The sequence below is a fragment of the Lynx canadensis genome, chromosome F1 (genome assembly GCF_007474595.2).
Source record: "Lynx canadensis isolate LIC74 chromosome F1, mLynCan4.pri.v2, whole genome shotgun sequence".
In the NCBI taxonomy this organism is placed as follows: domain Eukaryota; kingdom Metazoa; phylum Chordata; class Mammalia; order Carnivora; family Felidae; genus Lynx; species Lynx canadensis.
Window position 1 is genome coordinate 13,309,595 of NC_044319.2, and position 72,089 is coordinate 13,381,683.

The following is a 72,089-nucleotide window of genomic DNA, read 5'->3' on the forward strand; positions in this document are numbered from 1 at the left end:
ATCCCTGTGGCCACTTTTTGCAGTAGTGTCCGTTCTTACTTTACTGATTTAAAAAAAAGAAAAAGATTTGGGAAAGAAATAACTTTCTCAAGGTCATGCAGCTAATATACGCTGGAGCTGAGTTTCAAACCAGATCTGTGTGATTCTAAATCACTCTCCTTTGATGTTTTCCTCTTGGTCTTCATTTTCTTTCCTGCCCATATTTTGAGCCCCATCATATTGCCCACAGGCGTCTCTGAGTCTTATTCCTGGTTCTGAAGACTAGGGAAGTTGAACCTTGGTGCAAGGTAGATTCCTACCTAGAATTTTCAGCTTATATATGAGCCTTTGGAGAATTCATTGGTTTGATGCACACTAAAAAGACGAACAAGTTTGCTGTTTGGTAACTTTGCCTTTCATTTTAGAGACGACGCATAAATATTATCTAATGTTTATTCATTCACCTTCTTCCTACCTAATTATGGCTCTGAGACCAATTCCCGCATTTGTTGGGGGGAGGGGGTGCCCTACACCACCAAGCAATTCTCTGGACACCATCTGGGTGTCCTACAATCCAATTCAATTCTGATACTATCTCCCCAGAGATGGCCATCAGATCACACAGGTTATGAATTCAGTCCTACAAGACTGCCACCTCCCCACTTCGGAGGCTGGTCACAAGCCCAGGTTGTTACCTGTGCTTCTGTCCAACCGGCTACAGATTGGAGGTTCCCATGACTCCCCCCTTGGGTTCAATGTTTTACTAGAGCAGCCCACAAAACTGAGAGAAATGTTTTTCATACTAAATTACCAAAGAAGACTAAATTATAAAAGAATATAACCCAGGCAGACAGAAGAGATGCATCAGGCAAGATAGGGGACAGAGTGTGGAACTTTCATGCCACTCTTCACAATCTCCACTTATTTGCCAACCCAAAACTCTCTGAGCCAGTCTTTTTGGCTTTTTATGGAGGCTTCATTATATCATCGTAATTGATTAAGTCATTAGCCTTTGACAGGGGGCTCCAGCCCCTCTCCCCTCCCAGGAGGTAAGAGAACAAGAATTCCGACCCTCTAAGCACACGGTTGGCTCCTCCGGCAACTTGCTGCCATTTTTAGGTGGCCAAGGGGTTTCCAAAAATCACTTCCTTAACATGACAAAAGACACTACCACTCTCACCTCTTAGCAAGTTCCAAGGGTCTTAGGAACTCTGTGCCAAGAATGAGGATGAAAATTAAATTATATATTTCTTATTATAAATCATAAATTTAAATGCTTGCTTTTTATTATAAACATTGATGTATTTCCCAGGAATACAAGGTCTCCAATTAGAAAGAAAATCTTTCTGTTACTGGACTTTTTTTTTTTCCAGGTCCAATCAAACCCCCTAGCAATAATGTCACCATGGATGATATTATCAAGAGAGAGAAGGACAGTGAGAAGTACAATAATATTTATCAAAGTTTCATAACTTTAAATGGGCTTGACTGTAAGGCAGACTGCTAAAGACCATAGTCTCTTCTGCTGTCCTGGGCTTCTGATTCTAAAATTGGACCTCATTTCTAAAACCTCAGACCATTCAGACCTGGTGAGAATATACTATGCATTGGACATTGGGCTAAGAGTTGTGCTAAGATGAATCCAAGGAAGAATAGAAAACATGACTCCCACATTCTGCAATGAATTTTTAGAAATGAAATATCATTATGCAATGACAATGATAATGGTAACTAAGGCATAATTGTGTCAAAATAAAATAAGATGAAGGTCAGGCTTGAAGATCCCCTGAGCAGACAAAAACAGCTAAGCACTTAAGCAAAACTTAACCTAGCTTACTTCATGAATGTAAGGGCAACTGAACTTGGATTATTTCTTGTAAATGTCTCTACTAATCATAAATGAAACCTGTCATCTTCCTAAAATGGTATGTCAATCACTTTTTTTTTTAATTTTTTTTCAACGTTTATTTATTTTTGGGACAGAGAGAGACAGAGCATGAACGGGGGAGGGGCAGAGAGAGAGGGAGACACAGAATCGGAAACAGGCTCCAGGCTCTGAGCCATCAGCCCAGAGCCTGACGCGGGGCTCGAACTCACGGACTGCGAGATCGTGACCTGGCTGAAGTCGGACGCTTAACCGACTGCGCCACCCAGGCGCCCCTGTCAATCACTTTTAACCAATCCCCTGCCATCTGGAAACTTCTATTGTAATAATCATTGTAATAATCACTACCATCATCATCACTGTAAAGGTTAAACAACTTCCTTGCTCGCACTTTATAAATCACCCTGTAACAGCATGTCTCTAAGCTTCAGGCCACTTTTGGGTTTGAAGTCTCCCTGCTCCAAGACTATTTTGTTTCTCACTCAATAAGATATTCATATCAGGTAAGGCTCTCTAGATTTTCTTTTGACAGTAGATAATCAGTACAGCGAAAGTTGAGATGTCAAAATAAGCAGGTGCTTCTTTGAGCCTAAGTAAGTCCTTGCAAAGAAAAGGAAAAAAATCATTCTACTATCAAATAGCTGTACTATAACAACTTTGACTTTTATCATGCCAGAAAGTGCTAAATTATGTGCTTAAACAGGGTTCTTTTTGTTGTCTGCTGATAAGATCAAAGATGGTTTGGATCTCTTGTAGAACCTTCAGAAGTTCAGCCAGCAAAACTAGTTTACAAGTACACTAGGTTTTGTGTAAGTAAATGCATGCTAATCTTCAAACCAACTTGATCCACAGATAAAATCCACAGTAATCACCACTATAACATTTTCATCACTATATGTAACATTTTCATAATCTTCAAGCTTTCAAAAGCAATTTCAATTTCTTTTTTTGTTTGTTTTCACATGATGACTTCTGGGAAAGTGGCTTCTGTGTTGCTTATGGGCCAGTAAGTGTTGGGTCTCGTCTTGATGTGACTGGGTTTGGGAGGGATAGGGAAATGGAAGAGTATTTATTTGAAAACTTACCAATGATATCTTAAATTTTAAAGATATACCACTGACGGCAGTCAGTTAGGAGTAGAACTGGAAAGTAGCCACAAAGAAGATCACTTGAATAAAAATTGCATGAGGGAATGGATCCTTGATGCTCAGAACATTAGCTGGCGCACAGTAGGCGTTCATTTACTAGATTAATGACTGTGAAAAGTACACATGACTGTAGTTCAAGATACAAATGAAAGGCATCATTCTCCTTGGTTATAAGTTCCAACCAGCTCTGTGAACCTTACCTATTTGCTCTTCTGCCTATGTAATGTCATCCGACTCTGCACACTGAACAGTGTGCATGTGTGTGTGTGTGTGTGTGTGTGTGTATGTAAAAGTGAAATTACCTACTTATGTGTCTGCCTCCTCTGCTAGATTCTGTACCTGGTGGCATATAAATCTTTATATCTTTGGGGCACCTGGGTGGCTCTGTCTGTTAAGCATCCTACTCTGTATTTCGGCTCAGGTCATGATGTCATGGTTTGTGAAACTGAGCCCCGCATCAGACTCTGAGCTGACAGTGCAGAACCTGCTTGAGATTCTCTGTCTCTCCCTATTTCTCTGCCCCTCCCTGGCTCATGCTGTCTCTCTTTCTCCAAAATAAATAAATAAATATTAAAAACAAACAAACAAATAAATAAATCTTTATATCTTTAGCAACTAGCTCAGTGCCTGACATATAAGAGTCATGAATATTTGTTGAACTAGTCAACGACAGTTTGAATAAATCTTTTAACATCGTTCACATTTTTTTGGTCCAAAAATAAGGTAAGTGGGTTGATCTATAAGTGGTTCTCAGTGAACCACTATGTGGTAGGAGCATCTAGAAATGTACAGAGACAGCTTTTTTGTTTTCCTAATGCCACAGAGGTGTCACTGGCCCTTCTGACCAGGTCGCAGGCAGGTTAAATACACTGCAATCACTAGGCTAGTCCCACACACTAAAGAATTGCTCTGCCCAAAATATCATAATGAGGCCATTCAGAATTTCATTCCCTAAAGTCTTTTCTAGTTCTGAAACTCTATGATTGTAATATTTTAAACGTTACTGTTTCAAAATGCAGACACGAATATCCAGTTAACATCAGCTAATAAGGCTCCTGATTTGTTTCCTATTTGCCTTCAGGTATGTTCCCGCCTGGCACATTGCTCTCAGATACAGTATGTGGACTACATGAATGAAAAGGCCAGTTTTTCTAGTGTGAAACTGAACTACTGCCCCTGCTCCTCAGGGATCCCAGACTAGCCTGGGAAATCTTTTCTCGCCCTTGTATACTAACCTCATTCCAGTAGATAGGATCTGGGAAATGCAATAGGGCCAAAAGGATCTCTAATCCCTTCACCCCCAAATGTCGATCAAAGCCCCCAAGACAAGGAATCTTCCTCTCACGAGCCATAAAACTGATCTTCCTTATTCTCTAAGCCTCCTGCTCTAGAAGGCTCTGGTATTGCTGCCATTTTCCTGGTGATTTAACTTATTTGTAATTTGTGTAAGATAAGCTCTTCCTCACGTAATCACAGCCCTTTGATTGTCCGGCTCCTAGGATAATAGTAGTTGCAGAATAATGACCTTGCCCTTTTGTAAAGGCAAACACCAGGGGGAGGGATCAACCCCTCAGAGCCTGTGGGTAGATCTGACTTTTAAGTCAGTGTTTCTCAACAGTTCATCCAAGAGTCAAAAATCACAGTGATTCACAGCCAAACTCCGTTTCACCCTCCTGTTCCAATGTTCACTTGCTCGTTAGCTCCAGGATGAAATGTACAGTCTTTTTCCTAAGTTGCAGAACACTTAATTTTTTTTCCTGATCAGAATATTTTCACTTTAGTTTTCTTTATTTTTTAAATTTCGTCTATCGATTGATTGACTTGGTCCTAGCTCTTTCATCCATTCACATATGATTACCTCACACGAAAAAGAATATTACCAACTTGATATATATCCATTCATATTTCTCTCCCTAATCAAAATTCATTACAGATTACATGAGTGATTGTGTGTGTGTGTGTGTGTGTGTGTCCATACATATACAGAATTGTTAAAAATCATGGTTTATCTTTCAAATTAGGACCATGTCATAAGCACTTTTCTATGTTTGGTTTTTGGGTTTTTTTGTTTGTTTGCTTTGCTCTCTAACACTTTATGGGGTGTTTCTCTAAGTCATCTGTTATAGCTCTAACTCACACTTTTTAGTACCTGCAAAAAATTTCATGGAAGGGATAAAATAACTTATCCACTTCTCTAACAATAAGCATGTATTTTGTCCTCAGTTTTTTGACACTTTGACAATACAGAAATAAACTTCTTCATACAATATGTAGAAACGTGCTTGTGTTTTCACTTCTCTAAGATAGATGCCCAAGAATAAAATTGCTAGATCAAACACGATGTATCTTTTTTTAAAAAAAAGAAAAACTGGGAGCACTTTACCATCATGATTGAAGTTAACAAATGATAAACCCAATAAAGGAAATGTTTTATATAATTTTACATCACTGATCCAAGACCTACAGATACAGGAAACAGATAGAAAACAGAGGAAAACACATACATCTTTGGAAATGAACACAGCATTCCTGTGGAGGTGAAACTTAAAATACAGAACACCTCTTAAGTTTGTAGCTCAAGTGCAATGGATTGCCTCAGCCTAACTTCACACTGCCTGCACAAGATGTCCCTTCCTGACTTGAGATGTTAGCTTCAGAATACGTACACTGAAGAGGCTGCTATCTCTGGAATGTTCCACAGGAGCACTAGGGATCCAGTCTGAATTTTTAAAGGCCATTGTCATTTCATACAAGCCTTTCATCCATTAAGGACGACGTGGCGTCACCAGACTTACCCACCACATCTCTTGTGAGTCATTTTGAAGGCAAAAACAAAATGTCTTTGAAATACAGAGCAAATCCTGCTTCTCTCTGAGGAAGTGTTAGAGAGATTGATGGGACCAGATATGCATCTCTGTGTACCAGTTGGCAGATGTAGATTTGATGATGGTATCTGCAACTCCAATGGAGCAGACAGCGCTCTCAGTATCCAGCTGACCCTCAGCAAGTTACGGCTCGGGGCAAGCAGGTCAAGCCAGCCTGCGTGCTCCCCCCAGCACTGTGTCAGAAGACTTTAACGCCTGAAGACATAAGCCACTGTAGTTTTTAGTAGGGCACTCCAGGGTCGTCATCCAAGTAGCAGTGTGTAACATCATTCGGTAGGGAAAATGTGTAGGACAATTTAACACAGTCTGACCCACTCATACAATCCTATCTACTCTCAGCAAACAAAGACATGTTTTAGCTCGAATCTGTTCTGTCCTAATCTTAGCCACTACGCTGAGACTTCATACATCCAAACAGCAAAGCATCATATGATGACCTCTAAGTCAATGCTTATTCTGGATTCTAGTAGCAGACTTCTTAAAACTAACGTGAATTGGAGGTCAACCTGTTGAGCATCCCTTTATTATTATTGGCCAACTAGCCGCAATCTACATCTTCTTCTTATCCTTGTGACTATACTGCTTACAAGCTTAACTGGATGTAACCTTCTTAAATTACGAGTCCTTGTATATTTATTACTCCAGTCTTCCAAACCAGAAATGGAGACAAATTTCTCCCCACGGCCATCAAGGAAGGAGCCCTCAGCTCCACCATCAGCACCCGGAGTTGAAATTCTACTTAAACTATTCCTTGTATGGTTATATGTAAACAAGAATCATTATTGTCATATTCTATGTTGATATTGAGGAAAAATATTAAAAATTCACCCACTATGTACATCATGCATTATGTGATCCACCACATACTATTTTATCAGCATATACATGTTTAATTATACATAATACTATATGTAATTGTACATTAAACTACCTGCCCCATTCACATAAGCATGTACATTAAACTATTTATCTTACATAATACACATCATACATAAGACCCCAGACAACATGAATAGCATATGCTACATATCACCATTCACATCACATAGGATATCACATCATTGAGCATCCAGGGCCAATTGAGTCAAATTAATCCTCGCCACCATGTTTATCATAGCCATTGTCTTAATCACCAAGTGTTGAGGAACTAGCAACCTACTCACATTATACCCATTCCCTCTCTGGCCCCATAATATGTTGGGGTTTTTAATGGGAAACTATACCTGGCATCTGGTTCTTACTTCAGGACAATTCCACCCCGAATCGTCCATTCATTGCCTTAAATAAGACATCCCAATGAACCAGTGACTAATCATCTCATGCTCACATAACCGTGGTGCCATACATTTGGTATTTTTTAATTTGGGGAGGCTGTCAAAGGCCTCAACACAGTCAAGCAACTTGTAGCTGAGCTTAAATTGAATATTACTTACCAACATCATAACCCTATGGTATCAATTAGTTAATGCTTGTAGGATATATAAAAACTTAATTATAAATTTGTACACATATTATCATCAAACAAAATTAGCTTAGCAAACCTCCTCGTCCCCCAATAGACTTTTAACTGTAAATAATATATAAGTTTATCTTGCCAAACTCCCAAAATAAAACTCTCTAACATACAAGGCCCAAATAATCTTAATTATTCCATAATTTGTATATTTTCTCCAATTACAGTCTCAACCAAAACATATTCTAGCCCAACTCCTAATTAAATAAAATTTTAAGACACTAAAAATTTTCCAAATATTAGGCTTAATGAGCTAATTATTTTTTATTCTTTATTAAGTTTAATCTCACCCCTTTGAAAAACTGATACAGCAGTTAGTATTTTGAAAATAAAATATTTGGAAAGGAATTTTTCTAGATATGATTTAGTTAACGAATCTTAACAATTAAAGCCAGGCACTGAAAATGCCTAGATGAGTTTATAAAACTCCATAAACTCATAGGCTTTGTCCCACTATTTCTACTAATTTTGTATCAAATTACACAGGCAGGTATATGCATCCCAGTAAGAATGCCTTCCAGATCTGTGAAGATAAAGGAACAGGCCTCAAGGTCAATAACAAGGAGTTCATTATGCCTTGCTTAACCACACACCCATGAAACACAGTAGTGATAAAAATTGTTATAAGTGAAAGTTTGACTAATTTATATTAGCTTACTATTAGAGTTGGTAAATTTTGTGCCAGCCACCACAGTCATACAATTAACCCAAATTAATAAAATTTGGGGGTAAAGCATGTTTAAGAAAATTTAATAATAAAGTTAAATTCTGATTAAACTACAAGAAGCTGCGACTAAAATCAAAACAACCTGCAGAAATGACTTTGATATTTCTGGTTACACAATAGCTAACTGAGATCTGAACTGGGATTAGATACTCCACAATGCTCAACCCTACACCCAGATAATTAATATAACAAATTACTCGCCAGAGCACTACTGGCAATGTCTTAAAACTCTAAGAACTTGGAAGCCTGTTCTATAATTTATAAACCCAGATAAACCTCACCACCTCTTGTTAATCCAGACCATGAACCACCTTCCTCAGCAAACCCTAAAAGGGAATGATAGTAGGCAAAAATATCAGCATAGAAATATAGGTCAAGCCATAGCTTACGAGGTGGAAAGAATGGGCCATTTACTCCACTTCGAGAAGATTAAATACCGTGCAAAAGCCTGTATGAAACTGAAGACTAAGGAGGAGTTAGTAGTAAATTAAGAACAGAGAGCTTCATTGAATTAGGCCATGAAGCAGGCGCACAATCATCCATCACCTTCCTCAAATGTTAATTTCATTTTTTAAGACTATTTATAATTATCTAACACATGAAAAAAGACAAGTGTGTTTGGACAAACCAAGGTGTAAATAAAGCACTTGGTTTACCCTCCGGAGATTTCATCTTAAAATGACCGCTTTGAACTAAAGCCAGCCAAAACTTAACTAAACCTAACAATTATATTTAAATGCAACAAGACATTTATTTACAAAGGCGAATATAGGGGAGAGGAATCTTAATGGGTGCTATGGAGAAGATAGCACAAGAGAATGATGAAATAAGTATTTAAAGTAGTAAAGAGCAAAGTTTGCCCGTTTATCTTTTCCATCATGAATTGACTAGAACAATTTTGACAAAGAGAGCTTAAGTCAAAACATCAGACTGCTACTTGCAGACACTTTAAGGAACAAACTCATCTATTTGGCAAAACAGTGACAAGATCTATAAACACAGGTAAAAAGCCTGATGAGCTGGGAGATAGCTGACTCTCCAGTTCAACTTCAATGTTACCCAGGGGCTTCTGGGTGGCTCGGTCAATAGAGCATCCGACTTCTGCTCGGGTCATGATCTCACAGTTTGAGAGTTTGAGCCCCATGTCGGGCTCTCTGCTGTCAGCGCAGAGCCCACTGTGGATCCTCTGTCCCCCTCTCTATCTCTGCTCACGCTCTCTCTCTCTCTCTCAAAAATAAAAAAATAAAATAAAATTACCCAAATTAGTTCAACTTTACAATTACCCAAAAAAGTATGGGGCGCCTGGGTGACTCAGTCAGTTAAGTGTCCCACTTCAGCTCAGGTCATGATTTCATGGTTCATGAGTTCAAGTCCCTGGAGCCTGCTTTGGATTCTGTGTCTCCCTCTCTATCTCCCACTCCTTCACTCATGGTCTGTCTCTCTCTCTCAAAAATAAACATTTAAAATAAAATAATAAAATAAAATAAAATAAAATAAAATAACCCAAAAAAGTATTAAGTCCTACATAAATTTAAATGTTAATTTAAAAAGGTACAGCTCTTAGGACATGGGAAATAACCTTCTTTAGAGGTTTTTACAATATTTACAATATTTTACAATATTTACAAATCCACAGTTGCCTTAAAAGGCAAATATTTAGAGTTCTTATTGACAATAAGGTGCCAATAAGGTGACAACCTCAATGCCAGACCAGAATATCCCAATGTTGTAACTACTATCAATGGTCCTTCTGTTCAATGATTAAAGTTTCATATGATTTGAGTTCAAACTAGAGCAATCCAGATTGATTTCTATTTCATATTTTCCCCCCAGGAAAAGACAAGAGAAATGAGGCCAACCTGAGAAAAGTGCCTTTGACCGAATATATGATATACTCTTCATCTAATTAATTTCTATCAGCCCTGCTCTTGGTCTGGGTAAGTGGAAGTCCGGTAACCTCATAAAACTTGAACCTTTATAACTAGGGGTTCAAATCTTCTTCTTAACAGTACATTCATGGGGTGCCCGTGTGGCTCAGTCAGTTAAGCCTCCGAATGCAGCTCAGGTTATCATCTCACAGTTTGTGAGTTTGAGCCCCAAATCTGGCTCTGTACTGACAGTGTGGAACCTACTTGGATTCTCTCTCCCTCTCTCTCTGCCCCTTCCTGTCTCGCTCTCCCTCTCTCTCTCTCTCTCCCTCAAAATAAATAAAATTTTTAAAAGGTATATTCATAATTAATCTTTTGTTAATTATTCTCCCCCCCACTTTTTTTAATCTAAATTCAAAGTAGTTAACTTACAGTGCAGTCTTGGCTTTAGGAGTGATTCATCTCTTACATATGACACCGAGTGCTCATTCTGAAAAGTGCCCTCCTTAATGCCCATCACCCATTTAGTCCATCATCCCATCCACCCTCCCTCCAGCAATCCTAAGTTTGTTCTCTATATTTGAAAGTCTTTTATGGTTTGCCTCCCTCTCTGTTTCTATCTTATTTTTCCTTCCCTTCCTCTATGTTCATTGGTTGAGTTTCTCAAATTCCACATATGAAGACCTAAATGTGAGATAGGAAACCATCAAAATTCTAGAGCAAAAAACAGGGAGCGACCTCTTTGACCTAGGCTGCAGCAACTTCTTACTTGACATGTCTCCAGAGGCAAGGGAAATAAAAGCAAAAATGAACTATTGGTACTTCATCAAGATAAAAAGCCTCTGCACTGCAAAGGAAAATCAACAAAACTAAAAGGCAACCGATGGAATGGGAAAAGATACTTGCAAATGACGTATTAGATAAAGGGATAGTATCCAAAATCTATAAAGAACTTACCAAACTCAACACCCAAAAAACAAATAATCCAGTGAAGAAGTGAGCAAAAGACATGAATAGACACTTTTCCAAAGAAGACATCTAGATGGCAAACAGACACATGAAAAGATGCTCGACATCACTCATCATCAGGGAAAAACAAATCAAAACCACAATGAGATACCACCTCACCCCTGTCAGAATGGCTAACATTAACAACTCAGGAAACAACAGATATTGGCAAGGATGTGGAGAAAAGGGAACTCTTTTGCACTGCCAGTGGGAATGCAAACTGGTGCGGCCACTCTGGGAAACAGTATGTATGTTCCTCAAAAAATTAATAGTAGAACTACCTTATGACCCAGCAATTGCACTACTAGGAATTTATCCAAAGGATTAAAAAATTCAGTTTTGAAGGGGCACAAACACCCCAATGTTTATAGCAGCACTACCAACAACAGCCAAAGTATGGAAAGAAACCAAATGTCCATCAACTGATGAATGGATAAAGAAGATGTGGTATACATGTATATCATAGAATATTACTCAGTGATGAAAAAGAATGAAATCTTGCCATTTTGCAACAATGTGATGGAACCACAGGGTGTTATACTCAAGAAATAAGTTAGCCTTCTGTTAACTATCCTTATTTTACTTGCTATAGTTCTTTTCATATTAACTGAATGAAAAGTATTAAGTTATGTAGAACTTCATAAAGGACGAAATATTGTTGGTCCTCATCATCTATTTAAACCCATCACCAGTGCCTTCAAATTCTTTATCAAAGAATATTTACAATCATTGACATCATCAATAATTATATCATAGCACCAATCCTAGCCCTTACAGTAGTCTTAACAATATGTATTTCGCTACCCATACTATATCCACTAATCAACATAAATCTAGGTGTATTATTCATATTAGCTGTAGCAAGTCTACCTGTTTATTCTATTCTCTGATTGGAATGAGCTTCAAATGCAAAATATGCCCTAATTGGTGTAGGCTGAGCAGTAGCACAATTTCATATGAAGTAACACCAGCAATTATTCTATTATCAGCACTACTAGTAAATGTATCATTTACATCATCAACCTTAATTATTACTCAAGAGTATTTTCTTTTTTTTGAGAAAGAAAGAGAGAATGAGGGAGGGGCAGAGAGAGAGAGGGAGGCAGAAGATCCAAAGCAGGCTCTGTGCTGACAGCAGAGAACCCAATGAGGGGCTCAAACTCACAAACCATGAGATCTTAACCTGAACTGAGGTCAGAAGCTTAACCGACTGAGCCACCCAAGGGCCCTTCAAGAGTGTTTATGATTAATTTTTTTCTTATCATGACCACTAGACGTAATATGATTCATTTCAACTCTAGCAGAAACCAGCTGGGCCCCCTTTGCCTTAAGAGAGAGAATCAGAATTTGTCTCTGGTTTCAGTGTAAATATGTAGCAGGCCCATTTGCTCTATTTTTTTTTCTAGCAGAAATATGCCACCATTATCATAATAAATACTTTAACAATTCTTTTGCTAGCAGCATTTCACAATCCTTATATACCAGAAATGTATACAATTAACTTCGTTATCGAAACCTTTCTTCTTTCTGATATGACCAACTTACACATCTCATATGAAAAAAAATTTCTTATACTAATGTTAGCATTATGCATATGATATGTATCAACTCCCATTATTATAGCAAATGTCCCACCACAAACATTAAAAATATGTCTGAGGGGCATCTTGGTGGCTCGGTCAACTGAGCGTCCGACTCGATTTCGGCTCAGTCATGATCTCAAGACCATGGGATTGAACCCCATATCAGGCTCCACGCTGAGCATGGAGCCTGCTTGGGATTCTGTCTCTCTCTCTTCTCTGCCCCCAACCCCCCTCTTGTGCTCTGTCTCTAAAAATATATAATAATGATAAAATAAAATAAAATAAAATAAAATAAAATAAAACTTTTTTAAATAATAAAATGTCTGATAAAAGAATTGCTTTGATAGAGTAAATAACAGAGGCTTAAACCCCCTTATTTCTAGCATTATAGGGGTTGAACATAATCCTAAGAATTCAAAACTCTCCATGTTACCATAATACATCATATTCTATGTTAAGGTCAGCTGAATAAACTATAGGGCCAATACCCCCAAAATTGTTTATATTCTTCCCATACTAATAAACTCTCTTATCTTTAGTATTATATTATTTACCATTATTACAAATACCATAATCATTATATTAAGCTCACACTAATTAATAATCTAAATTTGTTTCAAGATAAATATAATAAACCACATTCCAATTCTAATTAAAACTTATAGTCCATGATTCATAGAAGTATCCATTAAATATTTCCTAATAACAAACAAGCTACCACATCTCTACTTCTCATAATAGTTATCATTATTAAATTAATATATTCTGGTCAATGGACAATTACTAAAATTTTTATTCCACAGCTTCCTTTATTATTACAGTAGCCTTTATTATAAAACTTGAACTTTCCCCATTCCACCCTTGAGTACCAGAACTTACACAAAGTATTCCATTAATAATCAGACTTAATCATCTTATCAGCATGACAAAAACTTACCTATCAGTTTTATATCACATTTCACCATCAATTAATCTATTATTAACAGATCATAAGTTTACTATATTACTATATAGTATTACTATATTATTAACAGATCGTAAGTACCACTTCCTTTGATCCTGAAGGAGGAGGCGACCCAATTTTATCTCAATATCTATTCTGATTCTTCAGTTACCTGAAGTATATATTCTTATTTTACCTGGATTTGGGATAATTTCACATATTGTTGTATATTACTCAGGAAAAAAAAGGCTTTTGGATATGTAGGGATAGTATGAGTCATGTTATATTGGAGAATCAGAAGTTACTAAAGGATTTTCAACTGCACAAGAGGTCAATGCCCTCGACCCCAACATCGTTCAAGGGTCAACTATACTTGCAACACTGGTATTACACGTGGTACTTTGGCGAGAACAGTACACTCAAGTACCACACACAAGTTAAGCAATAAAAGCAATATGTAGACATTTTATTCAGTAGTATTAATTTCTGAGAACCTCTCCCTTTCCTGATGGGCCCTTTCTGTTCTGTTTCATTTACATCTAGCTCAGAATCCTTGATTTTCCTCCTGTTGGGGCCCATTCCTGCCTTTAGATTTGGTGGCTCATTTTGGCTTTGTTATCTTGATCTTTACTGATTTATACAGAGTTTGACTTGATTCTCTTTACTTCTTGACACATTAGGTAGGAACTCTTCCTTAGTTCTGACCCTTGTGACTGCAATCCCTTTTAGGCTAGGTGCTAGCCATATGTCACCTTGGTTTCCTCCTCAGGGTAACTCTGATAATTTACCATCTATGAGATGCACTTTTCTGTGTATGTGAAGTGTCAAACATTCATTTATTCAAGAAAAATTTTTTTTTCTACATTTGATCTTCAACAAACACTCTGACTCAGATCTAAATGTATCTAGAAACATAAATTTTTCTTTGCTCTTCTGTTTATTCACACGTTTAAATAAGAATACTCAGTGTTAGAAATCAATGATCTCTCATGAAGTAGGATTTCGTTTTCGGGTGTAAAACTCTTTTGAAGGAAATTTATGTAACTGTGGGACTGGTTAGTTAAGGAGTTGCTTGACTTAGATTTGTCAGTATTTTGTTGGACTTTTAAACTTTCATTTTACATCATTCTTGGTCATTATTGTACCTCACTGGGATTTATGATCTCTGTATGTGAGCAGATGAATAAACAGATGGAAATGATAACTAAATGGTAGCCCTGGAGAATGGGTGTAGTTCTCAGACAAGCCTCCACTCACTGATGGTTAATTCTGGCTTTCCTGAGTTCTGAGGTGGGTGGGAATGTGGTGAGAACTTACTAGAGGGGGGATCCATCAGGGTGGGCAAATTGAATTTGCAAGAGGCATGTTCACTTGGAAATTCTCTTCCCTAGAAAATTCCTTAAAAACAGAACTATCTGTTCATACTTTGAAGCTTTTTAATAAGACCACCTCACAGAAGACCTGCAATACCTTGAACAATGATTCGCTAGAATAATGTTTCTCCAAAGAAGGGGCAGGCCTGTGGCCAAATCTGGCCCCATTTGTTTTTGTATGACTTGCAAGCCAAGACAAGCTTTTACATTTTCAAACAGTTGGGGGGAAAAATCAAAAGAAGACTAATATTTCATAAGATGTGAAAATTACATGAAACTCAAACTTCAGAGTCTACACATAAGTTTTATTAGAACCCATCTGGGGTGCCTGGATGGCTCAGTCACTTAAACTTCCAACTCTTCATATCAGCTCAGGTCATGATCTCATGGTTCATGAGTTTGAGCTCCTCTGCCCTGACAGGGGCTCTGCACAGACAGTAAAGAGCCTGCTAGGGATTCTCTCTCTCGCTCTCCCTCTGTCCCACCCCCCGCCTCTTTCTCTCTCTCTCAAAAATAAATAAACATTAAAAACACACATACAAACACACACACATCCTTGCCCATTGATTTACGTATTGTCTATGGCTATTTTCAGCTACAACGGCAGAATTAAGTAGTTCCAACAGAGACTGACTATATGGTTCACAAACCTAAAACATCTGCTATTTGGCCCCTCGCAGATAAAGTTTGTCAGCCCCAACTCTAGACCTTATGTGAGGAAAGCAGGCACTGAATCCCCCTGGGTACATACAAAATGAACATCTCTATGCAGTTAAGGAGACTGAACAAGTCAGGAAATAGAGAAAAGACGGTGAGCTGGTAGTCTCAGTGCTTAACTCGAACATTCCTTCAGGAAATCTCGGTTGTCAATCCTCTTCACTGAAGCACTCACATTCAAACTGCCACCTGGAAACCTGAAACTGTGGGTCTATAACAGCCGTCAAAGCTAGTGCATTGGGAATGGAGCCAGGAATTAAGAGTAAACTGGGGACATACCTAATATGCGTCCCTCCGTGGAGTGCCATACCCTGAGCTAAATTGCTCTATCAAATATTCTCTCTAGCTGGCCCCATTCCAGAGAACAGGAAGGAAACAGCATTAAAAGTTTGGAAAAGAGGAGGCAACGAAGCAAGAAAAGCTAGGATGAGGTGCCCAGGAGAGACAGGGGGCAATAAACATGTCCTCCACCGACAGAATATACACTCCTGTGAAGGGCAGAGAGGGGAAGAGTGGCCTTTTTCACCTCCTGGAGAAAGAAAACAACATCAGAGGCCAAGGTGGAATTGGGTGTGTCCCGCCCTTCCTTAGATGAATAAGGCTACAGGAGTGTTCCTGAGAAAGTGATCCACAGTCTTTTCTCGCACTATAGTTTATGTGGCATGAAAACTGAAAAGAGCTTATGAGAAATGAGATAAAACCACGCGGTCCGAACTGTAGCCCTAAAAAATTTAGTGAACCCCATGATTTAAAGAAAAAAAAAACTTACCAACAATCCACATTTACCATTTAGTAATTGCTAACTACATGCCACATATGTGTATATGTACAGATATATATATACATCTATAAATATATATATATATATACATAAATATACTATAATCCTTGCAACAACTGAGCAATACAGATGGTAGTAGTGAAGTATCCCTATTTCATTAATGAAGAAACCAAGAATTAGAGGGGTTAAATGACTTGCTCAAAGCCAAACAGCTGTAAGAGACAGAATGAAGATCTGAAGTCTCTCCGTCCAGTTAACCACGTTTACTTTACAGATGAGCACTGCTACCATCTTCAAAAGACATAAAAAAGCAGCTCCTCAAAAAATTAGATATATGCCAGTTTCTGCTAAGTATCACCTGCTCAATTAAGGGATTACCTGGGTAGAATAATTGAGGCGTCATAATTTTAGTTGATATAAGAAAATGCTCGATGGGGAACCAATTTTTAGCAATTTCACTGTATTTCATGAGTGGGAGTTAGCTTGCTTGGTCCTAGCCAATATAATTTTACCTGGTAGTAATGGATCAATTTATTAAACTTGATCTTTTCCAGGATGGCACACTGTCCCAGAATCAAAGAAATACAAATTTGTGAAATCCAAGCCTTTGACCACAAAGGTCAAAAGAGAGAACGGGAGGAAGGAGCAGAGAACACCCATTTTCACTGCTGGGATATCTCAATTAAGCAGCTAAGTTTCTACAGTGTTAGGGGGCGCTAGTATGAGATACCCCCCCACTAAAATTAGGACCGAGTAAAATAAAGTAAACACAATAAAATAGAGCAGAAAACTGCGGTCACCTGGGAAAAAGTGTCTGACTCCCAGCAGAGTATCCAGGAGTGTAAGCGGTGGATTATATTTACCTTGACTAAAGGGAAAGCAGGTGCCAGGTGGCCAGGAGACTGGGCAGAGCCCAGCCCACCCAGGGAATTGATAAGAGGGCCATTAAGTGAGTTCCTCTTTAAAAGCAGTTCCTCCCCCAAATTAAAAAAAAAATTAAATAAATAAAAGCAGTTCCTCCCATTTGCCAATAGCTTCCATGGAGTGCTAGTTCAGGGAAAACATTTTTCCTTCCAAACTGCCCAAACACCTGGGACAGGACTGAAACATAGAGGAGAAGGGAAGATAAAGAAAAAGGTAGAAAAGGGGAAAAGGAAGATACTATAATGGGCAGAGAGGGAGGTGGGAGGGATGGGTAAATGGAGAAGGGAATCTATAGTTCATACCAAATGTGGCCAGAATGAGAATGACATCTAATCTGTGTAGATCTTTTTTTCCTAAGAATTAAGAATCATGATTCTTGTCATCCAAGTCTATGTCACTGCATATCTATGTGATTTTGTCTAAAAAGAAAAAAAAATAGAAGTAATAGTAAGACCTAAAGATAGTGTCAGAATCAGGAAAAGATTAGGAAATCTAATTTTTAAAAAAGAGAATGGAGGTTTGGGGTGGCAGTTAATGGAAGGAAGTTGTTGTTAGATAAGAGACCAGACTTTTTTTTTTTTAATTGAGAAGGTGAAGAACATTGTAGGGGGGAATGAGGTGACTGCCTGGCATACTAAAATATAAATATGCCCTGACTTTCTTCCTCATTCAGTCTTATGTCAAAGTAGAAAGAAATTAATGTGTGTGTGTGTGCACATACACGTGCATATTTGTTTCTTCCTTCATATATACATACATGTTTGTGGGTATTGATGTGTGCATATGTGTTTTAGTTGTGAATCTCCTTATCTTTCTCATGTTCACTGTCTCTGGTAGAAAATCAATGACAAAAGGGCAAAAGCAAAAAGGATAAATACATATACTACACCATCAGTCTCTTAATTTGGGGGAGTTGACTAAAAGCAAAGCGCTTCTTTTTTTGGAACAAAACATTGTCTTTAAAAATCGGAGAGAAATGCAAAATGTAGTTAGATTACTTAAAAAGGTTCTGATCTATTTTTTTTAATATTGCTTTCTTAGTGCAAAACAAAGGTTCTTATTAGGCCAAAGAGTGATTAAAAAAAAAAGTTTTCAGCAATACTGTTGCTAGAAATGTTCCCTGGGTCTTTGCAGAGGCAACCATGGGAAAGAGAGTGGCCATCATCGGAGCTGGTGTCAGTGGCTTGGCCACCATCAGAAGCTGTCTGGAAGAAGGACTGGAGCCCACCTGCTTTGAGAAGAGTGAAGATATTGGGGGCTTGTGGAAATTCTCGGTGAGTGGGACATCACTGCAGCAGACCAGGAAGTGGGGTGGGAAGTGTGTGACAACACAATTCTGGAGCACAGGCCTCCAAACCAACTGCCCCACAGTTAGAATCCCTCTTAGGTTGGAATCTACAAAACACAGCATCAGAAGCAGGTTAAAAAGTTTCTTGCTTACTTCAGAAGTAAATGAGATAATGGGCTAGCTTTGAAGATCTCTGTGTACAGAATTGACCCCTGATAAACCATTAATAACTGAGCCACTCAGAAATAAAATCTGAGGGCAAATATTGGTTAGATTTATGTAATATAATCACATGAGTTCCTCACTTAAAAAACAATGACTGTTCCCATTCTTTTGTTGAGGTTACCAAAGGTCCACTTAGTGATTCAGACCACAGATTTTAAGGTTTCAGGTGCCAACTCTGGCTTTGCCAAAACCGTATAATTAATGAGACAGTTATAGGAGAACCAAGAAAAGGATACACTGATTTGAAGTTCTTCAATATCCTTTTGTCTCTGTGCATTCATAATAAGGACTCTGCCAGCAGACATGCCTCTATGCAGCCATTAAATCACTTTCTGTGTCACCTAGCAACCATAACAGCAGGTATGAGGGCCTTCCTGTGCCCCAGCTCCTTCACTGTCTCCAACTTAGGAACACTCACTAAGCCTACTCCATCTATCTTCTCCTTCTTCTCCTTCTCCTTCTCCTTCTTCTTCTTCTTCTCCTTCTTCTTCTCCTTCTCCTCCTCCTCCTCCTTTTTCTTCTTCTTCTTCTTCTTCTTCTTCTTCTTCTTCTTCTTCTTCTTTTTCTCCTTCTTCTTCTTCTTCCTCTTTTTCTCCTCCTCCTCCTCCTCCTTTTTCTTCTTCTTCTTCTTCGTCTTCGTCTTCTTCTTCTAATAAACCATTCATATATGCAAATTTAAGAAGAGCAATAACCCTTTTTAAGCTACTATTTTCTCCTCAAGTGCAAAATTGGTATTATATTTTATACCTCAATAAAAAAGTTTGCATTTAAGGAGACAGTGTCTATGACAACTCTTTAAATATTATAAGGATATGAAAATTATTCTTATTAATACAGATATTTTCTGGGCTGTAAAGAATTACTGAAACTGCTTAATCTTGTATAACGTTGTGGCGCCTAATATATGTTGATGAAATGTGCTGACAGGGCTTCAGATTAGCATATCGTTGACTCTTAGGGCTATTTTATTGAGGACTCTCTATATGCCAAATGCTTTTTCCCATTTAATTCAATCTTTGCAATAACGCTATAAGGTAGGTATGAGTTTTTCCCTTTTATAAATGAATCTGAAGCTTAAAAAAAGGAAAGAAAAGAAAGGAAATGGCAAATGGCTGGTAAATGGCAAAGACAAGATCCTGATTCAAGCTGGCTGTCTCTCCAGCCTGAGTGCTTAACCCCTCGGTAAACTGCGTGGCACAATTGCAGCATGTGGCCTATTGAGCTGGCAGGATTTCTACAGGAATCTTAACCAATCCTTGTATTCCAACTTACTTTGCAAAACATCGCTAAAGATAGACACTGATGATACAGCCTTTGAGAGCAGCCACATCTCTTGCTGCTCAAGAAAGCCTTTAAAATTTTATCCTGCCATCATAGAATGATAAACTACTCAGCTGCAAACATATGTTTCTCTTCAAGAAAAAGATGAAAATAACATTTAAAAAAATTAAAAAAAAAAGGGGGGGGCACCTGGGTGGCTCAGTCGGTTAAGCATCCGACTTCGGCTCAGGTCATGATCTCACGGTTTGTGGGTTCAAGCCCCGCATCTGGCTCTGTGCTGACAGCTCAGAGCCTGGAACCTATTTCAGATTCTGTGTCTCCCTCTCTCTCTGCCCCTCCCCTACTCACGCTCTGTCTCCCTCTGTCTCAAAAATAAATAAACATTAAAAGAAATTTTTTTTAAAAAAAGTAAAAGATGAAAACCCCAGAGGGTGACACTGCAGGCCCAGAGGTTGGAATCTTGAAACATAGAGGGTTATTCCCAGGTCTTGAAACCCAATAACATTGACCCTACTGGACTTCATAATTGGAACTGGTAACTCCTTTCCTCCTCCCATTCTCTCCTTTTTGGAATGGGAACATCTATAACTGGTACCCAATGCCTGTTTCACTGCTGTACATTAGTAGAAGAGAACTTGTTTTCTAGTTCACAGGTCCACAGAGGGAAAGGCATTTTGCAGATGGATCATACCCGGAGTCTCATCCATATCTGATTGAGATAATTTAGATGATGCGATTTGGGACTTTTGAGCTGATGACATATAGATAAGATTCAGGACTTGATTTAGTGCTGCAATGGATTGACACTTTGGGGTGATGAGATGGGGTGAATGAATTTTGCATGTGGGATATATATGAATCTTTATGGGCCAGTGGACTGTGGTAGGCTGAACAAGTGAACAATGGTGCCCCCAAAGACACCAGATCCTAATCCCTGGAACTTGCAAATGTCCCTAATAAGGAAAACTAAGATATGATTAAGTTAAGAATCTTGAGATGGTGATATTATTCTGGATTATCTGGGTGAGCTGAAAATGCCATAACATATATGCTGATAAGGGAGAAGCAGAGGAGATTTGACACCCAGAGACAGAAGGGAAAAGGTAATGTGACCACCTTGGCAGAAAGAGAGCTTTCAAGATGTTATGCTGTGACTTCCACCTTCAAGATGGAGGAAGGGGCCATTAGCCAAGGAATTCAGGTGGCCTCTAGGCCCTGAAAAGGCCAAGGAAGGCTGGAATCTGCCAGAAGCTGGAAGGGGCAAGGAATGAGTCCTCCCCTAGAGCCCCTGGAATGAACACAGCCCTATGGACACCTTGATTTCAGCCCCGTGATACTGATTTCTGACACCTGGCCTCTAGAATTGTGAGAGAATAGATTCCTGCTATTGTAAGCCATCGAGTTTGTGGTAATTTATAACAGTACACAGGAAACTAATACACTGGTTATTCAGAGTTCCCTAATTACCTCTGTGAGAGGGCCCACATTACAGATGACAGCATCGCTTACCATGTTTCTCAAATACCACTAAAAGCCTTACAGCTGTATGCCTTGAACTCATATTATGGAATTATATCATAAAGTCATTTTAATTTTGTATTTTCATTACCTTTAGTTTCTTTTTTTTTTTAATTTTTTTAACATTTTATTTCTTTTTGAGACAGAGAGAGACAGAGCATAAATGGGGGAGGGGCAGAGAGAGAGGGAGACACAGAATCGGAAGCAGGCTCCAGGCTCTGAGCCGTCAGCCCAGAGCCCGACGCGGGTCTCGAACTCAAGGACCGCGAGATCGTGACCTGGCTGAAGTCGGACGCTTAACCGACTGCGCCACCCAGGCGCCCCCATTACCTTTAGTTTCTAAAGTCAGCATTATATATTCTCTCAGCATTTTGTCTTCCTTTGAGAGGTATCCAAACATTCGTTAAGTGTGAAAAAATCATGGTACAGATCAGTCAAACTTTTGTAGCTGTTTCCTGGATCACTTCCCTAGGTCCTTCTAAAGCCAGAGTAGTGTCTTTCCCTCACCTGTTTTGATCACTGAGAGAATTAAGTACTTTAGGACTAGGCCACAGGTCTAGGGGAAATCTCTTTCTGTCTTGGGAGATACCCAAACAATACATCAGTAAATTGTCTGGATTTGGACCTGAGGTTTCATGAATAAAGGCTCTTTCTTTCTGGTCACACAACCCTTTGTTCACTTCCCCTGAATTTATTCTACTCTGGATCTTTTTTTTTTTTAATGTTTAGTCTCTCCTTGTGTTGAGACTACCCAGCTTTCTAACCTCACCAAAAGCTACAAATCACAAAATTACTAGACAAAAATCAATCATTTTTATATATTTTAGAGTTAGCAAACTGGCTGCTTTTATACTGCAGCTGATCTATTTTATTTTAGCTATACAGTTTTTAAGATTTTAATCTAATATTTTACATAAAAATCTAGAAATCTGTCTTCTTTTGAACAAATCAGAAAATCAGGCAACACTGAATCTTCCCTTACTCATAGTAATAACTGGCCTCTTTTAGCCTAAATTTAAATTCTCTGTTTCACCATATTCATTTTTGCCCATTTCACTCATCTCTTGTAACTTCCTCTACACCTATAAAATTTGTCATGGCTTGATGCTATGTACAAACAGCAATCCTTTAAATTATGTGGAACAAAAGTCACCCCCATTTACAAAATTTTTCATCTCCTTCTTCATATAGTTTCATGATCCTTTTTGTTTAAGCAAACCTTCATGTGTATACTGTTATAATGGAAACATTGGTCATTGCTGAGCCACTTAGTGGATTCTGATTACATTTTATTTCTTGAACACTTTTTGTTTTCACTGGAGTTAATAATCACCTGTATCCCTTGTTTAATTTTACAAATACTATCTCTAATTCATCGCCCACACTCTCCCACAGAATTATGATTCTCCTTCCAGTATGTTTAAACATATCAGCGAGTCCATCAGCTTAATTCTTCTCTCAACTATCAAGGATAGTTCTTCTGGCCATCTTCTTTCCCTCATCAAGGCCACCTTGCCATTACCTGGGCAACCCTGTTTCCCTTGTTGTGTTACTATTTAATTTATTCTCTCCTTTTAGTAGAGTACATCCTCCAGTAGTTCTTTGAGAAATCATACATGTGAAATAAAAGACTACCTTGAATGTCTTATAATATCATTATTGGACCTGGGTTCCCATTTGATTTGACCAAGGCTTAGCTTTTGGCTTTCTTAGGTTTCTTAAGTCAGTTGTCATCATTCATCTACGTTGTATCTTCCAAGATGTGATTGCTGGGTTTTGTTTGTTCTTAATTTTCTCTCTCTCTCTCTCTCTTTCCACCCCCCCCCACCCCCATGAGTTCAGACCTCTGATACTTCTACAGTCCTTTTAGTAAAGTTTTGGGTGAAAGAAAAGTTAAATGTATCTACATAATCTGTCATGTTTAATCAGAAGCTTGAATTACTTTTGTAATAAGAAAAGAACAAATCTACTTCCATAAATAAGCAGGGTTTGGCTCGTTGTTGACCACTCCCTCAAAACAACCCTAGTATATTTAAATATGCAATTATTGACTCTGGAGCCATAAGAACTCTGGAAAGTTCTCATGAACTTTCTACCTGATCAACTTAAAATAATCAGTCTGTAAACAGGAGCTCTGAGATGCACTTTATAACACTGAGTGGGAACAGTAAGGTATCCATCATTAAGTTTAAAAAAAAAGAGCAAGTCACAAATCACGTATTTAATTGATGTTGCAACTTCTTTCTCAGTAATCGGGGCTTTGGGGGAACCTAAGAAAAACTGAAGACCAACCAGCTAAACATTTCCAGGAAGACTGATTATCTTAGGGCAGCCAAAGTTGCAAAAGCACCCCCAACCTGTCTCAAAGGTTTGCATTATTTTTATTCTATGAAACTCCTCCCTTAGTGTAACATTACCTAATGTTTCCCAACATTGGCTTGCTCCAGTACCTCACCTTTACCCTTGTATTAGCTTTCTATTGCTGTGTAACAAATTACTGCAAACTCATCAACTCAAAACAACACCCATTTATTATCCTCAATGATGTAGGTCAGAAGCACAGTACCGCTGGATTCTCAGCTTAAGGTTTCACAAGGCCAAAACCAAGGTGTTGACTGGGCTGGGCTCTTATCTAGAGGCACTGGAAAAGAACCTGCTTCCAAGTTCATACACGTTTGTGACTGAACTCAGGTTCGTGCTGATGTTAAGCAAAGGTCTTTGTTTCCTTGCTGGCTACGAATTGGGGATTCCTCTCAGCCCCTAAAGGCTGTCAGGCTCTTTGGTATGTGGCTACTTCCATCTTCAAAGGCAAGAACAGCAAGCTGAATTCTTTTCATGATCTGAACTGGCTTCTGCTACCAGCCAAATAAAATGTTCTGCTTTTAAAGAGATTATGTGTTTAGATGAAGCCCGCATGACAACGTAGTCATGGGAGTGATAAGATATTTATAGGTGTCACCCACACTCAAAGAGGAGAGGACTACACAGGGATGAGGGACAGTGAGGGTCATTCTTAAAATTCTGCCTACCACATGACTTAGAAGTTGAGGGAACAATCGTAAGACTGTTGAGTGAAGCATATCACCAACCCTAAACCCCTTGCTCTGTCCTAGAAGATCTTCTCTCATCTTGGGAGTTTTTGATATTTTGCATGTTTTATCCATAAGCACTAGTGGAGGTTATTAATGTTCGTTAATAGCCTAGACCATAAGCATTAACTAGACTATTAATGCTCAGGTTACTTTTTTATATCTAGCATAAATAGGACAACAAACAAATATCCAAAATTTCATAGGGAGAAGCATAAAAGCATTCCAAGACAAAAGGAGTACCCCAAGTTTTCACAGCTCAATCTCCAGGTCTCTTTTGGATCATACTCAGTCTTTCAGATCATCCAAAACCTCTGGCTTTTTCCAAGATTGGATCTGGACTTATGGAGAAAGAGGACTTATGTGACTTGGGGCGGAGGAAAGCCAAACTTTCTCAAATTCAAACACAGGTCCTGGGACTGTTCTCTGGCCCTTCTAGTCTCTTGGTGTTCCTGTTTTGCTTGGTTATCATTCATGCTTATCCTTTAGGAATCTTAAATTGAACACAGTAGTTAATGAACTTGGTGACTGGCCTCTCGCAGCTTAGTCAGGCCAGTGGCCCTCCTTGCTGATTAAACCCCACTTGCCTATTATGAGCACATCAGATGATCCTCCCTGAGGTCCAGTCTTCCCGTTGAGTTCCTGACCCAAAGAGTCCACTCTATAGCTGTCTATTCATATTCCACTTAGCCCCCTCCATGGCAACTCTCTGGTAGACTATCTGCTAAGAGTCTCAGATAAATTCTGCATCTCTTTGGGAGCAAGTGGGAACTCCTATGTTCTGTTCAAACTGAATGGGCTTAAGAGCACGAAATTAAGATCCTACCTCTTCCTAATCACTGCTACTTGACTACTGTGTCAACCTCCCCTTATCAGATTGGTGCAGGCAGAGCCTTTAAACTAAGTGAAATCTCACCAAAATTTCAAATGTGAAAACAAAAGCCACTCTGCCCTCAGTGTTCCCCTCAATTTTATTTGAGGTATATTAATCTTGGAATTTCAGCCCACAGAATAAACTTTAAGACCTAGGTGATTTACATAAACCTCTTTCCTGCCTCTATTCTCTTTTCTTCTACCCAATCCTCCAAATATCACCCTTCCATTTTTTTTAAACCACTGTTTTTCAAACTGGAAACTATGACCCGTTGGTGTGGTATGAAATAAAGATGAATCAAACTACATTTCTAAATGGAATGACTAGAAAATATCAGAATGCAATTCAAGTAGTTGGATATGATTTATTCATAAAACGTTTGGGGTGTGTGTGTGTGTGTGTGCTGTGTTGCAATATAAAATATATTACTAATTACAGGTTGTGGTTAAAAACATTTGAAAACACTATTATAAACATAACCTAAGTTTTCTATGCCCTATGTACATGAGAAAATATTATGATCTAATTAACCAGAACTATCTCATCAAATGTTAAAGTGATATGTATTTTGATATGCATAGTTCTGTGGCATTAAGTTTTTGCACATTGTTGTACGATCATACCATCACCCATGTTCAGAACTTTTTTTAATCTTCCCAAACTAAAACTCTGTACCAGTTAAACAATCACTCCCCATTCTTCCTTCTTCCCAGCCCCAGGCAACCATTATTCTTTCTGTCTTTATGAATTTGATAACTCTGGATATCTCATATAAGTGGAATCATACAGTATTTATCCTTTTGTGACTGACTCATTTCACTTAGTATAATGTCCTCAAAGTTAATGCATATCATAATGTATCAGAAATTCTCCTTCTTTGATTCTAGTTATATATTCCTAAAAAGACATAATTAAATTTAAAATTTGTTTCCCTTAGAAAAGATGTTAAGAAATATATATTCTCCACATTCTAAGTTCCTTTGATTGATGTCAAATTGTTTAAATAAAGTTAATTTATTCCTCATCTTCCTAATTTACTTGTGGGTAAAGGTGACTTAAAGGAGTGATAATTATTTGGAACTGGCCATGACCATGGTAAGTGTACCTATTTACAAACTCTCTTTCATTTGAAACTATACATTTACAGGACCATGCAGAGGAAGGCAGGGCCAGTATTTACCAGTCTGTCTTTACCAACTCTTCCAAAGAGATGATGTGTTTCCCAGACTTCCCATATCCCGATCACTTCCCTAACTTTATGCACAACAACAAGATCCAGGAATATATCACTGTATTTGCCAAGGAAAAGAACCTCCTGAAATATATACAATTTAAGGTAAGATGCTATCAAAAGATTACATCGGGGCATAACTGTGAGGAATTCTATATTTATTATCAGATTCTTACTTGTTCTTTTCAGTATCTCTTTCTTAGATGTCAACATTTAAAAAAAATTTTATTTATTTTTGAGAGAGAGAGAGACAAAGCATGAGCAGGGGAGGGGCAGAGAGAGAGGGAGACACAGAATCTGAAGCAGACTCCAGGCTCTGAGCTGTCAGCACAGAGCCTGATGCAGGACTCGAACTCACCATGAGATCATGACCATCTCGAACCATGAGATCATGACCTGAGCTGAAGTCAGACTCTTAACCTACTGAGCCACCCAGGTGCCCCTTGGTTGTCAACATTTTTAAGAGTGTGGCCTCTCTGACCCCAGATTTAGAGAATACATTGGAAATTTACAAAATACCACATACCACATTTAGACTAAAATGCCATTAACTTAGATATCAATAAAGGGAAAAATAAATGTAAAACAGCCGTGAATTTATAAATGAAAAACTCCTTTTTTTCTAAACAATTATGGGTCAAAGAAGAAACTAAAATAGAAATTTCAGATATTTAGAAAATTTAGATATTTAGAAAATTCAGATATTTAGATCTGAATGATAACTTAAATTCTACATATCAACACTGTGGGAAGCATAGAGACCAAAACTTTAATGAAAATTATAAGCTTAAATGCTTATATTAGAAAATAAGAAAGTTGAAAAACTAACAAGATAAAGAAATTAGGAAAAGAAAAACAGAATAAGCCCAAAAGGACATAGAATGAACAAGGTAGTAAAGAGAACTTAATGAAATTTTAAAAACATCTTATGATGATTGAAAATTCATCCTTCAAAAAGCCAAAAAAACAAACAAAATAAACAAACAAACAAAAACAAATAGCTGACAGTTTGAGGAAAAAGGAACAAAGATACAAACAAATAATATTAGAAACAAAAACAATGGATAAAACTGATGCAGATGAAAAAAATATATAATAAGAAAACTATAAAAGCATTGCCAAATGTTTAAATTGGTTAAATTTTAAAATCTTTTTTATTTTAAACTTTCCAAAACTCGCATAAAAAGAAGTAGAAAGTCTGAATAGTCCTTTGGTAACTTAGAGTTCTTTTGACTCAGAAACTAAAATTTTACCCATTAAAAAAATATTCTATAGGTAGTTCCAAATTTACAATGAACAAACTATTTCAATATTTTATAAACTCTTCCAGAGACTAAAAAATAAAGTATGACTTCCAAACTTATCCCATGACATTATAACCATGACATCAAAAGCAGACAAGATTAATAGGAAATAGGAAAATTATAGGCATAGCTCCTCATGAAAATTGGTGGGAAAAAAACCTTCAAAAATGAATTCAGCAAAATATTTTTAAAAATTAACTATCTTCATTGAGATAAGTTTGGGCTAAGGATACAGAGAATTTTAATATCATGCAACATAAACATGTAATTCAGTATAAAACCCTGTTACAGGAAGAAAACCATACATTTACCAAATTCTGAAAAGTAAAATTTAACATCTATTTCTACCTAAAAGAAAGAAAAAGAGAAAAGCAAAGAAAAAAAGTTTCACCAGACTAAGATTAGAAAGGAATTTTCTTGACCCATGGAAACATACAAACATCTTAAATCTGCACTGTTCAGTATAGTAATCACTAGCCCAAAATTGAGATGTACTAGAAGCATAAAATAACACCCTGGATATCAAAGTCTTATTATGGAAAAGAATATAATATACCTATTAACAATGTTTATGTAGGTTACTTATTAAAACAACAAAACATCAGATAGATTGGATTAAATTATACATTTTTTTCTATTTTAATGTGACTACTAGAAAATGTTTAATTACATATGTTGTTCGTGTTATATTGCTACTGGACAGTGCTGTGCTAAAGAGTGCAGAGTTGGAATCACTTCCTTTAAAATCCAGAACAAAACAAGGATTCTTATTATTACTACTTCTTTTCAATAGTCTTAAGAAATTTAAGAAACAGTACAGCAAGTAAAGAAAAATAAGTAAAAGGAATGACAACTAGAAAAAAAACAGCATTCATCACAGATGATATGACTTTCTATATGGAAAACCCAAAAAGAATCTAGAGACGAATTACTAGGTTTAATAGCAATTAATATAAAAATATTGGGCAAGGTGGTAGTATATAAGATCAATATATACAAATCAGTTGCAATTCTGTAAACCAGCTGCAACAAACAGAAGATATAATCCAAAAAGGAACCATAAATAAATTCATAATCCCAGAGTTATTCTAAACAAATGATATGCAAGACCTCATGAATTTATAAGTGCTTGTTTTGTTATATTTCATAAATAACAAAGATATTATACACATATGTGTAGACATATTGTTTAATATGAATGAGATGCTATACATAATAAAGTTGATAAGAACAATTCAACTCTTGATCTCAGGGTCATGAATTCTAGCCCCACAGTGGATGTGGAGCCTACTTTAAAAAAAAGAAAGAAAAAAGAACAATTCATATCAAATAGAGATTCTCTTTCCAATATAACCAGAAGAATTGAAAAAAAAATTTGAAGAGGAAACATACCAACCAACAGGCAGCCATTCAGCTGTGAATAAATATTTACTGATAATCTAATCCAGTGCGACTGAATGTATGGGCCAAATAGCATTAAGATCACCTGGGAACTTGTCAGAACATCAAATTTTCATGTCCTGTGCCAGAGCTACTAATTCAGAATATCTAGGAATGTGGCCCAGGAGTCTGTACTTCGACAAGCTTTCCAGGGAATCTTTGTGCACACTAAAATTGAGAACTTATGCTATGAATATAGACAGTATCTTTCACTCCAAGACAACAATGATATTAAAAAATAAAATGGAAGAGGTATATTAGGAGGTAGTTGTTACTACAAAAACTATCATCCTGGGGCGCCTGGGTGGCTCAGTCGGTTAAGCGTCCAACTTCAGCTCAGGTCACGATCTCGCGGTCTGTGAGTTCGAGCCCCGTGTCGGGCTCTGGGCTGATGGCTCAGAGCCTGGAGCCTGCTTCTGATTCTGTGTCTCCCTCTCTCTCTGCCTCTCCCCCGTTCATGCTCTGTCTCTCTCTGTCTCAAAAATAAATAAAAAACGTTAAAAAAATAAAAACAAAAAAACAAAAACTATCATCCACTAGATTACTCAGTATGTGTGATACATGCCAGTTGTAAGCTGTGATTAAATTCACATCATATCTCCAAGAGGGGAGTCACTCTGGTCTGCAGAACATATTGGTTATGCACAAGAAGCCATGTGAGGACAAAAATATGTATTTACCATTTAATGTTTGATTTTCTTGAATTTTAAATTCATAATATGTACCTTAAGAATGAATTAAGTATTTTTCCTAATCCAATGTTAACGATTTTTTTCCATACTATTCTATCAAGTTGGTGCCAAATCTAACTGTTAGCATAGAAAAGAAGTCTGTCTTTATTTCTTTTAGACACTCGTATCTAGTGTAAATAAACGTCCCGATTTCTCAGTCACCGGCCAATGGGATGTTACCACTGAAAAGGATGGTAAAAAAGAATCCACTGTCTTTGATGCTGTATTAATTTGTTCTGGACACCACGTGTACCCCAACCTACCAAAAGAGTCCTTTCCAGGTAAGGGTGAAATTTAGGCTGCCATCTATACATTTGGCACGAATGACTATCTTGATCATGTTTTTTAATATATATATATATTTAAATAAATATATATATATATTAAATTAACATATGCTTCTATTATATGTAATATTCCTGGAGTGTTGAAGTTCCATATCATTCTGACTGCATTCACCTACAAGCCTTTTATAGCTGATTTTTAAATGGAAACCAAATGACTCATATGTTTGCCACTTTTCACTCAGGACTAAGACTTTTTAAAGGCAAATGCTTCCACAGCCGGGAATACAAGGAACCAGGAATATTCAAGGGGAAGCGAGTCCTGGTGATTGGCCTGGGAAACTCGGGCTGTGATATTGCCACAGAACTCAGCCGCACAGCTAAACAGGTACTATTTCTCAGGTACTCGGGGAACTATCTTTAAAGGAACAGAAATAGTTACCACTGGAAAGACGTGTTAGGAAACCGGGGGCAGGGGAAGCAGCAGTGCACAGGGTTCTTGACAGAAAGACTAAGTAGTGTTTCTTTTATCTCAGCTTCCCTCCAAACAGGTGAGGTTTTCAATAGTTTGGTCTGACAAAGGCAGATCATCAGCAGGGAGTGAGGTCATTCAACAGTCGTCTTCTTCAGGACGTTTGGTGTCTAACAGGTGTCTAATCAATTCCTCCAAAGCTAGTGTGGATGTAGGGTTAAGGTCATGACTCTGATACTCTTGGGTCAAGTCCTTCAATCCCTCCAAGTGTCAGTTTTCTCATAAAGATAGATAAAACAGATAAAAAGAGAATCTACTTTGCGATTTTGGTAAGGAGTCAAAGAATTTAATTCTTTAAAAGTGTTTATTTTTGAAAGAGAGACAGAGTGCCAGTGGGGGCAGGGGAAGAGAGAGGGAGACACAGAATTTGAAGCAGACTCCAGACTCTGAGCTGTCAGCACAGAGCCCGACACGGGGCTCGAACCCACGAACCGTGAGATCATGACCTGAGCGAACTCAGATGCCTAACTGCCTGAGCCACCCAAGTGCCGCAGGAGTTAAAGCATTTAAACATGATTTCAGCAATACCGAGTTCTATAGTCATTCATGCATACAGTCATCCCCATAGTTATTTGTTGAGGGCCTACTATGTGCCAAGCACTGGCTTGGGTGCTGGAGAGAAAGTGGTGAACAAAACAGGCATGACACCCACCCCAGAACTGAGTCTAGGGTGGAAAACAGACATTAAAGAAGTAAATGCACAAATAATTTGAAAATTGTGAAAAGTGCTAGTAAAGAAAGAAAAAGCATGCTGTAAGAGTGGATAATCAGGGTGAGCTGCCTCAGACAAGAGTGGAAAGGCTCTTTTCAGCTGATGACATTGAAGCTGAGGACTAAAAGTTGAGGAAGGGGCTCAGTGTCAGAAGAGGACTCCAGGAACAGAAGACCAGGGGGGAGGGGAAGGGGAAAAAAAAAAAAGAAAGTTACAGAGAGGGAAGGAGGCAAACCATAAGAGACCCTTAAATAGTGAGAACAAACTGAGGGTTGATGGGGGGTGGGAGGGAGGGGAGGTGGGTGATGGGCATTGAGGAGGGCACCTGTTGGGATGAGCACTGGGTGTTGTATGGAAACCAATCTGACAATAAATTTCACATAAAAAAAAAAGAAGAGGATTCCAGGAAGAAGGTCTTGAAGCAGGAAGAAGCTTAGAGTCTCAAGAAACTGAGGAAAGACCCCTTTGCTGCAACTCAGTGGGTCTGGAAAAGAATGGTAGGAGGAGAGGTTGGAGAGGAGATGGAGTAGAGGTGATACAGGGCCCATAAGGTCACGGGAAGGAGTTTGAACAAACATTGCCTACTAGCCTTGAAAGATTCTAGAAGCCCACAGACAAGAATCTTTTTCTTTTTTTTTAAATGTTTATTTATTTTTGACAGAGAGGGAGAGACAGAGCATGAGCGGGGGAGGGGCAGAGAAAGAGGGAGAGACAGAATCCGAAGCAGGCTCCAGGCTCTGAGCTGTCAGCACAGAGCCTGACGTGGGGCTCGAACTCACAGACTGCGAGATCATGACCTGAGCCAAGGTCGGACACTCAACCACCGAGCCACCCAGGCGCCCCCACAGACAGGAATCTTCTCTCTAGATGCTATGCCTACTGATGTGATAGCATCCTCAACATAAGTCTATTTTAAATGATGGTATTGCCATGAGTGAAGCAAGGAGGTCATGACAGGATAAATGGCATAAAAATATATTCCTATTTGCCTGCTCAAAGCACTATACTAGACAGCATAGAGACACAGAGAAGTCAACTTTGTGTCCCCTCTCCTCCAAGAACTTCAAATGTGCTTGGGAAAATAATACCTCGAGGGGATATAAATTAAACATAACCTCAAGAGTTAAGTGGAAAGCCTAACAACGTAACAACAGCACAAGAGGCCACCAGGACAAAGGCTGCCCCGGTGATTCAGGAACTAACTGCTCTGATCATGGAACTGGAGGCCTCACCAAGTGGGCAGACCTGCACCAGTCCTTGAAGGATATTTATGAGTCATACGGTTGACGAGGTAGCAAAGGGAGTTCTTGCAGGGCGCCTGGGTGGCTCGGTCAGTTAAGCAGCCAACTCTTAATTTCGGCTCAGGTCACAATCTCATGGTTCATGAGATCAAGCCGCCTGTCGGGTTCTGCGCTGACAGGGAGGAGCCTGCTTGGGATTCTCTCTCTCTGCCCCTCCCCCACTCACACTCTGTCTCTGTCTCTCTCTCTCAAAAATAAACAAACATTTAAAAAAAAATTTTTTACGCATTGGATGCTTAACCAACGGAGCCACGCAGGTGCCCCGATAAAAAAAATTCTGTAAAAATGCCTGAAAATCTATACCATTAGGGATGATCATGACAGAAGGGGAGGAAAGGAATACATCCTCCATGTCAGGCAGTGGTGGTCGTACTGCATGGCTAGCACACTGCATCAGCTCTCCCACAGATTTGATGTGGCGGGTACCTATTATCTCCATCTTACAAATAAGGAAACTGAATATTAGAGAAGTTAAAGGAATTTGCCACAAATCACGTTATTAGTAAGTAGGAGAGCCAAGATTTGAGCCTATGGTTTTCAGATGCCAGATGTCTTTCTTGCCTTCTTTCAGGATGGGGAAAGGCATTTTAAGTCGAAATGCCTATTCGGGGGTCATAATTGCTTGGTTGTAGACAATGGTTACCAGCTAAGCACTAGAGGAAATGGGATGAGAATTTAGGTATTGGGCACCTCCATCAGAGGAGATGACAGGGTGGTTGGTCCTGAGATGTAGATAAGACGCAGGAAATTTACTTGGGAGATGAGAGAGCCAAAGGAAGGATGCTTCCCTTTACACTACTCCAAAGCTACACTTCTGACTTGTCCCCAGTTGGGATGAGAGACCAGGTATCAAACAGTCACTGAAGGCAAGAAATACAGAAAGGGCATAAGACTTTGGGTGAGGGAGGCCCTCTTTTCAACCAAAGCAATTCTCAAAGAGGGCTGACAGCCGAAAGCCATGAGACAACACTCACACTAGCTGCTGTGACAACTCCCCAACTCCCCTCAGACCCGAGGGACACACCACAATACCCACTACAAACAGTCACTGCTCTAATGGTTAAAAATTGCTGTTTTTTTTAAGGTCATCATCAGTTCCAGAAGTGGCTCCTGGGTGATAAGCCGGGTCTGGGATGATGGTTATCCATGGGACATGGTGTTGGTCAATCGATTTGAAACCTTCCTCAAGAACAACTTGCCAAAAGCCATCTCTGACTGGTGGTACAAGAAGAAAATGAATGCAAAATTCAAGCACGAGAACTATGGTTTGATGCCTTTAAATGGGTAAAGCAGAGTTAAATATGATATGCCTGTTACTTGCATTTCAGTGTCAACAATTCACAATGTGTGTTGTTGTAACTCCCAAACCAACCAAAATAATATTAGTGAAGCAATCATGTCTCACATTTCAGAGGATGAAGAACTGCAAACCTTTGGAGTTATTTTCCATTTCACAATCCTCCCTCCCATATTTGCACAGCTGGAAAGTTATACACGTCCCTAGAGTCCCTAGAGAATTAGTCCCTAGAGTAACGATAATATTTGACATGTTTTAAGCTCTTAATGCAGCCCAGCAAGGCTCTCGCGTGCATTATCTCATTTTATCCTCACAACAATTACTACATCTCTATTATAATGCCCATTTTAAAGATGAGAAACTGAGGTTCAATGTAGTTACTAACTTTGCCAAAGTCCCATAGGCAGAAGGCAGAAGCAGTATTCAAAATGAGCCCAGATCTGCTGACTCCAGAGCTTCTCGCTCTCAGCCACCTTGCTCTCCTGCCTCTCACTTCATGGAAAAGTTCAGTTAAGCAAAGCAGGGCTTTCCCTGTGCTGCACTCTCATCACCCACCCTTAACAGAGTCCTCCCACTGCAATGTGGTCACAATGTCTGCCTCTTCAGCCTCCTCCTCACTCTTCCCTATCATATCCCCCTAGATATAACCCTCGGGCACATAAGAAATTACCTTGACATGGAGTGAAAAATCCAAATTATAAACTGTTTACATCAAAGTTAACTTATTCAACAAATATTTATTAAGCGTTTATTGTGTGTCAGGTCCTATATTGAGCCCCGTGACTGTAGTTGTGAAAAGACATTCAAAATCCCTGTCTTCACGAGCTTACCTTCTGGCAGTGGGAAACAGACAGGAGACAGATAGCAGAAGACCATATGCTGATGTTTACTATGAAGAAAAGAACAAAGAAGGCAGAGGTGATGGGGAGAGCTGCCAGCATTCCCAGAGGAGGCCTCACTGAGGAGGGGACTTTTAAGTAAATCCCTGAAGGAACTGAGGAACTGAGCCAGGGGAGTGTCTGGGGGAAAGTATTCCAGAGGAAATAGTTAGGGCATTGCCTCTTCAGGGCCATGACTGCCATGTTCAACAAACTGGCGTGTTCAATGGACTTCTCTCCATGGGGAAAAGAGGATGGGGAGAGTAAGAGTAGTAGGAGATAAAACCAAAAGACATCAAAATGGCCAGATGGCATTGCACCTTGTAAGCCATTGTAAGGACACTGGCTTCTACTCTAAATGCAATGGAAAGCCATAACAAGCATCTGACAAGATCCAAGTTAATTTGAAGAAATCACTCTGGACCTGTGGTCATCATTCAGTGTATAGAGGTAGGTCAAGGAAGGAAGCAAAAAGACTAGTTAAGAGGCTATTGTCAAAAACCCAGGTGACAGAGGCTGGTGGCTTAGACTAGGCTTGTTAGCAGCAAGTGCTCAGAAATGGTCAGATTTGGGATATACTTTTTTTTTTTAATTTTTTTTTCAACGTTTATTTATTTTGGGGACAGAGAGAGACAGAGCATGAACGGGGGAGGGGCAGAGAGAGAGGGAGACACAGAATCGGAAACAGGCTCCAGGCTCTGAGCCATCAGCCCAGAGCCCGACGCGGGGCTCGAACTCCCGGACCGCGAGATCGTGACCTGGCTGAAGTCGGACGCTTAACCGACTGCGCCACCCAGGCGCCCCATGGGATATACTTTAAAGGTAAAACCAAATAGGATTTTCTGTTAGGTTGGCTAACAGATGTGAGAACAAGAAAAGAGTTCGGAGATGTATTCCAAACTCTTGAACTGAGCAAGGATGCGAGGGTGGAGTTGACAGTTTTTATGGGATGTGGAAGACCGTGGGAGAAGCAAAGTTTAGTTTGAAACATCTCAAAATTGAAAGGCCTATGAGTCATTGTGAGTCATCATTGTAGAAGAATGTTGAGCAGGCTTGCGATACACAAGACAAGAAAGACTCAAACCATAAGAGTTAAAAATGCAGATTCACCAGAGTATAGATAGTACTTTAAGAAATGAAGCCAGATGACATCTCTTGAAAGGTGAATGTAGATGAAGAAGACAAAAGGTCTGAAGGCTGAGTCCTGGGGCATGTCATTGTTCAGAGAGAGGTCAGGAAAAGGAGAGTTCAGTGGGAGACAGTAATAAAGAATAGCAGGTGGATAGGAAGGGACTTGAGAGAGTGATGACCTGGAAGCAAAATGAAGGCAGTGTTTCAAGGAGGAAACCATCAACTGCGTCCAACACCGCTGATAGGTTGAGTAAGATGACAAGTGACAATGGATCATTGGATCTGGCAGTTTGAGGATCTTGGTGGCTTTGACAAGAGCAGGAGGCTCATACCTCACCCTCTATTAGCAACCCGGCCAGGATCTTTGTCTTATTTCCATCTCCCAATGACCCGAGGTGGGCATAACAGTTACTGCTGCTCCAGATGAGGAAGACGAAGCAAGATAAATTAAGAAACTTTCATTTGATCAAGGTTCACAGTTAATAAGAAGTGAAGAAAAAAATCCAAATACCCCTGGACTCTGATTTAGGATCTTTCCTGACAAAGCTTTCACAGGGGATAGGGCCCAGGTGATTAATTCTGAGATCTGGAGCTCTGTGGGAGAGAAAAGATCACAGGAAATAGAGAAAGGAGTGGCAAAGGCAACTTTTCTTAATTCACAACATTGCCTTACTTCAGTTTTGTTCTCCAGTCATATTGGTAACACTCCATGGCACAAGAAAAAGATCTTGGGTAGTTTTCTCCTTCCTTCTTAATTGATTATTAATTAATTATTATGGACCAATAAAACAAAGAGGAAATATTACCGTTCTAGTGGCTGTCTCTATCTTCCATACAGAACCCTGAGGAAAGAACCTGTGTTTAACGATGAGCTCCCAGCCTGCATTCTGTGTGGCACAGTGTCCATTAAGCCTAATGTCAAAGAATTCACAGAGACTTCGGCCATTTTTGAGGATGGGACAGTGTTTGAAGCCATCGACTGTGTCATTTTTGCAACAGGCTATGGTTATGCCTACCCCTTCTTTGATGAGTCTATCATTAAGAGCAGAAACAATGAGATCACCTTGTTTAAAGACATTTTCCCTCCTTCACTGGAGAAGCCAACCCTGGGAATAATTGGTTTGGTCCAGTCCCTTGGGGCTGCCATTCCCACAGTTGACCTGCAAGCTCGCTGGGCAGTAAAAGTAGTAAAAGGTAAGTAGACAGGGGCGCCTAGGTGGCTCAATTGGTTGAGCATCCGATTCTTGATATCAGCTCAGGTCTCAGTCTCATGGTCGTGAGTTCAGCCCCCATGTTGGGCTCTGTGCTGACAGAAGGAGCCTGCTTAGGATTCTCTCTCCCTCTCCCTCTGCCCCTACCTGGCTCATGCTCTCTCTCTCTGTCTCTGTCTCTCTCTCAAAAATAAACAAAGAAACTTTTTTTTTTTAAAAAAAGGTAAGTAGACAAACAAGGTCATTAATGGGGAAGATGGATGCCAATAAAAATGCCTTTGAGTCTTTGTGAAAACAATCATCCTAATAACAAGGGGAAAATTCTAGGTCCCATCTGGTTTTGAATCTATAATTCTATATTTTTAGTATTGTATTTTATAAGCAATTAAAAATATTACATTGGATTATCATATGCAATAGTACAAGATATTATTCAGGGAGTATTTTGTGATTTATTAACTCTTTAAAGTGGCTGACTTTCGTTAAACTTAAGAACATCGGAGCTTTTGGTCTTAAATGCATGACAATTTTATAAAATTATGATTTCAAAACTCAACAGAATGACATTGCTTAAAAGGTTCATAAGAGATGTTTCCAAGCCAATATCCAGCCAGCTTCCAATATCCACACTCATGGAAGAAATTATGATTGCTGGAAAGGCAGTGTTTTGTTTTGTTTTTTTTTGTTCTTTTTCCCTGCCGTGTGTCAGATAAGAACAAGCAATGGATCATTAGAAGCAGAAAGTCCTAGATGTATAGATGACCAGTCTCTGAGGTAGGGAAATACTGAGTTCCTGTATTAAAAAATAATAATAACAACAACAAACTTGATTGGGGTCAGGTATGGAAAGCAGTCAGCATCCTCCAGCAGAAGATATGAGGATCAGATTCCCACTAAGGTTTAAATGCAGTCGTGCGAAGATTCAAATCATAAAACCAAAAGTCCATGGTTAAAGAAATTGAATGTGCGAAGTTTGTTTGGTCCTAGAGGTATAAAACTTCTGGAAAGAGATTTTAGCAGGCCTACTTCCTTCGAAGCCCTATGTAAGGCTTCCAGTCCTACTTGACATGCTGGAATTTAAATGTTCTTTTATACAGGAGGTTGGAACCTTCCACTAGGTATACTGAGACACCTTTCATCCCCCAGGCTGTCATCCACATCATTACAGTCATGCATATCAGTGATCTCTTTAAATTTCCTTCACTCTTTCATCCAAGGCAGAAATATGTTGCAGTGTGAATGTTGCAGCAGTGAGGCAGCAGCCAGGAAGGTGATGACAAGAAATCCCACTAGGAATAAAGTGAGCTTAAGGTTCAAGGCTCAGGGAGACTGGCATTAGAGGGTAGGACACTTATTCTGTTAAGATAAGTTGTAATCTGGGCTCTGATGAAAGGAGGCAATGATCCAAGGCAAACACTCAGTCTAAGGGGAAATGAATGATAAAGCAAATAATTCAATTTGGGGGAACCCAAGTACCAGGACAGAGGGGCCAGTTACAGGCAACCCAATGATAGTAGCTGGTGGGCTACTGAGCAGAAGCTCTTCCTTCTTGATCTTCCTTCTGCCCAGGACAGAACAGGTTCCAAGTTTTGGAACAAGGTTATGACCTAAAGAGGCTGTTCAAGGGGCCCTATCTGTAAGGTTTGCAGGAACAGGAAGTTAGGCAATCATGGTATGTTTCTGAGCAATCAGATCTGGGCATTCTAGTCTTGTTCAAGGTGATCCCCAAATTACCAAAGAAACCACCCTAAATTTGAAGTATCTCTGGGCACGAAAGAATGTTTTGGTATGGGTTTCAGAGAAGTGTGCTAACTATTCCAGAATGAGCCTGAAATCCTAGAGTAGTCCCAACTCGGATCTGGTCTCTAGGGGCTTGCCCATGTTCTTGGTGACTTGTGCATAATCCATATCCTCCGTCTCACCTAGGAACTGTTGGCTCTTCAGAGAGAAACTTGGGGCTTGACTAAATTCTACATGTTATGTGTTGGAAATTCCTTTTTCTGACAAAGGAGGATAGTTTCCTATGAAGGTTTATTTTCTTATATCTTAAAAAAGAGATGCCAATTTACCTTTGGCTATAAACTATTAGATAACATTCTTTAAAAAATACTGCTGAGAGACTAGAATATAATCCTTGAAACTGATTTTAAACATCTTCTAACTTGTTTAACAGCAAAGATACAAAGATAAAATGCTATATGGCTCTTGGTTTTTAATTATGTGACACCTCAATTCTGAGAAGACTGGAAATGACTTGTGTATTTGTCTCAAAATGACCACCTGTTGATCGGCTCAAGATTTTACTTTGCTAGACAATGACCCCTCCAAAAATGGAAATACTGATGTGATTCATAACCCATTATTAAGAAGAAAACATTGCAGCCTGATCTTATGCCAGACTTATTTAACTATTATCATTTCTTTCCCTTTATCTTTTCTTTTGTTTTAGGAACTTGCACTTTGCCTTCTATAACAGACATGATGAATGATATTGATAAAAAAATGAGGGAAAGGCTCAAATGGTAAGAGCATCTATTGTAAAGAGGGTCTATGGTTTCCATAGAAAAAAATGTGAATAGTTGGAACTACTCTAGTCTTACATGGTCCAGAGTGAGGTCATTAGCGTGACAGCTATGAGTTAAATTCATCCATTCCACAAGTATTTATGGAAGATTTCCTTTGCACCTGACATGGTACTTGGTCCTAACCCATCCCTCCATGGCTCCTGCAATATATCACAGAAAGAAGACCCAGAAAGGATTAGAAATCAGAGGAGTCTGGGAGTGCATGAATGTGGGCTCCTATTTTCCAGTCTATAAATCCTGTAAGATACAGAGGATGCCCTCCAAATGGATGGCTCTAATGAACACGAGTCAGCAAATGAGAATAATCAGGGTAATTGAGCTCTAGTCCTATCTCTGTCACTAATTAGCTCAGTGGCCATGCATGAACTTCATGAGCAAGAGACAATTTCCACTTATGAACGGGGATAAAAATGCCTTTCAGTTGCTGTGCAGTCTTGGGAAATGTCCAGTTGAGGTCGGTATGCAAGTCTCTTGGAAAGCTACCAAAGCACAGAACAAATGAGCAAGGTCCCCTTACCAACACAAGGGATTGACATTGAGTCCCTCTGATAAAAAGCTGTAAGGAATTTTCCCCTGTTCTTGTTCCTGTGAGATATCCTACATAGAGCTTCAGTATCCACAGACCTGTTTCCTCTCCCACCTCTAGGTTTGGCACCAGCAACACCATGCTGACAGATTATATTAATTATATGGATGAGCTTGCCTCCTTTATTGGGGCAAAGCCCAACATCCCGTGGCTGTTTCTCACAGATCCCAAATTGGCTGTGGAGGTTTTCTTTGGCCCTTGCAGCCCATACCAGTTTAGGCTGGTGGGCCCAGGGAAGTGGCCAGGAGCCAGGAATGCCATCCTGACCCAGTGGGACCGGACCCTGAAACCCATGAAGACAAGAGCAGTTGGAACCCCCCTGAAGCCTTGCTTGCTTTGCCGTTGGGTCAGGCTTCTTGCTCTTCCCATTCTGGTTGTTGCTATTTTCCTGGCTTGGATCCAATGATCATTCTCCCCAAGATGTTGAAAGTTACTGAGAATACCTGGGGCGGGGCGGGGGGGGGGACTTTTCTATTTAAAAATTAAGAATTTCACACCTCCTACTTCCCTATTCAGCAGGCATTAGTCAGTAAAGCAGTACTATTTCTAGGCTTTTAAATAAGCCTCTTTAAGAAGCATGCCATGACCTAAAGAGAGCATTAATCATTTCTTTTTAGTTTCCACTAACATTTCATAATCAGAACTATGGTCTTCTTCTCTAACCTCAATCGTCTCCTGAAACATTTTGACATAGTTCCTCTTCTCCTTTACACAAGGTTTAAAATACGTACTTCAAATCTAAACAAAGAGCAAATTCAGCAGAGTAGTTGTGATATTCTCAGGCCACCTCTACAAACCATTTGCAGGAGGCTCAAGTAGGGAATTTGGCTATTAATTCTATTTTTGTGTTATGCCATATCCTCCAGGCAATATGTCCTGTTCCTGGGCCTCCATAGCATGGACACCTGGTTTATAATGAAAATTAACAAGAAGTAACTCATCATATTTATATTCTCAACAAGGACACAAACATAGAAGCAAAATAATACCAACAAGGAGTAGAACACCAAATATACCATTAGCTGAATGAAAAGTCTTCAAATATTTAGCCAAAGTCATGACAAAAATTTAATACTGCCTTTATAACATGAGCTTCTGGAGTATCAGCATAAATCTAAAGTTTTGCTTTTTAGGGGCACTGGGTGGCTTAGTTGGTTAAGCATATGACTTCAGCTCAGGTCATGATTTCATGGTTTGTGAGTTCGAGCCCTGCTTCGGGCTCTGTGCTGACAGCTGGGAGCCTGGAGCCTGCTTTGGATTCTGTGTTCCCCTCTCTCTCTGCCCCTCCCCCACTCATGCTTTATCTCTCAAAAATAAATAAGTGTTAAAGTTTTATTTTTAAAAGTATTATTAGATTTCATAGCTAAAATTTTAATAGTTAAAAGTTTTAAGTTTGACATTATAGAGTAGATAAAATAATCTGGCAGTGTCATCAGTTACCAGAGACCTCTATAGGTGGTTACACCACCTTTTTCTTACTACATGTTCACTTCTGAGGCCAGTGGAATGGCAAGATAGTAGATATATGTTAGATAGATAGATAATAGATAGATAGATAGATAGATAGATAGATAGATAGATGATAGATGATAGATTATAGATAAATGATAGATAATAGATGATAGATAGATGATAGATGATAGATAATTGATTAGATAGATAGATAGATAATAGATGATTGATAGATAGATGATAGATAATAGATAGATAATTGATTAGATAGATAGATAATAGATGATTGATAGATGATAGATAGATACACAGATGACAGATTGATGATAGATAGATAGATAGATGATAAACAATAGATAATTGATTAGGTAGATAGATAGATAGATAGATAGATAGATGATATATTGATGATAGATAGATAGGTGATAGATAATAGATGACTGATTAGATAGATAGATGATAGATTGATGATAGATAGATAGGTGATAGATAATAGATGATTGATTAGATAGATAGATGATAGATTGATGATAAATACATAGCTAGATGACAGATAATAGATGATAGATACATGATAGATAATAGATTATAGATAGATGATAGATAATAGATTATAGATATAGATAGATAAAGATAGAGATGATAGAGATAGAAATAGAGATAGTTAGAGATGATAGAGATAGACAGAGACAGAGATAGAGATCTGTAAGAAAGGGGCAGGAGACCACATTTTTCTGTAATACTTTGTTCTTTTTATTTTTAATTCTCTTTATATGTTTATCTTTGGATCTAAGATTTATCATGGATGTACACAATTTTTTTACAGTATAATTTTACTTTTTTTGAATTCTACCATTTATTTTTTTAATATGAAATTTATTGTCAAATTGGTTTCCATACAACACCCAGTGCTCATCCCAACAGGTGCCCTCCTCAATGCCCATCACCCACCCACCCCCTCCCTTTCACCCCCATCAACCCTCAGTTTATTCTCAGTTTTTAAGAGTCTCTTATGGTTTGGCTCTCTCCCTCTCTAACTTTTTTTTTCTTCCCCTCCCCTATGGTCTTCTGCTAAGTTTCTCAGGATCCACATAAAAGTGAAAACATATATCTATCTTTCTCTGTATGACTTATTTCACTTAGCATAACACTCTCCAGTTCCATCCACGTTGCTACAAAAGGCCATATTTCATTCTTTCTCATTGCCAAGTAGAAACTGATGAATGGATAAAGAAATTGTGGTTTATATACACAATGGAATACTACTTGGCAATGAGAAAGGAGGAAAACCATTTTAAATATATCCCTTTCCCTAATTGTTTAAGGTAGCAAAGTAACATTCTGCTGTTAAGGTCTTCTCACAAAGATGTGAAATATTCTCAAATGTTCCCAAGTGAAACAGAACTTTTCTTAAAACCGTGTGGCCTCAATAGAATCAAATAACTAAAAATTAAATATAGCCCATGGAGGGGTGCCTGGGTGGCTCAGTTGGTTAAGCATCTGACTTAGGCTCAGGTCATGAACTCCAGGTATGGTGAGCCCGAGCCCCACATCGGTCTGTCTGCTGTCAGCGCAGAGCCTGCTTCAGTCCTGTTTCCCTCCTCTGCCCCTGCTCCACCTCTCACATGCTCTCTCTCTCTCTCTTGCTCTCTCAAAAATAAGTAACCATTTTTAAAAAATGAAATATAGCCCATAGAATTTATGTTATTTGGTGTTATCAATGCTATTACATGAAATAAATTGAAGATAAAATTGATATAATCCAACTTCTGTTATTCTTCCTCGTATGATTATTTAAATTTATGTAAACATCGGGGCACCTGGGTGGCTCAGTCAGTTAAGCGTCCAACTTTGGCTCAGGACAAGGTCTCGTGGTCTGTGAGTTTGAGCCCGGCGTTGGGCTCTGTGCTGACAGCTCAGAGCCTGGAGCCTGCTTCGGATTCTGTGTTTCCCTCTCTCTCTGTCCCTCCCCCACTCACAGTCTGTCCCTCTCTGTCTCTCAGAAATGAATAAACGTTAAAAAAATTTTTTTTAATTTATGTAAACATCAAGGGCTCATAAAGAATACAATATTCTTCCTAAGCTAATGTAGCCAACATGTTCCCTAAATGATGGTATTAACGTCAATCAACTTCCGTACTAAATGGGACTATTGCCAATGTCTTACTTCTATACATAACAGTAAGGATTTTCAATCATTCATTTTTGCATGCTTTACTGATAAAATTAAATATATATTTATACCTCAACAGACATACAATCTGAACATATGGAGCCAAAAGATCTTTTACTCCCAGTTGTATCTCAAATTTCTTACCAGGACTTAAAAGTGCATAGTCAGATATTAAAAATACAACCAGGGGTGCATGGGTGGCTCAGTTGGTTAAGCGTCTGACTTGATTTTGGCTCAGGTCATGGTTTCTGGGTTCATGGGACTGAGCCCCACATCAGGCTCTGTGCTGACAGCATGGAGCCTGCTTGGGATATTTCTCTCTCTCTCTCTCTCTCTCTCTCTCAAAAACAAATGCACTTAAAAAAATACAACCAGCTAAAAATTGTCTTTGTGCAGCTATGCTGCTCAGATCTGAAGCTAATCTGCATGATCACACCCAGTTTTCAGGATGGGAGGAAGGACTTTGAAGCGGACTTTTGGCTCTTCAGCCTTCTAGAGATTTCAAGCTTAGCCAAATACCGAGGCCAAAGCCAAACTTCAGTGTATACATCTGCCAATCTTCTCCTCATTCCTCTGTTCCTTCCTTGCTCTTTCCTCTGTATCTTCCTCTTCTTTCTTGTTATTATTCTTACTTCTCTCTCCCTTTTTCTTTCTCTAACTTCTTTGTCTTCTTTTGTCCTCTTTGTTCTTTCTTTTGCCTTCTCCTCTAGCAGGAATGATCAGAGGTGGGAATATTCGCTTTGAAGGGCTCTTGGATCTTCTGGGATGGTGTCCCAGATGCTACCCCAAGTGGTCTTTCAAAAAGTGAGCATATTCCCCCAGATGCAACTATCTAACCAAATTCAACATTACATGAGACCTAACCTCACCATTCATTCTAGTCACTGCTCAAATGCCAATCTGTATAAAAATACAATCCTTTGTCACTCTCTGCCTCCTGTCCTGCGTTTTTCCTTGTGGCATCTGACACAGTCGCTTTGTGTTTGTGAGTGGTCTGTCCCCTCACTAGAAGCCAGCTCTGTGAGGGCAGAAACATTTTGTCCATGGCTGTTCCCCCAGTGCTTAGAACAGTATCTGGCACCTAGAAAGCAGCCAATAAATATTAGCTATTCTCTTTGAAAACAGGTGTTATTCAGTCTCAGTCAAAAGTTCCAGACACAAAGCATTTAAGGGTAAGGGGATAAGAAAGTGTTTTGCTAGGGGTTGTTCCTTTAAAATGTTATTGTTCAGGTATGGCAAAGCCAACAGATCAGGAGATTATGGGTTGTTAATACTCACAGATTCCAAGAACAGGAGGCATGCCACACTACATGAGTCTACACAGGAGTCACCAGGGTCAGACAGGAGGCAGAGGGAAGGGAAAACATGGGTAAAAGGCTTAATTGGGGTTTTTTTGTTTCCTTAGGTTTGTTTTTTTAACAAACATAAGTATTATTATTTCTGTGAGTATAGTTTTTTCTGTGAGAAGGAGCAGGGGAGGCAAGGTAAGCAGGTTTAGGACTGGCTGGTTTGAGTAATGTGAACAGACTCTAGGCTGTAGGGGATACCCCCAGTTGTCTGGTACCTGGAGTGTGAGAGCCAGCAGAAGAAGGGTTGTGGGCATGGGCTCTGGATTGGTTGCTTTGCTTATGAAAGTCACACTCCCTGGGCCAGGTGAGTTTTTGCTCTCTCTAAAGATTAGCTTGCCCTGGGAAAAGCAAGCTAGCCTGACACAGCTAGCAATCTCCAAGATTAAAAGCATCAGAGATGCTGAGCATCTCTGCTCAGAATGGGGAGCAACTGGATGGCTCAGTTGGTTAAGCATCCAACTTCACCTCAGGTCATGATCTCACAGTTCATGAGTTCGAGCCTCACGTCGGGTCTCTGCTGTCAGCACAGAGACCGCTTTGGATCCGCTGTCTCCCTCTCTCTCTCTCTGCCCCTACCCCGATTACACTCTCTCTCTCTCAAAAATAAACAATTTTTTTAAAATACAAAGTAAATAAATATTTTTTTAAAAATTTAAAAAGGGGCATCTGGGTGGCTCAGTTGGTTATACTCAGGTCATGATCTCATGGCTTCTGAGTTCAAGCCCCATGTGCTGACAGCTCAGAGCCTGGAGTCTGCTTCAGATTCTGTGTCTCCTTCTCTCTTGGCTCTCCCCTGCTTGTGCTGTCTCTCTTTCTCTCTCTCTCTCTCTCTCTCTCTCTCTCTCTCTCTCTCTCTTAAAAAGAAATAAACATTAAATTTTTTAATAAAAAATAAAAATGAAAAAAAATACAGACTAAAAAGACGTGATTAATACAATGGTCAAATCTGCCCTGGGTTGGAGCTGGAAGGGGGAGGCAAGAGTCAGACCTAGAGAAGGGAGACCTAGAGAAGGAAAGACCTAGCAGAGGGAGAACTAGAGAAGGGAGAGCTAGAGAAGGAAAGACCTAGAGAAGGGAGAGCTAGAGAAGGGGAGACCTAGAGAAGGAAAGACCTAGAGAAGGAAAGACCTAGAGAAGGGAGAACTAGAGAAGGGAGACCTAAAGAAGGAAAGACCTAGAAAAGGGAGACCTAGACAAGGGAGACCTAGACAAGGGAGAGCTAGAGAAGGGGAGACCTAGAGAAGGGAGACCAGGAGAAAGGAGACCCAGAGAAAGAAAGATCTAGAGAAAGAAAGACCTAGAGAAGGGAGACCTAGGGAAGGGAGACCTAGAGAAGGAAAGACCTAGAGAAGGGAGAACTAGAGAAGGAACACCTAAAGAAGGAAAGACCTAAAGAAGGGAGAGCTAGAGAAGGGGAGACCTAGAGAAGGGAGACCAGGAGAAGGGAGACCCAGAGAAGGAAAGACCTGGAGAAGGGAGACCTAGGAAAGGGAGACCTAGAGAAGTAAAGACCTAGAGAATGGAGAACTAGAGAAGGCAGACCTAAAGAAGGAAAGATGTAGAGAAGGGAGACCTAGAGAAGGGAGAGCTACAGAAGGGGAGAGCTAGACAAGGGAGACCAGGAGAAGGGAGGCCCAGAGAAGGAAAGACCTAGAGAAGGGAGAACAAGAGAAGGGAGACCTAGAGAAGGGAGACCAGGAGAAGGGAGACACAGAGAAGGAAAGATCTAGAGAAAGAAAGACCTAGGGAAGGAAGACCCAGGGAAGGGAGACCTAAAGAAGGAAAGGATTCCTTTTAGCCAAATGACAGGGATTGAAGTGGAATGGCAGAGTCAGCTCCCTGGAGCCTAGGGTGGTGGCAGAGGCCATCAGAGGGCTGGAGCAGTTGACAACAAGAGTCTGGGAAACCCCTGATGTCTGTCTTAAAACTAGGAGATTTAGTAGAAATCCATCTGCTCTCAAGACAATTAGTTAAAAGGTAAACATCTAACACTGGCCTTTCACACATGGGTTATTTTGTTACTCCAAGTGAAAGGTCTTGCAAAACTATGTGTATTTAAGCATTTGTATCTATAAAATTAATTTTCATCTATTTGAATAAAATATATATACACAATATATATATATTGGATGCTTAACTGACTGAAACACCCAGGTGACCCTATTCTGTAGGGCTTACTAACAAATTGGAAACATCTCAATCGTCTATAATAAGGAATTAAGTGTCCTCTATGTCCCCCACATCTCTGGGATACTGCATTCTGCCCTCCAAGTGACCACTTTATTACCATTGTTGCCTGCCGAGGCCAAAAAGAAGCCTCTGGTGGCCAAGGTTTGTACTTTAAAAAAACATAAAAGTAATTTTTTTCAAGTCATGTGTGCCACATACACTTAGGAAGCTCTTTGTGGGATAAACGCTTTCTTGTTTTCATGGAATTTATAGCTGGGAGATGAGAACAGACATTGACAAGTTTATATTTACATTTACTCCTTTTCAGGAGGCTTACACTTTTGAGCAATAAACAGTTGTTATTTTTAGCTATTGTTTTATTTCTCTTTGAATAAATCTTCTGATTCTGCAGGCCTGTGCATTACTATGTGATAATCTAAAGATAGTCTTAATCAGATGTGACATTTTATTAAAATTTTTGAAAAGTCAGCTAGCTGTCATTCCTAGCAACAATGGCAGCAACAAGATTAACAATGTTTTGGTGCACCTGGGTGGCTCAGTTGGTTAAGTGTCCGACTTCTGCTCAGGGCATGATCTCGTGGTTCATGAGTTCGAGCTTCACGTCAGGCTCTGTGCTGACAGCTCAGAGTCTGGAGCCTGCTTCGGATTCTATATCTCCCTCTCTCTCTGCCCCTCCCTCATTCACACTGTGTCTCTCTCTTTTTCAAAAAGAAATAAATGTTAATTTTTTTTTAAATGACAATGTTTCATTAATAAATTCTCTTTTCCGGCCTCTTAGACCAGTTCCCCGAACATTAATTGGTAGCCTATTATGGCTGAGTCACCATGCTAGACATTAGGACAAAAAAGCAGAGTTAAGAATGGTCCCTGTTGGCTCAGTGGGTTGAGTGTCCCACTGTTGATTTTGGCTCAAGTCATGATCCCAGGGTCGTGGGATTGAGCCCCACCTTGGGCTCCATGCTGAGCATGGAGCCTACTTGGGATTTTCTCTCTCTCTCTTTCCTTTTGTCTGTCTCCCCCACTCATGTGGTCTCTTTCTCTCTCTCTAATAAATAAAGTTCAATTAAAAAAAACAAAAACAAAAGAAAGAATGGTCCCTATCTTCAGTCAGTTACAGTCTGCAGTGTAACAGGGAACTGAAAAATATCTAACTTTGCTTTGAGTAAGCAATAACTTTTTCATAAAAATCCAGTCTCTGTACCCTCAATTACCCAAGATTTTTAGAAATTACTTGTACCTATTACCATCTTCGATTTAATTAAAGTATTAAAACTTAATTAATCCTCAGAATAATACCCTGACATGGGTCTTATCACCAGGCCCTCTCAGAGGTCATGAGAAGCTGGAGACTTTTTTTTCTATCAGAATATTTTTTTAATGAAGAAAGGTCAGAAAATTATAAAAATTACAATTTATTTTAAATATTTATGTAGGACAAAGTAAAACTTTGAAACAAAAAATATGATGCAATATTGCATCATATTGTATGTATATTTGCAAGATGACCTTTGGTTCTATTACAGTGAATCTGTGGCTGCACGTTTCATCTTGTCTGGAGAGGAGATCCAAAGTAGAAATGCAAGGCCCTTTAGGGAATACGAGTCTGGGCCAAGTGGCGTCTCTGCTCAAGATGTTAGAATCAGCACAATTCAATGCAATGCCCCATTTCAACAGCAAGAATCTTGCAAAAGGTTATCTTGCATGTATACAAAACAATAGAAAGTCCAACTCACTGACATTGATAAATAACACTAGATCCATAAGTCCACCTCTTTGCATTGGTATCCAGAAGTGACTGGGAATAGACAGGAGACTCTCCTTTCCTTTTCTGAATCATTTATGAAACAATTTGTGAATTCACTAGGTTTATACCTACCACTGCCTAAATGGTATCTTTTCTTGGGTGTGGATAGGCATCGAAACATAAAAACTATCTAGTCAAACTCCCCACCACCACGCACACACATGTGTACACAAACTTGTGTCTTCCTTAGCCTTATTCATTCTGGTAATGAGACCTCTAGATACACAGCTTCTCAAGCCCAAACCCCAGGCATACTCCTTCATTTCTTTCTTTGCCTCATGTATTAGTTTGCTAGCATGGCCATAACAAAATGCCACAGACTAAGTGACTTAAACAACAGAAATGTATTTTCTCACAATCCTGGAAGTTTCAGGTCCAATATCTAGGTATCAGCAGGGTTGTTTTCTTCTGAGACCTCTCTCTCCTTGGCTTGTGGATGATGACTTTTTCTGTCCTGTGTCTTCACATGGTCCTTCTGCTGTGTGTGTTTGTATCCAGATTGCCTCTCCTTATAAGGACATCAGTCATATTGAATTAGGCCCACCCTAAGATGCCATTTTAAGTCAATCACTTCTTTACATACCCTATTTCCAAATACAGTCACATTCTGAATACTACAGGTTAGAGCATCAATACAGAAATTTGGGTGGGGGAAACACAGTTCATCCCATAACACCTCACCACCTTTCTCAAGCACAAATAGGATCTTGTCACCACCATGATAAACCCTTACAATGGTTAACCATTGCAATTAGCATAAAATACAAAGTCCACCATGTCCTATAAGATCCCACTTTACCTTTAACCCCATTGGATACCTTTCTCCTCCTTTTCCATATTGCCATGAGACTGGCCCTCTTTCACACTAAACTCACTCCTCATTGAGAGCAATTACATTTGTTCTCTCTCTCTCTCTGCTTGAAATGCTTTAACCCAAGATCTCTGCACAGCTAGCGCTTTCTTATATGCAAATCTCAATTTACACAGGACAACCCCAAAAATGAGACAAAGGAGATGCCTTCCTGGCCACCCAGTTTACAACAGCACAACCCTCTCTCAAATCATCCTATTTTTGTCCTTCATGGAACTTTTGTTTCTATTCATTTTTTTCACTGTTGTTATCTATCATCCCCTTTCTCACCCCTAACTGGGATATAAACATAAATATTGCCTATTTTGTGCTTCACTATATCTTCAGTGATATATCCTCAATGTGCCTTGCATAGTGGACACTTACTGAATATTTATTAAAGTAATCAACAAATCTGCATGTATACTGACATTTCATGTAAGCATACATTTAATATATGTTCTTAACTCATATTAACTTTTAAAAAGTTATTTAATATGTTCCTTTTAACGTCATTTTATTCAGTAAAATAAATAATATTGTTCATTACTTACCTTCAAATTGTGAAATATTCATTATATAAAATGATACATCCATTGGAGTCTGGGTAAACAATATAAATTTACTTTTATTGCTCCTAAGTATTATGGTTGCCTTGTATCAAGACTAGTATCAAAACCAACCTATCATAACAACTTATATCAATAATTAATATTAAATCAATAAATCTTATGTCTTTTGAAGCACCTTCTTCTAATATCCAATCTACTATTCTTTTTTTTTGTTTGTTTATTTATTCTTGAGAGAAATAAAGCATGAGTGGGGGAGGGGGAGAAAGAGTAAGACAGAGAATGCCAAGCAGGCTTTGTGCTCTCAGCACAGAGCCCAATGTGGGGTTCAAACCCATGAACTGTGAGATGATGACCTGAGCTGAAACCAAGTGTCGGGCATTTAACCAACTGAGCCATCCAGGTGCTCCCAATCTACTATTCTTGAAAAAAAGACTTAAAATATGCCAGGTGAAAGACCAGGTTAAAGTCAAATTTGCACTGTACTTAATACATTCACATTTATAAGAGTAATTGGGGGGGGGGGGTATCTGGGTGGCTCAGTTGCTTAAGTGTCTGACTCGATTTCAGCTCAGGTCATGATCTCATAGTTCATGAGTTTGAGCCCTGCATCAGGCTCTGTGCTGACAACATGGGGCCTGCTTGGGATTCTCTCTCATCCTCTCTCTCTGCCCCTACTCTACTCACTCTCTCTCTCAAAATAAATAATTAAAACTAAAACAAAATTTTTTAATAAATTAAAACTAATGGGAATACTTAAAAGACATAAGCAGTTATATTCTTGAAAACAATGCTTTTTGTTACAGTTATTCCAGTCAAAGATATTACTCATTTTGAAATTTCAAAATCCTTGGGGATTAAAAGTCAACTAATGAAAAGAAACACATGCTACTAAGTCATGTGGCAAATTGACTTGCCACATGAAGTCCAGAAGTACATGGTTAACCTGCTTCGCTATTATCACCATCTCTAGAAGATAACATGTTCTTGAAGGCCACACACTGCTCTCCAAGCACCTTCTTCTTGACCTTATCATCCTTTTGTCAAGAACAGCATATAGACTTCAAGCTGTATTACAAACTGTAATCATCAAGAGAGAATGGTACTGGCACAAAAACAGACACTCAGATCAATGAAACAGAATAGAGAACCCAGAAATGGACCCACAAACGTATGGCCAACTAATCTCGGACAAAGCAGGAAAGAATATCCAACGAAATAAAGACAGTCTCTTCAGCAAGTGGTGCTGGGAAAACTGGACAGCCACATGCAGAAAAATGAACCTGGACCACTTTCTTACACCATACGCAAAAATAAACTCAAAATGAATGAAAGACCTAAATGTAAGACAGGAAGCCATCAAAATCCTCAAGGAGAAAGCAGGCAAAAACCTCTTTGATCTTGGCCACGCAACTTCTTACTCAACACGTCTCTGGAGGCAAGGGAAACAAAAGCAAAAATGAACTATTTGGACCTCATCAAAATAAAAACTTTTGCACGGTGAAGGAAACAATCAGCAAAACTAAAGGCAATTGATGGAATGGAAGAAGATATTTGCAAATGATCAGATAAAGGGTTAGTATCAGATAAAGGGCTAGTATCTAAAATCTATAAAGAACTTATCAAACTCAACACTCAAAAAATAAATAATCCAGTGAAGAAATGGGCAAAAGACATGAATAAACACTTCTCCAAAGAAGACATCCAGATGGCCGACACATGAAAAAATGCTCAACATTACTCATCATCAGGGAAATACAAATCAAAACCACGGAGGGGAGTCAAGATGGCGGAACAGCATGGAAGTTTTTTGTGTGTCTCATGTTCATGAAATACAGCCAGACCAACACTAAACCATCCTGCACACCTAGAAAACTGATTTGAATATTAACACAACAGTCTGCACAACCTGAACCACAGAACTCAGCAGATACACAGTGCAGAGAGGTGAACTTGGGGAGCGAGAAGCCGTGAAGGGCAAGGAGCCACTTTTGTGGGCAGAGAGAATAGAGACTCGGGGGAGAATATGGGAAAAGCACCCCACCCCAAAAGCAGCTGGAGAGAAAGTGGAAAATTGGAAACAACCACAGGGACTAAACTAAAAAGGGAGAAAGAACAAAGGAGAGGGTTTAAATTCCATTAAGACTGTAAACAAGGAGAGTGCAGAGTCTGTAACTCTGCAGCTCGATACCTGGCAGTGCTCTGGTGGGAAGGGCAAATCCCCAGAAGAAGAGTGGGATCCGGGAGGCTCTTGGGCCACACAGGGAAAAGCGGTTCCACTCCTGGAAGGACATTTGCTAGACACTGTTGAGACCACCTGGTCCCAGCAGACCCTAGAGAACGGCCACATTCGCTGGTGCTGGAACAAGGTTGTTAAGGGTGAAGCCTGGTGCCAGATGTGCGTTGATTTTCCATAATCCCTGAAATGCTGCTGCTACACTATCTTGTGAACTTTTTCTGGGGTGGGCTGGCACCTGGCCACAGTCTCAGGGCACCGGCAGCAGCAGAGTCCAGGAAGAGTTCCTGGGTGCAACGGGCATTTGGCCATTGCTCAGTGAGACACCTCCCACAGAGGGGCGGAACAGGTCAAAGCCACAGTCCTTCAGAAGTAAGGGGCTGGGAAAAACAGCCGTATCTGAGACAAAACTCAGGAGAGAAGTACTGCCTGGAGCTTGGTCAGGGATAGTGAAAAAGCAGGCAATGGACAAAAGCTGAAGACACAGGACGGTGCGCAATTGCTGACTGAGAAGAACAGAGTTTCGATACTAGAGACTGGGTAGCTGGGTGACGCCATTTTCACTGCTCCCATGCATGCGCATACGCACCTACAAGTGCTACTAAAATCCATCCCAGTAGGCTAAGCAGTGCCGTCTAGTGGAGAATGGAACCATTACACTGAGCTCTGCCCAACTGGGCCAACCTCTCTCTTCAAGAACACAAGTCTCACCACCTGGTTAGTTTATGGACTATAAAGCACTTCATAGTCTGACTTCTAGGGCAAAATGAAGTAATTTCAGTCCTATTTCAATCTCTTAGCAGGTCCATCTATTCAATTTTCTTTCTTTTTTCCCCTCTTTTTCACTTTTCTTTTTCTTGAATATGGAAAGGGAAAAAAATTCATTTTTATTTTCAATTTTTATGAAAATATTTTTCTTTAATGTTTTTAAATATATTTTTACTTTTGTGTAATTTTTTCAAATTCTATTTTACTTCCATCATTTTATTTTAGTCTACTTCAGTGTATTCATTTTTTCAAACTTTCAAACGATTTCCTTTTTTTTCTTTTTTCTTTTTCATTTCTTTTCTTTTTCTTGAATACAGAAAGAGAAAAACGTCATTTTTATTTTCAATTTCTATTAAAAGTATTTTTCTTTAATTTTTTTCTATTATATTCTTTACTTTTGTGTAATTTTTTTTAAATTCTATTTTACTCCCATCATTTCATTTTAGTCTACTTCAGTGTATTCATTTTCTCAAATTCTCAAATGATTTCCTTGCTGCCCCCCTTTTTTTCTCTAATCTATCAAACCACTTTCAACACCGAGACCAAAACACACCTAGGATCTAGCATCATTTATTCAATTTTGTGTGTGTGTGTTTTTAATTTTTAATTTTAATTTTTTAATTTTAATTTTTTTATTTTAATTTTTCTACCTCATTTAATCCTTTTCTCCCTTCAAAATGAGGAAATGAAGGAATTCATCCCAAAAGAAAGAGCCAGAAGAAATGAAAGCCAGGGACTTAAACAACACAGACACAAAGAAGATGTCTGAACCAGAATTTAGCATCATGATAGTAAGAATACTAGCTGGAGTCGAAAATAGATTAGATTCCCTTCTTCAGAGAAAAAAAGAAGTAAAAACTACTCAGAATGAAATAAAAAATGCTATAACTGACCTGCAATCATGGATGGATGCCACAGCGGCAAGGATGGATGAGGCACAACACAAAATCAGTGATATAAAGGACAAACTTACAGAGAATAATGAAGCAAAAAAAAAAAAAAGAGGGAGATTAAGGCAAAAGAGCACGATTTAAGAATTAGAGAGAATTTAAGAATCAGTGACTCATTAAAAAGGAAAAACATCAGAATCATAGGGGTCCCAGAAGAGGAAGAGAGAGAAATAGTGGTAGAAGGGTTATGTGAGCAAATCATAGCAGAAAACTTTCCTAACCTGGGGAAAGACACAGACATCAAATCCAGGAAGTACAGAGGACCCCCATTAGATTCAACAAAAACTGACCACCAACAAGGCATACCATACTCAAATTCACAAAATACTCAGGCAAGGAGAGAATCATGAAAGCAGCAAGGGAAAAAAATCCTTAACCTACCAGGGAAGACAGATCAGGTTTGCAGCAGACCTATCCACAGAAACTTGGCAGGCCAGAAAGGAGTGGCAGGATATCTTCAGTGTGCTGAATCAGAAAAATATGCAGCCAAGAATTCTTTACCCAGCAGGCTGTCATTCAAAATAGAAGGAGAGATAAAAAGTTTCCCAGACAAACAAAAATTAAAGGAGTTTGTGACCACTAAACCAGCCCTGCAAGAAATTTTAAGGGGGACTCTCTGAGGGGAGAAAAGAGGAAAAAATAAATAAATACATACATAGGTAATACATACATACATCAATACATACATACAAAAAGCAACAAAGATTACAAAGGACCAAAGAACACCACCAGAAACTCCAACTCTACAAGGATCATAATGGCAATAAATTCATATCTTTCAGTGCTCACTCTAAACGTCAATGGACTCAATGCTCCAATAAAAAGAGATAGGGTAACAGAATGGATAAGAAAACAAGATCCATCTATATGCTGTTTACAAGACACCCACTTTAGACTTAAAGACACCTTCAGATTGAAAATAAGGGGATGGAGAACCATCTATCATGCTAATGGTCAACGAAAGAAAGCCGGAGTAGCCATACTAATATCAAACAACCTAGACTTTAAGATAAAGACTATATCAAGAGATGCAGAAGATATCATAATCAAGGAGTCTATCCACCAAGAAGACCTAACAACTGTAAACATTTATGCGCCAAATGTGAGAGCACCCAAATATATAAATCAATTAATCACAAACATAGAGAAACTCATTGATAGTAATACCATAATAGTAGGAGACTTCAACACCCCACTCACAGCAATGGACAGATTATCTAATCAAAAAATCAACAAGGAAACAATGGCTTTGAATGACACACTGGACCAGATGGACTTAACAGATATATTCAGAACATTTCTTCCTAAAGCAGTGGAATATACATTCTTCTCCAGTGCACATGGAACAGTCTTCAGAATACTGGGACACAAATCAGCCTTCAGCAAGTACAAAAAGATCGAGATCATACCATGCATATTTTCAGACCACAATGCTATGAAACTCACAAGCAACCACAAGAAAAAATTTGGAAAGGTAACAAATACTTGGAGACTAAGAACATCCTACTAAAGAATGAATGGGCTAACCAAGGAGTTAAAGAGGAAATTAAAAAGTATATGGAAACCAATGAAAATGATTACACCACAACCCAAAACCTCTGGGATGCAGCAAAGGAGTTCATAAGAGGAAAGTATATAACAATCTGGCCTTCCTAAAGAAGGAAGAAAGATCTCAGATACACAACCTAACCTTATGCCTTAAGGAGCTAGAAAAACAACAGCAAATAAAACCCAAAACCAGCAGGAGACAGGAAATAATAAAGATTAGAGCAGAAATTAATGCTATTGAAACCAAAAAAAAGTAGAACAGATCAATGAAACCAGAAGCTGGTTCTTTGAAAGGATTTACAAAATTGATAAACCACTACTAGCCAGTTTGATCAAAAAGAAAAAGGAAAGGACCCAAATAAATAAAATCGAGAATGAAAGAGGAGAGATCACAACCAACACGGCAGAAATAAAAACAATAACAGGAGAATATTATGAGCAATTATATGACAATAAAATGGGCAATCTGGAAAAATGGAAAAATTCCTAGAGACATATACACTACCAAAACTGAAACGGGAAGAAATAGAAAATTTGAACAGACCCATAACCAGTAAGAAAATCAAATTAGTAATTAAAATATCCCGAAAAACAAGAGTCCAGGGCCAGATGGGTTTCCAGGAGAATTCTACCAAACACTTAAGGAAGAGTTAACACCTACTTTCTTGAAGCTGTTCCAAAAAATAGAAATGGAAGGAAAACTTCCAAACTCTTTCCATGAAGCCAGCATTACCTTGATTCCAAAACCAGACAGAGACCACACTAAAAAGGAGAACTATAGACCAATTTCCCTGATGAACATGGATGCAAAAATCCTCAACAAAATATTAGCCAACCAGATCCAACAATACATTAAAAAAATTATTCACCACGACCAAGTGGGATTTATTCCTGGGATGCAGAGCTGGTTCAATATCTGGAAAACAATTAATGTGATTCATCGCATCAATAAAAGAAAGGACAAGAACCATATGATCCTCTCAATAGATGCAGAGAAAGCATTTGGCAAAATACAACATCCTTTCTTGATAAAAACCCTCCAGAAAGTAGGGATGGAAGGATCATACCTCGAGATCACAAAAGCCATATATGAATGACCCAATGCTAATATCATCTTCAATGGGGAAAAACTGAGAGCTTTCCCCCTAAGGTCAGGAACAAGACAGGGATGTCCACCCTCGCCACTGTTATTCAACGTAGTATTGGAACTCTTAGCCTCTGCAATCAGACAACACAAAGAAATAAAAGGCATCCAAATCAGCCAGGAGGAGATCAAACTTTCACTCTTTGCAGATGACATGACATTCTATATGGAAAACCCAAAAGATTCCACCAAAAAACTGCTAGAATTGATTCATGAATTCAGCAAAGTTGCAGGATATAAAATCAACCCACAGAAATGGGTTGCATTTCTATACACCAACAATGAAGTGACAAAAAGAGAAATCAAGGAATCTATCCCATTTACAGTTGCATCAAAAACCATAAAATACCTAGGAATAAATCTAACCAAAGAGGTCGAAAATCTATACACTGAAAATTATAGAAAGCTTATGAAAGACATTAAAGAAGACACCAAAAAATGGAAAAAGATTCCATGCTCCTGGATAGGAAGAACAAATATTGTTAAAATGTCAATACTACCCAAAGCAATCTACATATTCAATGCAATCCCTATCAAAATAGCACCATCATTCTTCACAGCGCTAGAACAAATAATCCTAAAATTTTTAGGGAACCATAAAAGACCCCAAATAGCCAAAGCAATCTTGAAAAAGAAAACCAAAGCAGGAGGCATCACAATCCCGGACTTCAAGCTATACTACAAAGTTGTAATCATCAAGACAGTATGGTACTGGCACAAAAACACTCAGATCAATGGAACAGAATAGAGAACCCAGAAATGGACCCACAAACGTATGGCCAACTAATCTTGGACAAAGCAGGAAAGAATATCCAATGGAATAAAGACAGTCTCTTCGGTAAGTGGTGTTGGGAAAACTGGACAGCAACATGCAGAAGAATGAAATTAGACCACTTTCTTACACCAGTCACAAAAATAAACTCAAAATGGATGAAAGATCTAAACCTAAGACAGGAAGCCATCAAAATCCTGGAGGAGAAAGCAGGCAAAAGTCTCTTTCACCTCACCAGCAGCAACTTCTCACTCAACATGTCTCCAGAGGCAAGGGAAACAATAGCAAAAATGAACTACTGGGACCTCATCAAAATAAAAAGCTTTTGCACAGTGAAAGAAACAATCAGCAAAACTAAAAAGCAACCGACAGAATGGGAGAAGATATTTGCAAATGACATATCAGATAAAGGGTTAGTATCCAAAATCTATAAAGAACTTATCAAACTCAACACCCAAAAAACAAATAATCCAGTGAAGAAATGGGCAAAAGACATGAATAGACACTTCTCCAAAGAAGACATCCAGATGGCCAACTGACACATGAAAAGATGCTCAACTTCACTCATCATCAGGGAAATAGAAATCAAAACCACAATGAGCTGCCACCTTACACCTGTCAGAATGGCTAACATTAACAACTCAGGCAACAACAGATGTTGGTGAGGATGCGGAGAAAGAGGATCTCTTTTGCATTGCTGGCAGGAATGCAAACTGGTGCGGCCACTCTGGAAAACAGTATGGAGGTTCCTCAAAAAACTAGAAATAGAACTACCCTACGACCCAGCAATTGCACTACTAGGTATTTATCCAAGGGATACAGGTACATGCACCCCCATGTTTATAGCAGCACTATCAACAATGGCCAAAGTATGGAAAGAGCCCAAATGTCCATCAGTGGATGAATGGATAAAGAATATGCGGGGTGTGTGTGTGTATTACACACACACACACACACACACACACAATGGAGTATTACTCGGCAATCAAAAAGAATGAAATCTTGCCATTTGCAACCACGTGGATGGAACTGGAGGGGATTATGCTAAGTGAAACTAGTCAGTCAGAGAAAGACAAAAATCATATGACTTCTCTCATATGAGGACTTTAAGAGACAAAACAGATGAACATAAGGGAAGGGAAACAAAAATAATATAAAAACAGGGAAGGGGACAAAACAAAAGAGACTCATAAATATGGAGGACAAACTGAGGGTTACTGGAGGGGTTGTAGGAGAGGGGATGGGCTAAATGGGTCAGGGACATTAAGGAATCTACTCCTGAAATCATTGTTGAACTATATGCTAACTAATTTGGATGTAAATAAAAAAAAGAATATGTTGATACCATAATCTGATCACATTCCTCATTTTAAAAACTATATGACTTGTTAATTAATCTGAATTGATATGAATGGATTAACAGCTTCCAACTGGAGATATTTCTGTGCTTTATACAAGGTGATGAATTCATTCTAACTTTTTAAAGTCAAAAGAAATAACTCATAGTGCAATTAATAAAATGTGTGTCCCTATCATTTCTTTTATAAGAGCCTTAACATCCCTAACTATGTCAGGTTTTAAGACTGTAGTCTTTCCTGGGAACAGAGGAAACGGAGTGAAGAAATTAATATTCATAGAATACCTATTGTGTATCAAACACTATGACAGGCACTTCCATTTTCTCATTGAATCTTCCTAACGGCTCTCCAAGTCAAGTATTATTATCCCCACTTGAAAGATGGGAAAATTGCCGAAAAGAGATTAAGCAATTTTTCGAAGGTTTCATAGCAAGTGTTTGGGATCATGATGTAAACTCAGATCTGCAGTTTCCATTCAGCTCTAGCTCTCCACTGATGGCATGGCGACACTGATTTTGAGGCTTGCTTTGTAATTGCACTTGTCAACAGAGATAATAAATCTTTGATCTTAAAAAAAAAAAAAAAGAACAGCATGTAAACCGGTCAGAACATTCTCCCCGCCCAGATTACAGACAAGGAAATATATACACAAAGAAGCAGCGGTATTTCCAGAGATCTTCCAATTCCCTGGCTAATTCTTATGGCAAAGCATAGAAGGGAAGCACGTATAATCTAGAAAAACATCTCTCTGTTGACAGTTCTCTCAGGTTAGGATAACACTATTTACCAAAGGAAATCCTGACTATGCTTTCTAATCCTTAGAGGGTACCTACACTGCTCCAACCTTTTCCTACCATATTTCCTACTGTATTCACAACTGCTTCTCACAGACTTGGTTATCAGTTTAAGTATGATTGAGACCCTGAAAATAAAGAGCTTTTTAAGTTGTAGACATAGATTGGTCGGGGTAATTACCCACTTCTGATTACCAAAAGGATTAAGCTGTAATAATATAATGTTACCACATGGAAATATATAGCCTCCTGTGTGTTATATAACAGGGTGGATGTCTGACAAATAGAGCTTTCAATTCTGTCTGTGTTGAGTTCATGACACAGGTATATAGAAAGCCCATGGCACTCCCTGACACTGGAAAAAAAAAACTATGGCAGTAATGAGGTTTTATTTGGAAGTTCCTGGCTTTCCCTTTCTGCTTTTGTGCTCCTTAGAGTATTTTCCATGTCACACGAATATCCACTGCCTTCATATTTCTTCTGTTGTTCCATTAATCTCAATAAATGGATTGAGATTATAATTCACGCTTAATAAGGATTACTGAAAACAGCTGAAAATGTAACCTCTCCTAGGGGGATCATATTTCAATATCTCTTTGAGATTATTGGTACTCTAGCTTTTGATACATGGGAAGGTAGGACATCGGCTACGGGCTGGTGTGAAGGGAACAAAGCCCCAAACCACGCAGGCCACAGGCTTATGTAACCAATCTGTTCATTCTGGGACTAAGACCCCAGAAAGGGGGCCAGCAGTAAAAATTCCCGTGTCCAACTTAGACCAACTCATAGTTGATATCCAAGAGGAGGACAAGTTGAGTGTTTGGTCTTAGCAACAATGATGACAAGGCAGTGAGTTTCTCACTGGTAGCGACAGTCACATTCTTTTTTTTTTTCTTTTTTGAGAGAGAGAGAGAGAGAGAGAGAGAGATACGAGAGGGGGAGGGGCAGAAACAGAGGAGGAGACACAGAATCTGAAGCAGACTCCAGGCTCAAAGCTGTCAGCACAGAACCTGACACAGGACTCGAACCCACAAACTATGAGATCATGACCTGAATCATGACACAAGAATGAAGAGTTTCTATCCGATGGTAATATTACCGAAGCGAGACTCATAACCCGCAGCTGGCCAGCGTGCACTTTCCACCCTGGGCGTATTAGCTCAAAGACTGGCAGCAAATTTAACAGACTGAAAATTCTCTGTGTGGAGGTGAACAGGTGCCTCTGTGTGAGAGCATAACTGCTCATTATTAATCCTCCTTTCCCAAATGTATGTAAATTAAGGAGGGACTCTAAACTATCAATGTAAGACCCGGAGCTTTCAAATAAGAAAATTATAACTTCTTGAAAAGTTTCCAGTAAGATAGTGGCAAACCCCTATCTAAATGCCACTGCGTCCCTTGCCTGCTCTCAGATAACACTACTCCTGTCCAGTGTTTCACGCTATTCCCCTGACCTCTTCTCAGTCTTCTTCCTGCAGAACAATAAACAGATAATACTGGGGGCAACGTAATCGGCTTCTTTCCCAGACTGCTGCTGTGCTGCAAAAATCATTTCAGTGCCAATGCTTCCAGCTCCAAAATCGGGTTCTCCAGTCCAAAAGGTTCAGTAAAAATGATAATAGTTAAGAACAAATAGAATTCGTACTTTCCATCAACAGTTATTCAATGTTTATCACATGCTAGAGTCTATCCCAGGCCCTGGGGGTCTAACAGTGAATTGAATAGACATTGTCCCTACTCTTAAAAAGTTACCTTCTACTGGGTGAAAACAATCAATAAACAAATATGCATATTAATTTTTTAAATGTCGTAGCATAACAGAAAATAAAGAATATAACAAAGAGTTAAATATTTTATTATAGTTAATGTTACTATACGTGCAAGAGTTGTAATTACATATTATATTTAATGTTATTTTAAATATAAATATAGTGGGGTGCCTGGGTGGCTCAGTCGGTAGAGCCTGGGTGGCTCAGTGGGGTGCCTGGGGGGCTCATCCAACTCTTGATCTCAGGGTTGTGAGTTCAAACCCCACACTGGGTGTGGAGCCTACTTAAAAAATAACAATAATTAATAAAGAATAAAAGGGGCACGTGAGCGGCTCAGTTGTTTGAGTGTCCGACTTCAGCTCAGGTCATGATCTCGCCGTTCACGAGTTCAAGCCCCACATCAGGCTCAGCCTGCTTCGGATCCTCTGTCCCCTTCTCTCTGCCCCTGCCTCACTTGCACACTCTCTCTCTCTCTCAAAAATAAACATTAAAAATTTTTTTAAAAGAATGAAAGGAAGACTGGAAATCAAGAATGAAGGGCTTAAAAAGTGATCTGGTCCAGTCCTCTAACTTTACACCAAAGTGACCCAGGAAACATATAGTGTTGATAGTTACCAACCTTGACAACCTTGACAACATGCAGTGTTGATAGTTACCAACCTTACCAACCTTGACAACCTGCTAGGGTGATGCCTGTACTCATCTCAGTCTCTCCCTCCCCACTATCATCCTCCTACACACACACACACACACACACACACACACACACACACACATAGAGGGGAGAGGATCCATGAATGCTGGAGCAGTGCCTCATGTATCCATATCTCCTGCGATTTCTCAATAGAGAAATCATTGTCAAATTTATTCACTACTGGATCCCCAGTGCCTACCCCTGGACCTCGCACATAGTAGGCATATATATTTTTTAAGCTTATTTATTTATTTTAAGAGCCAGAGAAAGAGAGGGTCCCAAGCTGGCTCTGTGCTGGCAGTGCAGAGCCCCATGCAAGGTTTGATCCCACGACCCTGGGATTGTGACCTGAGCCAAAATCAAGAGGCGGATGCTTAACCCACTGAGCCACACAGGTACCCTGGCACATATATTTTAATGAATGGCTGAGTTAATGAGTGAATTTAACTGAATTGAATAGCAGGCTGGGGAAACCAGGCTTGCCTGACACCGGGGGTTTCTGAATCTGGGAATGCCTTGGTTAAGCAGTAAGCCACCTTTGTGGAGTGACTCACCTAATCTCAAAACTCAGGAAACTTCTCAGCATCTAAATCACCACCTTCCCCACTGCTCCCCTGACCATGTCAGAAAGGAGACGTATGCCAAAATCTCACGGCTTTAACTGGATCCAAAACCCGAAGCTAGTTTCACATAACACAATGAATGTAGAGAATGTGTTTTGCAACCAATTCTAATGACCAAAAAACCAACTTATGTGGCACAGACTTGCTTCGAAAGATAAATATAGCATATTTTATTCAAACCAAAGGAAGAATGGCTCCAAGCATTCCTGTGGAAAGAGGTGAAGTCTGTTCCAAATCCTGCGGTGCCAGATAATACCCCGGCAGACGAAGTTAATCACTGTTCTGTGTCACTAATAAGAAAACTTAGACCGGGGTCATCAGGTGAAATCAACATTTACTTATGGAGCTCCTACTGGATACCCAGCTCTCCGCTAGGTGTTGAGGAAGATAAAATTTTTTTTTCAAATTTTTTTAACATTTATTTATTTTTGAGACAGAGAGAGAGAGAGCATGAACAGGGGAGGGTCAGAGAAAGAGGGAGACACAGAATCTGAAACAGGCTCCAGGCTCTGAGCTGTCAGCACAGAGCCCGACGCGGGGCTTGAACCCACGGACCATGAGATCATGACCTGAGCGGAAGTCGGCCGCTTAACCGACTGAGCCACCCAGGCGCCCCGAGGAAGATAAAATTTTAAAGTATACATGACAGTCTCTGATAGGAAATATGAAATCTGTCGACAGAGGTAATTAACATTCATGAGACAATTAGCAAACAATCCGGGGAAGTCTGCGGTGGGAAGCAGCGTGGGACACAGTGATTGACCTCTGGAACTCAGCAGCAAAGTGTGCAGGTGCTAGGAAGCCTTCCTGGGGAGAGTGAAGTCGGTTCAGGGTCTTGGCCCCATCTGTAGGATTTGCACAGACAAAGTGAAAGTGGAAGGGCCCCTGCTCCCAGTACCAGAGGCCTGTGGCAGGCAGAAAAAGGAGAAGGAATGTGGTGTGCCTGGTGGGCATTAGGGTGCCAGACAGGCTGACGGGCAGCGTATGTGCAGGGCAGTGATGACAGTGGTAAAAAGCAAGGCCGTGTGAATGCCAGCGGGGCACGACTGTCAACCCCTAAAGAGGGGCTTGACATCACGGTGGATTAGGAAGATCGAGTTCCCGACACCCTTTGAAGCTCCAGCTTTAGAAGAAGGATCCCTAAGAAAGAGAAAGAGAAAGACACTTACTGCTACAAGCAAAAGATCGCCACAGCTAGAACGGGGTTGAGCTAAAGTTCATTTGACAGGGCAGGGTGGTGTCAGGAAGAGGAAGCAGTCACTGGAGAAAGGAAGGGGGAGCCTGCCCTTCTGGCCCTTTGGCCTTCCTGGCCCTTTGGCCTTCCTCACGTGGCCCAGGGCACCCTCCTGGCCAACGTGAGGGGTCACCGCAAGGTGATGTGCTGTAATATCTTGTTATTGAAGGAGACCTCAGGAAAGGGAAGGCCAAATTTCCCCCCCCCCCCCCGTCTCCCTCCTTCAATTCCTAGGATAACACAGAACCAGCTAGGCCTGGGCCCAGACAAGGGTGCATAGGAGTATCTCTGTGGTAAGAACAGGCCTGCAGACGCGATTGGATAAAGCCAGGGATCTAGAAATTATAACAAATCAAGGCCTCCGGATACATTTGTAGATACCCCCAAACTCCCTTAAATCCAGCAAAATACGATAATGAGAATTACAGGTTGTAACATGATCTAGAAAATCTCCCCAGGGGCACCTGGGTGGCTCAGCCAGTTAAGAGGCCGACTTCGGCTCAGGTCTCCATCTCACGGTTCGTGGGTGCCAGCCCCGCATCCACTCTATGCTGACAGCTTGGAGCCTGGAGCCTGCTTTGAATTTTAGGTCTCCCTTTCTCTCTGCCCCTCCCCGACTCACGCTCTGCCTCTGTCTCTCTCAAAAATAAATAAGACAAAAAAAATTTTTTTTAATCTCCCCAACTCCTCTCACATTCTGCAACAATCAGCTTTTGCGACAAGCACCAGGCTTCCCACACTCTCCAAATTCTCTCGTCCCCTCCAAAATCCTAATCTGTTGCCCAGAGAAGCCAAATAATAGGCATACTGTGTAAACCGCTCCTGCCGGCTTGCTATTCAAACCATAAACCACTTACGGAATTTGAGAAATAGAGAACTGAAGTCAATACAAAATCCAAGAGCCTGACCAGGTAATTGTGCTGCCCCATCTTGTCGTGATATAGTCACTGTGAAGCAAAGGACAGATTTTACAACCCTCTTAAATTCCTTCCAACCCCTATGAAGAGATAGGGGTTTACTTCCAAAGCACATTTTGTTAATTAGCCAGTTGATAAAAACACACTTACTGAACCCCTACTATGTGCTTAGCAGTGCCCTAGGAAGAGCAATGAGAAGACGAGTCAGTCACGGTCTTTGAGATAAAAAAGCTCACCACCTAATGGTCGAAACAGTGCACAAAGAACAGAAAGAAAACTAACAGATGATCAACAGCTACTGAAAAGATGCTCCACGTCACCCACCATCAAGGAAACGCAAATGGTTTCCACAGTAAGATATTACATCACACCTGTCAGAATGGTTTATCAAAAAGTATTGGCAAGACTGTAGAGAAAAGGGAGCCCCTGTGCACTGTTGGTGAGCATTTACATTTGTGGCCACTATGGATAATGGTAGGGAGGTTCCTCAAAAAATGAAAAATAGAACTACTATATGATCTAGCAATGCATTTCTGGGTATTTCCCCAAAGAAAATGAAAACAGTAATTCCAAAAGATACATGAACCCCCGTGTTCATTACAGCAGCATCTACAATAGCCAAGATATGGAAACAACCAAAAGTCCACTGACAAGTGAATGGATAAATATATATATGGAGAGAGAGGGAGAGACATACACACACTGGCATATTACTCAGTTACGAAAAAGAATGAAATTTTGCCATTCGTGACAACATGGATTGAAACTGAGGGCATTATACTAAGTGACATAAGTCGGACAAAGAAAGACCAATAGCATGATCTATCTCACTTATATGCGGAATCTTAAAAGAAAAAAAAAAAACAAAAAACAAAAAACTCATAGATACAGAGAATAGATTGGTGTTTGCCAGAAATGAGGAATCAGGAGCAGGGAAAATGAGTGAAGGGGTCAAAAGGTACAAATTTCCAGTTATAAAATAAATAAGGTGGGGTGACTGGGTGGCTCAGTGGTTGGGGGTTTGACTGTTGATTTCATCTCAGGTCATGATACCAGGGTCATGGGATTGAACCTGTGTTGGATTCTGCTCTGAGTGTGAAGTCTGCTTAAGATTCTCTCTCTCCCTCTGCCCCCTCCATGCTCATGTTCTCTTTCTCTCTCTAAAATAAAAAAATAATAATAAAAATAAAATAAAATAAATAAGTTTTGAGTATGTAATATACAGCATGGTGACTTTGGTTAATAATACTGTATTGTATATATGAAAGTGGCTGAAAGAGTAAATCTTACAAGTTCTCATTAAAAGAAAAAATTCTTGTAACTATATGTGGTGACAGATGTCAATCAGACTTATTATGGTGATCCTTTTGCAATATATAAAAAGATTAAATCACATCATACACCTGAAACCAATATAATGTTGTATTTCCTTTTTTTAATATGAAATTTGTCAAACTGGTTTCCATACAACACCCAGTGCTCATCCCAACGGGTGCCCTCCTCAATGCCCATCACCCACTCCCCTCCCTCCCACCCCCCATGAACCCTCAGTTTATTCTCAGTTTTTAAGAGTCCTATAATATTGTATTTCAATTATACCTCCATTTAAAAAAGGAATAAAGTATACTTCTTACAGTAAATGAAAAACAATAGTTCGGAATGCTGTGAAACAGACTAGAGAAACAGAAAAGGGAAAGCCTGGTGGAAACTGGAGTTTTGGGGACAGCCACTCACAGTGCATCACCACCTAGATGAGTGGAAACCCTAAACGCACTGGGAAACAAGCCCATTTGGAAGCATTTGCTCTGAGTCAGAGCCTTGGGGAAACAATCAAGGGAAGATGTTCGCATTATTTAAGAAAAGGGTTCTCCTCGATAGACGTGTCTTCTTATAAAGGAGAACAGCTCAATAAGTAAGAGTCTTACAGAAGACTATCTTTCATTTACATTAAGAGGGTTCCAGAAAATAGACTCATGCCACACATCTAATCCAAGACAGTAGCCACCAGAGAGAGAGAGAGAGTTTGTGGTGTTTGTAGAGGCTGCAATGCGCATCGCTTTCCAATCAAACTAGACCACTTTTGAGAGTGAGAGAGGGCTCTATTCATAAAGATGCCAGCACAGCTGATGTTCTGAGACCGTGTGAAGTAAACCAGGATGTACGGCCACTTGCTTATGAAAAAAACCATCCTCTCTACCAACCTGACCTTTTCCTAGTGGTTGATCTTCCACCGTTAGAAATATATTTCCTTGGTTTAAGACATTGCTCTCTCTTAAAAGCCAAATTCCCTGTTCATGATTTGCCACGTGACTGTCAGATCCCTTGCAAAGTGTCAGATCCCTTGCAAAGAGGTGTGGCTACCTGGAGATATCCCTCCCTGGGACACACGCATTCCGCACCAGGCTCACCCTCCCTGTGCAGTCTCCCAGGTGTGTGCCTTGATCTTGTGGTCCCAGGGCTGACAGGTGTTTCCCCTCTCTCTAACCACACTTTTTTTCCTCCCATTCTTCAAGACCTCACTCAAACATTGATGCAACTGCAAATCTCTCTCTAGTCCCTTCCTGCAGGACAAACTCCTCGCTCTTGTGAGTTCGAATGACCCTTTTGTAAGCCTCTGGTATTGTGCTAATCATCATCAAAATTGTATCATCGTCGGCAACGTGTGTGGCTTCCTGCCATCTTCGTGTTCCACCGCAGGGCCTGACACTTAATAAATACTCGGTGCATGTTCATTCATGTCCCCCAACCTTTCTTCCACCACGTGTTAGCTGCGTGACCCTGTGCAGCTTAACCCCTCTGAATCTCAGTTTTTCACCTGTAAAATGGAGATAGTAATACTTGACGCCCAAGGCCCTTACAAAAATCACTGAGATAATGCATAAAATGCATGCCCGGTACACAGCGAGTGAGCAGTCGACCCAAACAACAATCGTTATCATGAATGCTGTCCCCCAATGCCACCACGTCACTTCCGGAGTGCCAGGCACAGTGTGAAGCATCCCACGTGCCGTATCCTGGAGTCCACACTAAACACATTTCTAGGGGACAGTACTCTGCTGTTGTGGCATTCCAAGATCTCAGACGATGCCTGGCACACTGTAAACGCTCAATCAATATTTGTATTCTCATTACTCCCATTTTATAAGATATCGGAAAAAAGCATACACCATAAAGTCATAAATTTTTACTGGTTTCATTATTTTGAACAGCTCATTGTCTTCGTTAGTAAACTGAGAATCCTGATCCTAATTATCTTGCAAGGGAGTTAGGAGATAGTAAATGCAAAACATGTTCTAAATATTTGTTAGTATTCAGGGTGCCTGGGTGGCTCAGTCGGTTAAGTGTCCGACTTCGGCTCAGGTCATGCTCTCGCAGTTTGCGACTGCGAGCCCATGGCGGGCTCTGTGCTGACAGGTCAGAGCCTGGAGCCTGTTTCAAATTCTGGGTCTCCCTCTCTCTATGCCCCTCCCCCACTCATATTTTCTTCTCTCTCTCTCTCAAAAATAAATATTAAAAAATAAATTTATAAATAAATAAATAAATAAATAAATATTTGTTAGTACTCTAGAATGTTCCTTAATCTCAATCTGATCTTCATCTGGCTCTTGGAAAAGCCTAGTGTGAACCCCAGGGTGCTGCCAGCCCCCATGGTTTGAGCTTGGAGAGCTCCGGGCTGCAAAAAAAATAGCATGGCACTTTGAGGACAGGGAGAGCTGGGACCAAGCGGGAGGTAGACTCCCAACTCATGGGGAGATGGAAGGAGCCTGGTAATGACCGCCCTTCTCCCTGGCCTTAACATGTCTCTGCCTCCTGGTCCTCCATCATGCCCAAGATCAAAGCTGAAGAGGCAGCTCCAGGGCATGGCGGAAAACGTTCTCCCATTGCTTCTCCGTCTTGCCTTCTTTAATCTACCAAGTAACTCCGGGGATGTTCTCGCTCATCTGATTAAGTACCTGGAGTACCTCCACTTATCTCTCTAAAGATACTGTCAAGCTGTGGGAACTTACAGGGAAAGACCCACAAGCTCATGGCTCTCCTGATCATTTTTGGGTAATAGACATTTCTGCAGTCTTGTTAAGTCACAACCACTGACTTAATTCAGAAAATGGAAGATTCAGTCTCTCGTGTAATAATCAAAGCCTTGGACTTTATTTAAAGTTCTAATCTTCTCTCTAGTACTTCGCCCTGGGCCTGCCACCAGGGGAGACCTAAGGTTTTGGAAGTGGGGCATGAAACCTTTCTTCTGTATCACCTGTGCGTCCACTCTTCCTCCCCATGATGTCGACGGGGAGGTTTCTGATTCTTTCAGAAAGTCCAGGAAGGGATCAGAAGAAGAGAAGAGAAAGAGAGGTTAAAAAAAGGCGGAGGTGGGGGAGACATCTAATTTAATTGGTATTATCACATTCTGGCTTCCAGATCTCTGAGCCTGGTAGATGTTTAAAACTAGTTCTTACTTGTATGGATGTCTTTGCACCCCAAAACCATGGTGACCTCTCCCCAACAGTTCTCTTGACTCAGAAGAATGGACCCTATTCTGGCAGACACTTCCATAGCCCTAGTGGACAGGACCTAATATAACCCCATATTAGTTCTCTTTCGATGGCTCACATCCGTCCCTCAGGAAACCCTAACACATGCTTTGTCTCAATAAACTCGGGGAGTGCTGGCCAAACACAACATAAACACAACTCCCCTTCACAGCTAGCCAGCCCAAATCCCATCCTCTAGATTTTCCAGGAAAGGTCAGGTAGACAAAAATTCCACAGAGCACCCAACTGCTCCCCAAATGGTGGGATCGAGCCCCTCCCCTTATGCTTATCTCAAGAACCAGGTCTTTTGATTCCATTTCTTTGATGGGAAAATGGCACACACGACACACCAACAGCTCTTTCCGAAGAGGTCTACCCCAGAGATTCTCTGTCATGCTCTATGTTCTTGACTCTCTTAGATTCTCAGTTCTATTAGCTGACACCTCCCATTGAACAAGTGGGTCTCAGCAACAAATTAAATCGACTTGTTGACAGTGGGATACATAGAACAAGAAAAATCCTCTTAAGTAATTTCCATGCATTTGTGTCATTGTTGGCTTACATTTTCTATTTCTGAAAAGGGTTGCTGAAGCCTAGTCAGTAAATTAAGAGATTCATGGAATGTTGAAAGGACTTTAGCAATTATCTAGTTCAATTTGCTCATTGTACAGTGGAGAGATCTGAAGTCCTGTAAGAATCATCAGAAAATATATAACCAAAAGGGTAAAGCACTGAGTGTTTACCATATTGGTATCAGAGAAGAATAGGAGTATGTTTAGGTATCCTAAGAATGCAGGAGTGGCTTCCACTTAATGCCATGTAACCCACGGTGCTAGATGCTGCCTAGGGACTCTTGGCATACCATCCCTCCCTCTTGGACTCCCTCCTGCATCACAAGGACTGGAAGCTAAAAACTACATTTCTAAGACTTCCTTGTTGTTAGGGCTTGAAGGCAATTTAGGTTTTTCCAGTGATTTAGATATCTGGGCTTGGAAGACAAAGGGAGGCAGAGGCTGAATTTTGGTGACTACATTGATCCATAAACATGTTCCAACAGGTATGTTTACATCAGCCAAACTCCGAGTCCCACCCTCTGGAAGTGTCTGTGGCAACCGCAGCAGTTCCTGCCCATTGGATGGTAGCTCTAGTCGTGTGTTCTTACAAGGCCCTGATTTTGGCAGAGAGAACCCTGGATGTTGCTTCTCCAGTCCTTCCCTCTATTACATGCACCTAATTCCTGTACTAAGTCCCTTTCTTTGTGAAACAGGATGGCCACTGCTTTCTATACTAAATCAAGAGTGATACAGCGGCGCCTGGGTGGCTCAGTTGGTTAAGCCTCCGACTTCAGCTCAGGTCATGATCCCATGGTTTACAAGTTCGAGCCCCATGTCAGGCTCTGTGCTGACAGCTCAGAGCCTGGAGCCTGCTTCAGATTCTGTGTCTCACTCTTTCTCTTCCCCTCCCCTGCTCGCACTCTGTCTCTCTCTGTCAAAAATAAACATAAAATTTTTTTTAATAAAAAAAGTGATATGCA

The 72,089-nt window shown here is 39.8% G+C and overlaps 1 protein-coding gene across 1 annotated transcript; it reads left to right on the top strand.

Annotated features, from left to right (window-relative positions):
- The first annotated feature begins 17,449 nt into the window (after nt 1-17,449).
- Nucleotides 17,450-42,000, top strand: FMO3 (flavin containing dimethylaniline monoxygenase 3). The gene is made up of 9 exons (XM_030303021.1): nt 17,450-17,547; nt 18,469-18,608; nt 26,757-26,945; nt 30,434-30,596; nt 30,845-30,987; nt 34,229-34,428; nt 37,289-37,644; nt 40,111-40,183; nt 40,893-42,000. Exons 2-9 carry the CDS (start codon nt 18,477-18,479, stop codon nt 41,236-41,238), a joined length of 1,602 nt encoding a protein of 533 aa, XP_030158881.1. The 5' UTR covers nt 17,450-17,547; nt 18,469-18,476; the 3' UTR covers nt 41,239-42,000.
- Nucleotides 42,001-72,089: the final 30,089 nt, after the last annotated feature.

Excerpts from the sequence above, each read along its gene's own strand:
- FMO3 (XM_030303021.1), top strand. The coding sequence starts at position 18,477 with ATGGGAAAGAGAGTGGCCATCATCGGAGCTGGTGTCAGTGGCTTGGCC. Across the intron at positions 26,946-30,433 it reads TGAAATATATACAATTTAAG|ACACTCGTATCTAGTGTAAA; the intron begins GTAAGATGCTAT and ends TATTTCTTTTAG. Across the intron at positions 30,597-30,844 it reads ACCAAAAGAGTCCTTTCCAG|GACTAAGACTTTTTAAAGGC; the intron begins GTAAGGGTGAAA and ends CTTTTCACTCAG.